Here is a 69,935-nt window from a genome sequence, read left to right as displayed (position 1 = left end):
GACTGAGCCACTATTTATTTAGAGTCAAAATATAATATTTTTATACAATCACGGGATGTGACCACCGATCTTTTATTCCTCATTAATTTTATAGGCTTAAGCATCACGACAAAAGTCTTCAATTCTTTTCTTTATGTACGCTTTGTGGGACTGTTTATTATGAAATATATTCGAGTTTTTTGAAAATTGTCAAAAACTCTATTACATTTTGTTATGTCTCAAAAGTCATGTTTATGTCAGTCTAATAAATATTTTTCTATACTAATTATCAAGCTTATATCTCCTCAAAGATATTTTTACCAACCCTATCTCCTTTCAAGAAATGAATGGATGAGAATCTTTCATGTGTCAAGGCAACTTGCAAAACATTCATTACATTGAGTGTATAAATTGGCACTTCTCTTCTCGAAGAGGGGAGTTGGACATATGAGAGCTAACCATAAATAATAACTCAATTCTCTCTCTGTAAACACTGTATTTCTTCATCTTTGTATGCCTTATGGGCAATATCATAGAAATAGTCAAAGATCAATAAAATAACAGTGGATGCACGAGTCGCTTGTTAAGCATTCGAACCACTATAAAAACCCCTCTTGCCAATCTATTATTTTTGTTTTCTGCAACATATATAATCTCAGCTCCATATTCAAATCTCATAGATCTATCACGTGTGATTCCTAAATCTGCTTAGCGTTTCTCACGTGCGAGTCGTTGGCGTCCAAAATCAAGCACCAACAGTTTGGTGGCCCATGCAAGTCCGATTTTCAAACCTGCGTCCAAGTTCCCTAGTGGCGTGCTTAGATCTCAAACCTGCATTAGAATTCTCTAATCGCATGGCCAGATCACAGATCACACAAGTTAGAGTTCTCCAATCGCGTGGCCAGATCGCACTCGTCAAAGTTCTCCGATTACATGGCCAGATCACAGATCGCACGAGTCAGAATTCTCTGATCGCGTGGCCAGCTCACAGATCGCACGCATCAGAATTCTCCAACCGCGTGGCTAGATCGCAGATTGCACGCATCAGAGTTCTCCGATTGCGCGGCCAGATCGCAGATTGTACGCCTAGGTCGTCCTGATACTCGGCTTCAGATCGCTGATCTTTAGCTTCAAATCGCATGTTCAGATCGCTGATCACACGCTGAGATCGGTGATCTCTTGTGCTCTTAGATAGAGCTCGTTATGATCTCTCAGGTCGAGTTCGTTATGACCTTTCAGGTTGAGCTCGTTGTGCTCAGGTAGAGTTCGTTATGACCTTTTCAGGTCGAGCTCGTTTTGACCTTTCAGGTAGAGCTCGTTATGACCTTTCAGGTCGAGCTCGTTTTGCTCTGAGCTCGTTTTGGTCTCAGATTGAGTTCGTTTAGCTCGTTATGACCTTTCAAGTAGAGCTCGTTATGACCTTTCAGGTCGAGCTCATTTAGCTCTAAGCTCGTTTTGCTCAGATTGAGCTTGTTTTGGTCTCAGATTGAGTTCGTTTTGCTCAGCTTGAGCTCGTTTTGTTTTCAGGTCCAGCTCGTTATTTCAGGTTGAGCTCCTAACATATTTCAGGTCGTGTTCCTAATAGATTTCAGGTCGTGCTCCTAACAGATTTCAGTTCGAGCTCTTCAGTTTGAGACTACAGTCATTCAGATCAAAGACCTTAGTTTCTAAAGCGCGATTACGCACTCCAAAAACTGGGGGGCTTCTGTTATGCCTCAAAAGTCATGCTTATGTCAACTTAATAAATGTCTTTCTGTACTAGCTGCCGAGCCCATATCTCCTCAAAAATATTCTTACCAACCCTATCTCCTTTCAAGAAATGAATGGATGAGAGCCTTCCATGTGTTAAGGCAACTTGCAAAACACTCATTATATTGAGTGTATAAATTGGCACTTCTCTTCCCGAAGAGGGGGGCTGGACATATGAGAGCTAACCATAGATAAGAGCTCAATTCTCTCACTGTAAACACTGTATTTCTTCATCTTTGTATGCCTTATGGGCAATATCATAGAAATAGTCAAAGATCAATAAAATAACAGTGGATATATGAGTCGCTTGTTAAGCATCCGAACCACTATAAAAACCCTTATTGCCAATCTATTATTTATGTTTTCTGCAACATATATAATCTCAGCTCCATATTTAAATCTCATGGATCCATCACGTGTGATTCTTAAGTCCGTTTAGCGCTTCTCACGTGCGAGTCGTTGGTGTCTAAAATCAAACGTCAACATATTTTAAAAAAAAATATATAGATATTTATGTATGGGGTTTTCTTAACATGGGATGAGTTTTAAATTGGATTAAAAGCATATTATTGGAAACCACTATGAATAAGGAAATAATTAGGCATCTTGATTCTAGCCAATCTAACTAGGGTTTACCTTTATAAATGGCTTCTGATCTTTATACAAAGTGGAATCCATTGATTGCGTTACTGCTGGATCCAATATTATTCTCCAATAAACATAAGTCCCATTAGTCTAATTATTAAACGTGAGAATGTTAATAAAATAAACTCTCTTTCAACTTTCAAATATTCTCTCCTTACTATAACATTTCCATCACCTGCTTTTGGCTAACTAATTTTCACTGTTTTAATTGCAGTTGCAGGCACCTCAATATCTCACAAGGAATATGTGGTAGGAGAGCGGGCCATTGGTGTTTTCAAACTTTATACGTAAAAATTAATTTCATGTATTAATTATATTATTAAATTTGTATAATGTATTGTTGATGTAACTTTTGGTGAAGCAATATATACTATAGTGAGAGTGAGGGTGGGGTCACATCACAACNCAATTGTGCAAACAAATTAAACAAAATAATATTTATATGACTGGCCTCAACCTATCTTTTGTTATAAATTAATTTATAAGGGTTTTTTGGTTTATTATTATTATTCTATTTTAAAAATCTAAAAATTTATTGTTTTAATATTCTTAAATCTAAACTTACTTTTTTTTTTTAAATACTATTCTAACGAAACAGACCTAAATTTGGGGATCTATTTTTGTAATTTTATGTCCTAATATTTTTAATCATAATTTAGAATTTAACATAAAAATGGAAATATAAATTTAATCCATACGCAACAGAACTAGAAACTATGATTTATCCCCACCATCATCACCTAACTTCAGAAAGGCCATTCGGCCCTGCTTCCTGCGATCAAAGAAACTCAATCGGAGCGGTAGCAACTGAAACACTTGTCTAGGGTATTCTGCTTGTGGCTTGTTCAAACTCAAAGGAGAAAAAAAATGTGGAAATTAGAACTGAGTCTGTATTTACAAAAACTGATATAAAATTTACTATAACATTGTTAAAATAATTTTAGTAAAAGTGTAATAATATAATATATAATTTTGTTAGGTATTTTGGTAGGTGAGGATGTTTATGGGATACCAAATGTAGAAGGCACTGTAGTGAATCTTCTTGGTCAACTAAATATTTTAGTTGACGCTTGATTTTAGACGCCAACGACTCGCACGTGAGAAGCGCTAAGTGGACTTAGGAATCACACATGATGGATCCATGAGATTTGAATATGGAGCTGAGATTATATATTTTGCAGAAAATATAAATGAAAGATTGGCAAAAGGGGGTTTTTATAGTGATTCGGATGCAACAAGCGACTGCTACATCCACTGTTATTTTATTGATCTCTGACTATTTATATGATTTTGCCCGTAAGGCATACAAAGATGAAGAAATACAGTGTTTTTACAGAGAAAGAAATGAAGCTTCAATCTCAGCCCAGCCTTCTCCTCCCTCTTCGGGAAGAGGAGTCCCTATTTATACACTTCTGACTCAATGTAATGAATGTTTTGCAAGTTGCCTTGACACATGGAAGGATCTCATCCATTCATCTCTTTGAAATGAGATAAAGTTGGTGAGAATATTTTTGGAGATATGGGCTTGGCAGCTGGTACAAAGAGACATTAATTGTGCTGACATAGGCTTGACTTTTGAGGCATAACAGAAGCCCCTCAGTTTTTTAAGTGCGTAATCGCGCTTCAGAAACTAAAGTCTTTGATCTGAATGGCTGCAGTCTCGAACTGAAGAGCTCGAATTAAAATCTGAAATCTGATAGGAGCTTGACCTGAAATCTGTTAGGAAAACGACATGAAATCTGGTAGGAGCTCAACCTGAAACCTGGTAGGAGCTCGACCTGAAATCTGTTAGGAAAACGATCTGAAATCTGTTAGAAGCAAGCAAAACGACCTCAGTCTAAGCAAAACGAGCTCAATCTGGGCTCGACCTAAGCACGACCTGGGGTCGACCTGAGCACGACCTGGGCTCGACCTGAGCACGTAACGAGCACAACCTAGATTCGACCTGAGCACGTAACTAGCACGACTTGGTATCGACCTAAGCACGTAACGAGTACGACGTGGGCACATAACGAGCACAATCTGGGCTCGACTTGAACACATAACGAGCACGACCTGGGCACATAACGAGCACGACTTGGGCTCGACTTGAGCACATAACCAGCACGACTTGAGCACGTAACGAGCACAACCTGGGCTCAACCTGAGCACATAACGAGCACGACCTGAACACATAACAAGCACAACCTGGGCACGACCTGCGCACATAACAAGCACGACCTGGGCACGTAACTAGCACTACCTGGGCACGACCTGAGTACATAACGAGCACGACCTAAGCTCGACCTGAACGAGCACGACCGGGGCACGTAACGAGTACGACCTGGGTCGACTTGGGCACGTAACTAGCACGACCTGGGCTCGACCTGAACACATAACGAGCACGATCTGGGCTCGACCTAGGGACGACCTGAGCACATAATAAGCACAACCTAGGCTCGACTTGGGCACGTAACTAGCACGACCTGGGCTCGACCTGAGCACATAACGAGCACGACCTAGGCTTAACCTGTGCTCGACCTGAACACATAACGAGCTCTACCTAAGAGCACAAGAAATCAGCGATCTCAGCGTGTGATCAGCGATCTGAACACGTGATTTGAAGCTAAAGATCAGCGATCAGAAGCCGAGGATCAGGACGGCATAGGCGTGCGATCTGCGATCTGGCCATGCGATCGGAGAACTCTGATACGTGCGATCTGCGATCTGGCCACGCGATCGGAGAACTCTAATGCGTGCGATCTGCGATCTGGCCACGCGGTTGGAGAATTCTGATGCACGCAATCGAAGAATTCTAACGCGTGCGATCTACGATCTGGCCACGCGATCGAAAAACTCTGACGCGTGCGATCTGGCCACGCGATTGGAGAATTCTAACGTGTGCGATCGGCGATTTGGCCACACGATTGGAGAATTCTGACGCAGGTTTGAGATCTGAGCACGCCATCAAGGAACTTGGATGCAGGTTTGAGAATCGGACCTGCATGGGCCACCAAACTGTTGACGCTTGATTTTGGACGCCAACGACTCGCACGTGAGAAGCGCTAAGTGGACTTAGGAATCACACGTGATGGATCCATGATATTTGAATATGGAGCTGAGATTATATATTTTGCAGAAAATATAAATGAAAGATTGGCAAAAGGGGGTTTTTATAGTGGTTCGGATGCAACAAGCGACTCCTACATCCACTGTTATTTTATTGATCTCTGACTATTTCTATGATTTTGCCCGTAAGGCATACAAAGATGAAGAAATACAGTGTTTTTACAGAGAAAGAAATAAAGCTTCAATCTCAGCCCAACCTTCTTCTCCCTCTTCGGGAAGAGGAGTCCCCATTTATACACTTCTGACTCAATGTAATGGGTGTTTTGCAAGTTGCCTTGACACATGAAAGGCTCTCGTCCATTCATCTCTTTGAAATGAGATAAAGTTGGTGAGAATATCTTTGGAGATATGGGCTTGACAATTGGTACAGAAAGACATTAATTATGTTGATATAAGCTTGACTTTTGAGGCATAACAATTGTGAAGATCAAAGAAAATGATTGATGATTACTCCTCAAAATTCTGAAGGTGTTGGGATAAAATTTAACAGGAAGGTAATAAAAATTCGTCATCTTGAAAAAGAAATGGATGTGGATTGCCTTAAAAGACATGGATGACTTGTCATCCACTTCAAATATAATATTCATCAAGTCTTTTTGCCAGGTGCCCAATACACAACTTGTCGTTTAACTCGTCCTTATTATATCACAAAGGTACGAACTATATGCTGTTCTTCAAAATTTTTATTTTTATTTATTTATCAACTAATATTCAAAAACCCTACAAATCCGACCCAATATATAACATATAACAATTTACAAAAACATTGACAAAAATATCATTTTATTTACAATAAGTGCATCCTATTACAGTATATAATATTGTAATGATAACTGCCAAGCTGTAAAATATAAGCCACATGTTGATCTTTCCTAAACAGGACCGGAATTTATTCCTACGTTTTTATTGATATCAGCCGTAGACTACAATGCATTTCAGCCTAATTACAAAAACACGTACAAAAGGGAAGCTTTCAAGGCATCTCAGTATCTCACTCAGTTTGTCTCTATCATGCACTTCTCTTTCAGGAACCAAACATTTTCAAGTAATCAAAGTCAATTAAGAAAGTTCTGATTTCCATAGGAGCAAGTTCCACCACCAGCTTTGCAGGATCAACAGGTCCTCCTCTCACCACCTTTTTTTCTGCTTCCGCAGAGCCCTGTACTTTCCAGGCTAACTTTCTCTTCTCCATCATGGATCTTTCTTGATTCGCAGACAGGTTCATCTCTGTCACTTTACTTATCTGAAAAGAACATGGGTGTGGATCAAAATTAGGACATGTTTAATCAATGAATAGAGTATTTTTCAAAATGTAGTAGCTACTGCTCTTACCTTCTTGTTTGGAAACAGCTTCTTTAACTCCACACTTGTCATTACAGAGTAGTCTTTGTCCTCTCCAGTCTGCATAAAATCAGACACCCATCAACACAGATGCATAAAAATGTAAAAATATTTCCATTGAAGGTTCATATGTAGGTTTTAAATTTTAATCTTCCCACCAAAGCGGTTATGCCATAGGGTATGATTTGATTAATGAAGAATCGATGCACTGCTCCACTACCAGGATTACTGTTTCTAACAGGGAATGAATTGGAAGTTGAAGTATGTAGCAACATCACAGAACAAAAGGAATCAGAGAAAGAGGGAAACAACGAAAAAAGTTGTCACAAAGCTAAAGAGTAAGGGAGAGCGAAAGAACAAAGAGATTCAGTTTATCACTAAAAAGGTGAAAAAGAGCCTTCAGAAAGAACAAAACTTGATAAGGAATTTCCCACCAGATTTATGCTTCAAAATACTACACACAGTGGTTTAGACACTTTGAGAAAGTATTAGGTCCAATGCTTCTATAACCATTAGTATATAGGAATGGAGTTTAGACCTCATATAGGTGAGCCAACCGAAGGAGAACTTTTCCCTTTTCATGTTCCTGTAACAATCAGAAATGAAAAAAATTCAACTAGACCTCTTAAGAGAAAAAACAAAAATGAAGTGATATGTTATCAGTTGACTGCATCATAATATATTTCCATTGCTTACGGGGAGCAATTTTGACTGCTGTACGCAAGGCATTTATCCATTTACCTGGAGGGTTATTATAGCAACNTGTTGTGTTTACTTCAAGTCTTAGCTCCGATTACCTCTCCCTCTCCAACTCCCCTCGTCTTCGATACTGAGAGTGGAAGAAAATAGAAAAGAGATTTTGTATCGATCCAATCACGACAGAACTCGTTAAAACTGAATACTATACCCTTTTTATATAAAATATATATTTTTTAATATCTATGAAATAATGATCTTCAGATATTAAATAAGCCAACCATAAAATGTAACCAGCCATCAACGCTATAATTCTAGGATTCTACGACTACTGTATCTTATTCTCGATAATAAAAGACTTTCACCGCAACTCAACCGTAATTTCTTCCTCAGTCAGTAACAAGCTGTTCACTCTATCTTGAAATAAAAAAGACTTATTTTTTATTTTTTTTAAACTCCCGTCCCAAGGGACGATGAGAATTTACTCGGCAAAGGCTTGCACCGTCATGTGTAATGGAATAATTTTGTAGACTGAGGCGAGAGAGGGAGAGGATTGTTTACTTTTATTAATTATTAATTATTAAGATCACATTTGACTTGCATCGACATAAAAAATACATGCATCTTAATGTTACTGCAATTTAGTAATTTGCTCACTTCTTTACTTTAGCATTTAAAACTTACTACCATATGATTTATGATGATCCTGCCTGGCTCCAATTATTTATTCTCCCCACTTACAAATCTAAGCGACAACCCTTTTCTCCTTTTTTACACGGCAATCAAATATTTTACCTTCATCTGTAAACGGACCTCAATCACCCGATGTCGTTTTCGACCCAATCAAATTCCCTTTTGTTTTTGTTTTTGAGCTAAAATTATATTACAAGTGAAATTATGCTTAAAAAAATCGACACATAAGCAGTTGAAAGTTGCAGCAGTGTTTTTTTTAATATTTGCTTTTGAGGTTGAAAAAGGCATAATCTTAGACAGATTTTCAACCCTTAATTACTGAGGCCCTGAGGGTAATCATTTCCACGCCAGGTAAATTACAAGGATACAAATTGTTTTATTTATTTTTAAAGGGATTAATAAAATTATGTGGACCCCTTTTGAGAGATTGGGTCGAAAAAGCAGGAGAAGAATCTTGTTCCATTTGGAGCAATACAATCTTGTGCTCCTTTACGCTCATCCTCATGATGTCCTGAATACTCATTCCTCATACTATGTGCCACATTTTCTTTGGATCATCAAATTACTCCATCAACTCACCATAAAAAAGCAACCCCAAAGCTGTGCTTTTGAGATTTTTTTAAATATAATTTTTTCAGAAATCAATAACACATTATTTAGTTCATGGATTGACGGGAAAATAGAGACGATAATATAATTATAATGAGTTAACGATGTGTTCCTACCCAAAAAATGGCACATTGATCCTTTCTTACCCTCAAAATTTTAAAATACTCTTTTATTACCCAAATATTAGGTTTTCTATTGATTTTGGTGGGAAACAAAATGATTTACTAAAAAACTCCTGGTTTCATTTAGATTTGGACACACAAATACATTAATAAATTATATTTTAACCCCAATATATCTTGATTTTTCTAGCAGTCGCAAGGGAGGGAAAATCGCTCAAATCCGTCCAAAATGGAGGCGAACGAGGCTAGGGGATGGATGGGTTTTGTCATGGATGAATCGAGGAAGCTAGTGTTGGTGGTGGTGATGTCCAACGACTCTTGAAACCGGCTAGATCTGGATTTTTCACGCAACCATGAAGGAGGGGGAAATTGCAGAGAAAAGGTTTAGATCTGGCCAAAATGGAGGCTAACGAGGCTAGGAGATGTAGAGGGAGGTCAAGGGTGCTTGTGAGAAATTTGAGATGTAAAGGGTTATTTTGAAATTTTTATTTTAGCCAAATATTTGTTGACCATACTACCCTCATTGGTAATGAACTTTTGACCATTTTACCCTTTCTTACAACAAAAATTACTAAAAAAAATTGTGTTGTGAGTACTGAAAGGGTATTTAAAAAGTGGGTGGATATGAATTTGTCAATAAGTCATTTTTTGGATGGGAACATGTTGTTTACTGTAATTATAATATTAGTATGAGATCTGTCCAAGAATGATACATATTCATATGGGATGGGAGCGAGGGTTAATTTGTGTATTCCCAAGTTTATGAAATGCTAAGCCTAGAAAATGGGCCCATCTAGCCGCGTTCCTGTGTCGGTGAAGAAAGATGGCGACGTGTCAGTGCAGGTGCAATGTGTAGGATGAAGAGTGAAAGCAGAGGATCAGAATTAAGATTGCGTTTTAAGGTGGCTCGTGATTTGTTTGTTTGCATGCGGTGGTGGCGTAAACGCGCGATTTTAAATATATTGGCAGTGTTTCCACGAGATTGGGTTAGTATTGTGTGGGACCGTGTCCATTGTCACGGGACCACCTTGAAGTGTGAGTAAGATTTTTCACTATTAACACGTGGCAGGGAAGTACAGTGTGCTCGGATATTATGATGGATTTTCCTCCGCCAATTAATCAAACCTTCAAAATTCATATTTTACCAATAAAGTAGATGGCATTTGAAGGATGCAATTTTATTCAATTGAAAATTAAAAGTTTGAAAATGATGTAATTGACAATTCAATACCTAATGCTATCCCACCATATTGTTTTATAAGGCAGTAGGCACCAAGACTGAAAATTTGGTTGGAAGGTTGTGAATTTTATTTATTTATTTCAAATTGGGGATCACAACGAAGAAGGTTCCATTCCAAGTCAATCGTTTGTCATTTTGTAGACTTATGTGAGTCCTCCTATTCCTTTACTAACTTGATAATTATCCCAACAAATCCCAATTTTAAATTTAATTAAAAATATTTTATATAAAACGATGAGGTTAGAACACTTGTTTATGAACAAAAGAAATCATCAAAGACGCATGGTGATGTGAGAGATGGAATGCTGACGAATGTTGAGTGTTTCAATTTGTATTTGAAAGGAGAAAAAGACCCACCCGGCAAACAAACACTTTGTCTCCGTACCCAAATTTCTACCCTACAATTTGCTCCGCCTACTTTTTATCTATAAATCCATTATCCCTTTTGCATGATACGTAGTGACTTCTCTAATATAGAAGCTGCTCCTGTGGCCTGTGGGGTTGCTTTTTCATGGACTATATAACGTACCATTAATGCTTATGCATCACTAAAAACAGAAGTTTAATTATTTGTTTACCAATTTTTAAATAGAAATAAATGTAATTTAATAATCATCATACCCTTTCTGGTTTATCACTGTATCTTTATTTTCACTTCAAGAAAAGATCTGAAATGGCCCATCGACTTGGATGAAAATTATCCGTACATTAGTAAAATTTTCTTCAAAGGCATTTTTAATAACATTTAATCAAAAAATTATCATTTTTGTCCCATTACACTATGCTATATCATTATTATAATAAGAAATGGCGCTGTCACAAGTTTAATTAACATACCTAATTCACGATTTTATTTTAATCCAAGCTGGATGTAGTAAGTAACAATAATAATAATGTTGACGCACTTCTCTTTCCACATTTACCAAACACTAAGTGGATCTTGATCCGTCCGTTGACTCTAATGTATCCTCTAATTAAGTAAAATTAATTGAAGGAATATTAATACACGGATCTACAAGACGGGCTGCATAGCTCACAACCCGACAAAAAAAAAATGTTACTTTAGGTCTGTGTTTTGCCAACTTTTTGACCCGAGCATTAATGAACAGCGTATTATAATTTTAATCCCAACTACAAGCTTAATAGTTTATAGATATAATAATATCTATTAAGGACGCAATTTGCGCATGATTGTGGCGTAAACTAGAATCAAATTGTCGGCAAAATAATCGTGTAGAGGCAGGCCCATGGTGGTCCTTCGTCTCTTTCAAATTATTCGTTACATTAGTCATTGGTCCACCGACACTAAGTCAAATCCTTTACAATTAAGCATTGGCTGTATAGATTCGGATCCTTTTTCTAAAGTAGAAACTCTAACTGCGTGAGCTAATAATAATTCTCTTTATTTCATTTTAATTTATTAAAAAAAGAGTACTTAAACCACACAAACAGAAACTAACTGCTAGCCTGTTTAAGGTTTAAAATTTTAATCATCAATTCAACGCGGATCTCGTGACACGTAATGCCATGTTTACCTTCATTAATTATAATGTGTTAGTTAAATAATAGTGATTATCTCCTGTTTAAGATGGATTTACCTAACTGTTTGGAAAGGAATAGGCCCCCACGGTAAATTTTTGCCCTGGTCATAAATTCAAAATGTAAATGAGAATGAATGAAAAGAGTTGTTCCATGACGGTACTAGCTAATAGCTATAAGAAGAAAAAGTACTTGGACTAAAAGAGGCCAGCCGGAGTTTGTAGTTTGCTATAAATTGGTTGGGAGCAGCCTGGTGTTAGAAAGTGCCTCATTATGACATTGACATATGTTCATTTAAGTCTTATTAATAGTAAGACTGTTTAATATTACAAAATAAAAATAAAGTTTATTGATTTTAAAAATAGAGATGAATGTTGGGAAATTATTAGACTTGACAAAACGGGTTTAGACCTGTAGATCGACCCATACTTGGGTAAAAAATATAAGGTATAGGTCTAGTGTTTTGTATCTGTACCCGATTCGTATTTCATACGGATTAGATTGGGAAACCCGCGGGTGCCCGTTTATTATTTATATATAAAAAAAAAATTGAATTAAACTTTGAAAATTGAAATCCCTAATCCTAAAAGACTCACACTCATCTCGACTCTTCTCCCTCCGAGGCTCCAACACAGGCGCAACTCTCCTCTCTCACATCATCACCTTTGCTGATGACATCTCCTCTCTCACACTACCTGAGAAATGTTTCCCTCTTCGGTCTTTTGCTTATTATTCTTGTTTCACTCTTTGGTCTTTTGCTGATTATTCTTGTTTCACTTTGTGGAGGTTGGTTTACTTTGATGATTTTTGGGGTGTTTTGATGCTTGATTACTAGTTGACTCGTTTTGTTTCCCTCTTTGTGATTTTTGGGGTTGCTTTTTTGCTTTGCCTTGTAAAATTCTATTTGTTTTATGGTTTCAAAGGATCTTGGTAGAAAGCAGAGCTTGTTCGTCAGCTTGCTCTAGTTCTGTTCTTCAACTTGCTCTAGGGCTGTTCTATTTGTTTTACTTCTTTAGTTTCTCGTTTTGCTCTAGTACAAGTATTGGACTATTGGTATAATTCAGTCTAAATTGAACACGTTTGTTGAGACACGACTTTGCCAATGAGTCAATGACCCACTAGAAGATATTTTTATTTATTAAAAATGGAAATGGAGGGCAAAATCAGGATGTGCCATAGTTTGAGATAAAGTTGTGTATGTATTTAGCATATTGTATTGTTGAAGGAAGGTGCACATAAAGATGAATTGACTGGAAATAATGTTCACTTGTTTAATGTTACATGTGGTTCACTATTACTTATTTTAAACACTCCTTTTTAGTTAACAAAAATTACCATAACCCAATTGTACATAATAAAAGAATTTGAAAGCTATTATAATTACATAAAAAAATTATAATTAATATAGTATTTCAATATTATATATACACCAAGGACCTGTCCCATCAAATGATGTGTTGGGTGTTGCCAGAACATAACAACATGTAAAAAATAATATATAAAATTGTGGTGGTTAACTGTAAAAAATTGAAAACCACATAGTGTAACCGTTAAAATTGAAAATTGGAGAAAGAAAAAATTGAGTACTGTGGGTCTATCCGTACCCGCGTAGGATAGGATTTGGATCCAATATTTTGGACCCGTATAACTCGACTAGTTTTGGGATCATACTCATGAGAGCCGTATCCGTTTTGCCCGACCCCAACCCAGCCCACCCACCGGTCTTGCCCAATCTAGAAATTATGGGCACCCATGAATATGAGAATGAGGGTACCATTGCATCATCAATGACAAGTGCTGATGATATATGTATTTTATGTAGCCCCCATAAATTAAGTAGAAACGGTGAGTGACTGAGTGTGTCTGCCCATATATTTATTCAAGTATTTTTGTTTCTGTTCACGTAAATTACAGACAGACAGAAAATGCAACTTATGATTAGAGAAGGAGAAGACAAATGAAGATGGGCTGGCCCAGGGCTCCTTCATGCCCACCGGGCTAAGGCATGGACTCCCTTGTAGGATTTTCCCGGGAAACAAACATCCACACAAGGTCACGTGATGTGTTTTTACAATAGAAGAAGCATCATAATTACATTGCTACTTAAGAGCTAAGGATAATGTTTTGGCTTACTCAAATGAGTGGAAAACCCACCACGAAAAGCATAGCATGAAACTTATTGCTGAATGGTCGGACCACTAGCTGCACAGGCCACTTTCATTTCATACCTGTTTTGCATAATTTTCTATCACTACTGATGCAACATTAAATCTGCTACCAGGTGGGAAGATTTGACAGTAAGGGAGCCAACCCCACCACCATGTCTCATCAAGACAAGTATTGATTAAGAGACTCTTGATGATCAACTTCACATTACAACGCAAAAGATTGAAACAATTCCAACTACACAAGAATAAAGTATCAAAGGTAAGGTCCCTCCAGTTTGATATTGCATGTGATGTGTTTAAATGTGGGTGCTTCATTCATTCTATCTTTGGTGACTTAAGCAAAGGCGGCAAGGCAGAGAGTCCATGCTTCTTCATTCTCATATTATGACAATTATGTAGTGTGCATGTGACCTATCCACATCATCTTGCTTCTTATGCGCAACTAAACATAGCAATTTGCATATTAAAGCAGCATCATAGAAATGATCTGAATCAGAAAATGTTACTACCATTACTAACATAATTTTACTGAAGGATTCCGATCATCTCAATGGAAGCAACAGCAAGTAACATCATGAACATGAATTTAACCGGATAAAAAGGTCTTGAAATTTTGGCATCAAGTGGAATGGTGGGAATTTGGCATCATGTATATATCACATCAAACTCATCACGGAAGAAGTATTAAGAGCGATGACAGTCGTGGATAACTAATAGCCAAAATCTCATAAATGAAGATGTGAAAATCATAGAATGCCAGATTTATCAATTCTACATGGGCACAAGATGAGTCCAAGTCGAAAGTACTATTTTAAAGCATGAAAGGAACAAGTGTACTGGGAACACTATTCAGATCAAACTTTTCTTCCTTGTTAAATCTGCTGATACTCAATTATGAGCATTATTAAATCCATTAACTCAACTTCTCAATTCTTATCAAATGCTTAAACTTACACTCATCACACTCATTAATCAGTTGGTGTTTGGCAATTTTGTCAAAATCAGGAGTCAATAAGGCCAATGTGAAGGCAAGAGGCTCCATTATAGATTCTTCCCATTGGAACCCAGAGTGACCAATTCAAATATAAGACACAAATAAGTAACCAAATGATGTTCAATAAGAGAAAACGACTGTCCATTATTGGATTCTAATTAAATGATAATGATAACAAATTAAAAATTCAAACAGTTTCAATACCTAAACAAGTCAGTTTCAGAAACATCTTTGGACTTTTTACGACTGATAGCTCCATTCAACCACCCCATCTAGCAGTAATATGTTTGTCTTTTCGCGGTCCAATTACAGCTTACCATGGCCTGTACCCATATTCCTATCTTCTTAGCTAAACATTATCTTTTTAATAAATCCAGTTAAAATTTGGAATCACTTTGTTTAATTTGAATTGTTATGCAGCAATTGCTAACAGTATGAAGATGAATTTTCACATGTAGCCATACTCTTTAATTGAATTCAGCCTGGCCACATGGGCATGTTCCATCATCTCTTTATATCCACAGGCTCTTGAGTAATTAATGAGAATATTACTGCCTTGTTGAGAGAATAAGCATTGAACATGACTGAGAGAATAAAAAACAATAGTACCATTCAAAAAATTAAAGTACTGCAACAACTACATATGACTTCTAACATCATCAATTAGGGATGACAGGAGACTATTATAAGAGGAAGAATAAGGTCCACAGAATTCATGATCTGATAGAAATCTTTTAAAAAAATGTGAAAAACTCCATACAAGGAATGGAGACCTCCCAACTACAGGTCTCCTTAACCTTAAGTAACAAAACTACTAAGAAAAATGTGAACCTAAAAGAATGGAAAAGAAAAGAAAATGAGTCATCCTAGCTTTCTTGAAACCTTTCACATTGTATCCACAAAGAAATGGTTATAACCCATTCATCTATGCTACTCAAAATTGTTAATCCGATTTCCAGATGTATATTTTACCTGCAGGAAACTCTCTAAAACACTTATTACTACTATCAAGGCTAGTTTTTTTTATATATATATCCTTTGTAAAACACATCAAACACAACACATACATTATTGACACTTCAAAAGATGAAAAATGAGAATTTGTACTAGATTAACAATTTCTTCCTGCATTATTGTAGACACTTGAAAAATCACTCCATATGCACTTTTGAACAAAGACCGTATCAACAATTTGGTGGTTTTTTTTTTTTTTTTTTTTGTTCTTATTAAACAAAATGACCCAAATCAAATGATTGAAGTTGAATTCCTCACAACCATTGAGGCTTCATGGTCAGGTTTGTTTTCTGTAGCCGTAAAATTCTAGAAGGAATAATGTAATGTTTTCTGCAGTTAATAAGGGCATGCCATTGAAACGGAAAATAAGAAGAAATCGCTACAAAATATAACTACATGAAGCAAAATTAATGTTCAGTTAAGCACCAAAGAAAGATTTTAGTACTCAAACATGTACTTGTTTCCTCAAATCAATGGAATATGAATACAGGTAGGTATGCTGCAAGTCAGCCGAAAGTTCAGAGAAAGGGCAACAAAGTAACATTGTAAGAGATGATCCAGGCAAGGGCAGTATAAATAAAGCAACATTAACTATGAAAATTGAAGTTTAAACAGTTGGAAAGTACACATACCATAAGATGACCATATACCCACTATACACAGATTATTTGATAAACATGAAAAAAGAACTTTTCAATTAACAGTACACTACCCGAAGAATATTCACATAAACAAAAAGAAACAAAGTCAAAAATGCTTGAAAACATACACGAACAAAGTAAAAAATGCCTGAAAATATACACTAACAAAGACAAAACTGCACATATTCACATAAACTAATAGAAAATCAGAAATGAAAAACAAAGTCAAAAAACATAACCACTAACCTAATAGAAATTCAAATGCTTATATTCACATAAACCAATAGAAAATCAGAGACTAAGTCAAAAAAACATAACCACTAACCTAGTAGAAATTCAAAAAGGTAACTGGGGTGAGAGAGGCTCGAACTCTCGACCTCAGGATCACTCTAAGCTATGAGACCTACGCGCTAGCCAACTGCGCCACCACCCCATTGGCTAGCATGTTAAGAACCTAATTAAATAACAGATTTAAAATAGGATTCAACTGATTAAGATATTTCAATTTAAAATAAAATGAATCCGTAATGTTTATGGAGAGAATTTTGGAGGCTTTTAAACATCCATTAAACAAATAAAACATCTAGGTAAGTGTTTGAAACTAACTTATTCATATAAGATAAATTTGGCTGACTTCATTTAGATGGGATTGATTTTCATTCTGCTGAAACTGTATTGAATTTTAATCTACCCCTTGAATTTGAAATCATGAATAGGGTTAGTAAAGAGTATCAAGTGAGGCTATATACAGAGTAGAATCTAAGGTTACCACTGTTTTGTTGCTGAATTCTTGATTAATATTTCTGTATTGCTCAATTAAATGAGTGTGGATTCTGCCATTTGGGTTTTTTTCCTGCTAATAACCCACGAGGATTTAGCAAATGCCTATGGATTTTGTGGTAGTATTAAATGGGCCCATTGGTTGGTTGGAGCCTTTTATTTTTTTGAACTGGAATTTTGTCCAATTATAATCACTTCACTTGGAGAGGGATTGCATTAATGCATGATGCATGGATATGTAAATATAATCTAATTAATTTAATATTGTATTACTATAGATTTGATCAATGAACTCAACCAGTACATATTGAATGAATGAACCAAAATGGATCAAAGATACGTATCCAGTAAACTCCAATATTTTAATAGAAAAATAATATTGTTAAAAGCCTAACGTGGCAACAGGGCAACCGTCATGACAATTGACAAGGATAGTTGGTTCCAATTAATACATTTAATTTCTATATTCGGAAACTGGACCCAAGACACCTCAAATTCAGACTTCTGCTTGGCCTGCTTTCCCTATAATTTAATTATTTGTTTCATCTTGCGCTATCCATCTTCAGGATTTAATTATAAATTTTATTATTTATCTCTGTATGATAAATATTAATTACTAAATCCAAACATAGAGGGATCTGAGTTACAAGAACGAAGAAATTTAAGGTTGGCAATCCATGACGCATTTAATAAGTCTAACTTCTTGGAGTCAGAAGCACTTTGTCGATAACCTCCTCCAGATTCATGTAAGATGATCCTAAGGAGCAGTAATGGCATGTTTCTGTTATGTAACGGAAACATAAACTCTAACGCTAGCTATTGAATATAATAATAACAAGTAGTAAAGCATAACAAATAACCAAAATTAAATGCAAAAATAAAGAATACCAGGAATTAACGAGGTTCGGTATTAAAACCTACGTCCTCGGGCGCTGCAAAAGAAAACTCCACTATCTCCAAAACATTACAAACTTTTGGGCAATACAACAAATACCCAAAACAAAGGGGAGATACAACAAAACTTACAAACTAAAGGGTCCTTAAAGAAAGAACCCTAAACAAAAGAAGTATAATGGAATTACAACTTGTGATACAATTAACATTGATTTAGGTCCTTATATAAGTCCCTAAACCTTTCTCCATTATCACTTCTACCCCATGTGATTTTGCTAAAAGCCATTTTTCAACAGTTTCGCCATCTTCTTCCATTCAATAGCTTTCTTTTTCATCTCTTTCCCCTTCTCTCCCTCCATCAACTCTCGAACAGGGATTTCAACTTAATCTCTTTTCATGTCGTTATCTATCTCCATGCCTATGCCCACTCAGTGACGGACTTGGGATTTTTGTTGGGGGGGTATTCGTGGCTCTGCCATTGTTTATCAAACAATTAATGAAAAATTCAAAAAAACCACCGAGCCTTAAGCAAATGAAATAATATAATATCAATAATCTGAAAGAAAATAATGCAATAACATAATACTTTACCACTTGAATAAATCTATGAGAAGTAAAACCTTGAGCAAATTATGTTGAAAATAACATTCAATTTACGAGAAAACACAATAAATTTTTTTGTGGAAAAACCTTTTCAATTAAAAATATCAAAAGACCATGGAAATCTAACGATCCACTTAAATCCAACATAATTAAAAAAGTTTACAACAATCACAATCCACAAAAAATGTTCTACACAATTTTTTTTTTTCAAAGATTATAATATAATTTTTTCATGATTTTGATTAGGCTTAGCCTAAGCTAAATAAACTAAAACTTAAATTAAGTCAATGTTGCCTTAACTTTTAATATGAATTAATAAAAAAAGGGGAAATTTTCCTAGTATAAACATAGATAATAACTCAAACTTCTTTAATAATTTCGAGCAGCTAAATGGTGACGTTTGAAATGTAAGAAAGTGGTGGGTGAAGGGTGAAAAATAATGTTCAGTAAAATATAGTTAAAGTTTAATTTGGGAAAACGGGAACATTCTTAAACACAAAATAAACTCACACGATCTATGCATTTTTCCATCAAATTAGAATAAAAATCCTCCAAAAATAAGCATGATTCAACCTTAAAATAAACTAAAATAAAATGAGCAATACACATACCTAAAACTAAGAAAACAGAAAACGAAGTTAATTGTGGCACCTTGATGAGTGAAAGCTTCAACAATTTTAGTCTTCAAAAGTTTTAAGAACGAATAACATAGAGAATGTGAAAGAGAAAATGAGAGAATAAAGAATTTTAGGGATAAAATCATAAAAAACAGATGCACGTAGAAAAGAGTAGAGAGAGTTTTAAACTTTTAATATAATATAGGTGTGGAATATATATATTAATAGCAAGTTTTTTATAAGTAAATATATATATAATATTTCCCATTTTTTTTATATATATATTAATAGAATTTTTTTATAAACCTATATAAATAATTTTTTTTTTTTTTTTTTTAAATGTGAGGGTAGGCCTACCGCCTACCCTCCAAGGGGTTGGGTCCGCTCCTGGCCCCACTCCTTGCAACTGTATCGGCAATTTGTTTGTTGTTCAGCAAAAAAGGGCCAGCAAACCACGGGAACTCCACCACCGATACTTTCAAGAGTAGAATTCCCGCCGTTATGGGTTAAGAATCCACCAATTGATGGGTGGCTTAAAACTTGTTCCTGAGGACACCATTTGCTCTGGTGGTAGAATTGCTGTGTCACCAGCAACAAGATCGGGCCTAACGACCCACAAAAATGTTTGCTTGCTATTCGCAAGTCCCCACGCAAACTCAATTAGTTGATCGGCCGTCATGACTGCAATGCTACCAAAGTTCACGTAAACAACTGAATTTGGTTCTTTTGAGTCTAGCCACTCAAGACATTCAGTTTCTTCTTTCCATTAAATTTGATCCAATCTGCTTCGTGTCGTTATCTAGGATCTGATTGATCTGAAGATGCAGGGGACCGATGGAGTATACAGGTGGCAACATTGAAGCAAACGCATCTAAAACGTCCTTCTCCAAGTCGTAAAACGTGTTCAAAATAATCGCAGACGCCTTTCTAGCTCTTTCAGTCTCCGACAGAATAAAATCTATCATAATAGTATGAAGATCAGTAGTTCTGATAAAGGTGGGGATATCTCTCAAACGGATATCTTTCATGCCTGGTATCCAATCTATAATCGTTTCTAAGCAGGGGCGGATTCAGCCCCTTGGAGGGTAGGCCTCAAGTTTTAAAGAAAAATTATTAATATATAGACCCACAAAAATTGATATTAACATATATACCCATGCTATCCCTCAAGTTTTAGAAAAAAATTATTAATATATAGACTCACAAAAATTGATATTAACATATATACCCAGGCTATCCTTGAATTTTAAAAAAATGAGAATTATTATACATATATCTAGACCCACAAAAAACTTGTTATTAATATATATATTCCAAGCCCACATCATATTAAAAGTTTAAAACTCTGTCCAATTTTCTTCCGGCTCCACCTGCTTTTTATGATTTTATCCCCAAAATTCTTTACTCTCTCATTCTCTCTTTCTCTTCCTCATGCTATTCAATCTTAAAACTTTTAAAATTGAAATTGTTGAAGCTTTCACTATTCAAGATGTCACAATTAGCTCTGTTTTCTAATTTATCAATTTTAGGTATGTGTATTACTCATTTCAATTTAGTTTATTTTAGGGTTAAATCATGTTTTTTTTTTTTTTTTTTTTTGAGGTTTTTTATTCTAATTTGAGGGGAAAAGACATGGATCTTGTGAGTTTATTTTGTGTTTTGTATCTAAGAATGAACTTGTTTCCCCAACTTAAAACCTTAAATATATTTTAAAAGACGTTATTCTTTACCCTTCACCCACCACTTTTCTACATTTGAAACGTCACCATCCTGTTACTCAAAATAAATAAAGAAATTTGTGTTAATATCTATGTTTATATCAAGAATTTTTTTTATTTATTAATTCATATTAAAAGTCAACGCAATGTTGACTTGATTTAAATTTTGGTTGACTTTAGCTTAGGTTAGGTCTGGTCAAAGTTATGAAAAATTATATTATAATATTTGAAAACAAAAAAATAAATAAAATTAAAAGAAGGTTTTGCTCAAGGTTTACTTAACACATTTACTCAAATTTTTGCTTCTCATGAATTTATTCAAATAGGAAAGTATTGCGTTATTGCATTCTTTTTTCTCAGGTTCTTGATATTGTATTATTTTCTTTGTTTAAGGTTTCATGATTTTTTTTTTTTTTTTTTTTTTTAGTTTTTACTAGTTGTTTAGCAAACAATGACAGAGTCGCGGAGGCCTCCCCTCGACAAAAATCCTGGATTCGCCACTGTTTCTGAGTACCAATTTGTCAAATAGCTCTCATCTGCAAATCAAAGAAACATTATCATTTATATTTGACATTTGAAAAAAGATGCACGATCAAACTAGTTCGTTAATGCTTTAGAATTATTACCAACAATTTTATGTTTTATCTTATTTTATTATTCATTCTTGACTATGTATACCAAGTTGAAAAGTATATAGGATACTATAATTAATACACCTTTGAGAGGTGTATAACCCTTCTCAATGAGTTGGCGAAAGTGAACATACGCCATGAAACCACATGCACTAGTAGACCATAAAAGGACTTCAGGAATGCCTAACTCTTCAGCTACATCAAGAGTGAAGCTCATAGCTCCATCAGAAACTATGCAACTCACTGGTGGAACATCGGAGGGGGGATCGTTTAGCCTACCAAGAAGGTTTTTAAAATGAGGTAAGCAATATTTGCTAGTGGAGTCACATAGAGATGGTACGTCTTGAGTGGCGTCGACATCTGTGGGAGGGAGGCCATCAGGAATGGTTTTGAATCAAAAGGATGGGAGGCCAATGAGAGAGTCGGGGCCTCTAGATTTAAGAAGGCGTTGATGGTTGAACTCAGTGCTAACAAAGGTGATATGAAAGCCTTTGTGGTGAAGGATTTTGGCTAGTGTTAGCATGGGATTTATTATTATGCAACGGAAACATAAACTCTAACGCTAGCTATTGAATATAATAATAACAAGTAGTAAAGCATAAATAAATAACCAAAATTAAATGCAAAAATAAAGAATACTAGGAATTAACGAGGTTCGGTATTGAAACCTACGTCCTTGGGCACTGCAAAAGAAAACTCCACTATCTCCAAACAATATTACAAACTTTTGGGCAATACAACAAATACCCAAAACAAAGGGGAGATACAACAAAACTTGCAAACTAAAGGGTCCTTAAAGAAAGAACTCTAAACAAAAGAAGTATAATAGAATTACATCTTGGGATATAAATAACATTGATTTAGGTCTTTATATATAGGCCCCAAAAGTTTCCCACTTTTCATTCCTTTTCAATGTGGGACAAACTAACTCATTTTGGCCTATTACATATAAGTCCCTAAACCTTTCTCCATTATCACTTCTACCCCATGTGATTTTGCTAAAAGCCATTTTTCAACATTTATGTGGCCTTGAGCCGGGTAAGGTATGCAAACTGCATGTGGCTTTTCAGTTGTTGCCAAGGAACCCATTTGCTCTCAAATACTCACTAATAAAGGAGAATATGTTTATGTTGTGAGAGATTTAGCTTGAGGCAGTTTTATAGCCGAGTCCAGAAGGAAGGTCAAACAGTGTCTCATCTATGCCACCTCCCGAGGGAAAAGGAAAAGTCAAATAAATACTACAGTTAAAAATGAATGGACTTTACAGACAGAAAAGTAAAAAAAAAAAAAAAAATCAAATTTTTGTTAATAAAGGTAAATGATAATAAATTTTGTGTCAATTTAGCAATATCATACTTATAAAAATATTTATACAAAGTGATATAATAAAAAATAAATAGAAGAATGAATATAATGAGTTTGACATTTTATTTAATTCTTTTATTTATTTTTTATCATCTCAATTTGTATGAAAATTATTATAATTTTTTTTTTTTAAGTATAGTATTATTATTAATATTTACACATAAATATTGGTAAAAAGAATTAATGAAAGTTAATAAGCCACAAAAATTGAAAAATGGAAAGAGAAAAAATGGGCACTATAGGTCTATCCGTATCCACATAGGGTAGGATTCGAGTCCAATATTTTAGACCCATATAACTCAACTCGTTTTGGGTTCTTACCCATAAGACCTGCACCTGTTTTGCCCCAACCCAGCCCACCCACCCGTATTGCCCAGTCTAGAAATTATGGGCACCCATGAATATGAGAATGAGGTACCATTGCATCATCAACGACGAGTGCTGATGATATATGTATTTTATGTGGCCCCCATAAATTAAGTAGAAACGGTGAGTGACTGAGTGTGTCTGCCCATATTTTTATTCAAGTTTTTCTGTTTCTGTTCATGTAAATTACAAACTGACAGAAAATGCAACTTATGATTAGAGACGGAGAAGACAAATGAAGATGGGCTGGCCCAGGGATCCCTAAAAGGAAGAGCACTTCATGCCCACTGGGCTAAGGCATGGACTCCCTTATAGGATTTTCCCGGGAAACAAACATCCATACAAGGTCACATGATGTGTTTTTACAATGGAAGAAGCATCATAATTACATTGCTCACTAAGAGTTAAGGATAATGTTTTGGCTTACTCAAATTAGTGGAAAACCCACCACGAAAAGCATAGCATGAAACTTATTGCTGAATGGTCGGACCACTAGCTGCACAGGCCACTTTCATTTCATACCTGTTTTGCATAATTTTCTATCTGCTGCCGGTGGGAAGATTTGACAGTAAGGGAGCCAACCCCACCACCCACATTAAAGCTTCTCAATTTGCCATTTTCGTCAAGGAAAAAGCCATCTCGGTTGTACTTCTGAATAGAAACACCACTAGAGCTGCTGTTTGCCCTGCATCTGAAATCACTCTTGCAGCTCCTCGGTTCTATCAATATATATTTTATAGAACCGAGGAGCTGCAAGAGTGATTTCAGAGAGCAAACAGCAGCTCTAGTGGTGTTTCTATTCAGAAGTACAACCGAGATGGCTTTTTCATTGACAAAAATGGCAAATTGAGAAAACATCCTAAGGTCTGATACAAAAAATGTAATGTCTCGTTAGACAAGTATTCTCTGAGTATCCTATAAAGAGATTCCAGAGAATTGCTAGCTTAAAAAGGGTGTTCGTCTAAATTTTTTATCCTTAATTCAGTTATAAAATACTATTACACAATGAATATTTTTTACATATATAAATCCACATTAAATTTCTTCACTGAGACAGTATGTGCAATCCTCTCGCCAGCTTGAAGTCTCCTGACCACTACAATCTAATACCTGCAAAAATAAAGAAAGCAACGGGGTGAGCTATAAATGCTCAGTAAGTAAACTAAACCTAATTATGCTCTTACTCTGCTATCCTCGTTTTTGTTTTACTGCTTCTAAATTTCTGCTTGCTTTCTCTCTGTATTCTCAGGCGTACTTAGCAGTCTCCTATTCTTCTCAAATCTTTCTAAATCCTTCTAAGGTTGTGCTATTCTTTATCATTTTATTTATCTTCTCTGCTAGATTATAACTTTTTGTTTCTTTCTCTACTCAATAAATCGCTAAGTTTTCGTGCTATTTGTCATGTTTATAATTTTTGTTATTTTCTAGCATGTATCTAATTTCTATTCTTTTCTTGTATATCTCTAATTCCTCCTTTTTTTTTTTTAATTCTCGTAGGTTTCTATTTTCTTTTCTTCTCTATTTTCATAGGCTTCTATTTTCTTTTCTTCTCTATTCTCATGGACTTCTATTTTCTTTTCTTGGCTAGTCAGACACGCAATAATAAAATAAACTGTTTAATCTATGCATAAATGCATGAGGTGCAATGCACATAAAATGTCTGATGCCTATGCAAATGATCATGTTTGTATTCTTTCTAATTTTTTTTTTTCTAATTCTTTCTGGAATTCTCTCTCTTTCTTTCTGAAATTCTTTTTGTTTTTTATTTCTTATTCTATTTTTCTTTCTTACTGAAATTCTTTTTGTTTTTTGTTTCTTATTCTATTTTTCTTTCTTTCTGAAATTCTTTCTGTTTTCTGTTTCTTATTTTCTTTCTTTCTGAAATTCTTTCTGTTTTCTGTTCTGGTTTGCCAATCAGACTAGGTTGAGACATGGATTTGGAACCTTAGTCGTGTGACGTATTCTGAAATTCTTTCTGGGTACAGTCCTCATCCATATGCACTTCTAGCGGACTGCACAATTCTGTTTTCTATTATGAGGCTTCTCACTAATGGTGGCGTGCATGTGGAAAACTTCTGCATCTCTGTCACCACTAGCTAACATAGCGAATTCTCACAGGTTCCCTATCACAAAAGCCCTCTGAAAACATGCTCTGTAAATCTGCAAAATAACTAGCTAGACATTTTCCAATAATTTTAAAATTTCTGAAATATATGTTATTGTATGCTATGTCATCATTTATATGATGTCTATGCACGATCCCAAAATACGTGTCTGACTCTGGCATGTATTCTATTAATTCCAAGGCTTTTATTTCTATACTTTTCTGGAAAGCCCAAAGTTCTATTCTAGCAACACGCTTAACTTAAATATTTTCTATTTTATTCTTTATTTCTAAATTATATGCATCATGTGTACGTACGCAATTCTATAAATTCTACATAATTATGTAATTCTTCAATTCTATCATGCTATGTAAAATGTACACGTACACAATTACATTATGTCTCACAAATTCTACTCTTCTATAATTCTATTAATGAGATATTAAAACGGCACAATTCAACTAGGAAATGAATTCTACATTTTGGGCAATCTAATTTCTTCTATAAAAAGTTATGCCACAACTTATGTATTAAGTCTACTAACTTGCCCAATTATGCTACTAGATTTTCTCAAACTTATATGTAACATAACCATGTCATTAAACAACTCTCTAATATTTTTCTAATGTAATAAACATTTCCTGTACAACTTTCTAAATACAAATCTTAATGCCATAAATTTGCATTCTCTTACATGACCATTAACTTCAATTGTTATACATGCCATTATTTCTTCTTTCCTTTTGGCTACATTCTATACATTAATCTATATTGCCATATTAATCATTGTAAATTCAATCTAACATATGGCACAACATATGTATCTTGGCTAAATTCTAATTTCTTTCTAACATTCTTAACTAAACTTTTGGCCAATTCAAAATTTTCTCAAGATTTTCTAGCAAATTCTATGGCTTGTAATATATAATAAGGCAAGAAAACTATACTCATACCAATCAATTTCTAAAATGGTCATGTATTTAATACATAAACTAAACTTTTATTTCTTTGATGTTTATACTTGGGAAAGCTTTTCTATTCTTTATACAATAAAATCACTTATTACATATTATTTATAACTAATCTCAAAACAAGAAACAACAATATACTCATTTGGCCAAGCCATTCTTTGAATGATCTTTCTAATTTCAAGCATACAAGCTTGCAATTTGGGGCCGTTTGGATCAGGGGTAAATAAGATAACGGGGTAATATTCTTTTATTTTGCAAGATTACTGTGTTTGGTTTGCAAGTAATAAAATATTATAGTAATCTTTTATTTCAAATAGTGGTTACTATTGGTAATGTGAAGAGTAATCTTATTACCTTACTAGGGGCTGTTATTAAAACATTATCGGGGGTAATATAATTTTTCTTCCCATTTTTCCCTTAATTAAAAACTATTTTAGACACAATTGCCCTCAAATGTCTATCAAATAAAAATTACCCTAGCCCCTTTACATTTGAGAAATTAGCTAAAACACTCTAGCAACAAAAAAGTTTAAAAATTAACAAAATACCCCCAACCATCCAAGACCACTACCAGCCGTGACTCACCACCGCCAACCCTCGATGTCAGTCACCGTAATGGTGCATGACCAGCGGGATCTGGCCGGTTGTGTGCTAAAAACGGCCAATTCTGGCATTTCTATGGTTGTTTCACAGCCAAAGTTGTGGCCATGAAGCGGCAACAGATCTGGTCATGAAATGGCATGGCCAAATATCTGGCCTTTTCACAACCAATTTGTGGTCGTTTCATGGTCACATTGAAACGACCACATCTTTGGCCTTGAAATGGTCATAGATCTGGTTGTTTTCTAGCCATGGATCACATTTTGACTTTGCCGGTGCATGGTCGACCATATACGGCGATTCGTGAGCCATTCTGTCGACTGCCAATGGCAGCTGGCGGTGGTGGCTGGTTGCCGACAGTGGCTTGGGGTGGGTGGGGGTGATTTTGCTACAAATTAAAGTTTCATATGGCTGGGTTATTTTAGCAAAATTTCAAATATAGGGGGTTAAAATAAATGATTCAAAAATAATAATAAAAAATACTATTTTATTAATATTTAAAAAGGAGGGCAATTTAGTAATCTGTATAATATACTCATCCATTTATCCTCCCAACTAAATATATTATTCACCAATTTATTCGAACCAACCAAACACATTTTTTAAACATTTCTAATAATCTTCAAGGTGATCTTTCTTTCCGTTAATATAATATACCCCTATAATAAAACATTATATGATCCAAACGCCCTCTATGGTGGCATATTGTAATATTATAATATAATCACCCATATTTTACTATCATCAATACTACACTATTGCAACAATTTAATATGCAATTTTTGCCATCATTTTTCTAAAGTCATAAGTTTCAAAACTCATAGTTCAATGACTAAATACAATATGTCATTCAAACTAATGCTAAAAGTTTTAGCAACTTGAACCATGCACTAAAGGACATTCCTTTCATTGAACTAACATAACTAAGTGTTATTCTAAATTTTGGCATAACTAAATGTACTCTTGAATACTAAAACTTACATTTGGTTAAGCCTAACATAACCTTTCAACTCCAATTCTTTCCTCTCTCAAACAATTTCTTCAACAAGACTTAACAAACTCATGCATGCATTTCTCTTTGAATTTTCATCAAACAATTCACATGCACATGCAAATACTTGGTTGGCCACACTTCTACATCTCTCCAAATCCACCAAAATTGGAGCAAAAACTCACCAAACTTAACTTCAATTCTGGCCGGATTCAACACTTCCAAATTCCAACATCAACATTTCAAAATTTCATCAAAAGTTCAACCAAAACATCACATCTATATAACTACTCATCTTGGCTAAACTTCTACACATTATTCTCCATCAAACAAGCATCTAAACAGCCAATACTTCTTATCATACGTCATACACAAAAACTCAAGAATCAACTTACACATATACTACTCAAATTAAAGCTTAGATTGAGTTTACTTACCTTGAATTTGTACAACACTAATGATTCAACCTTCCTTTACTAAAATTCTTTTCCTCTTGGACCTTTGGATGCTTTAGGATTGAAAATCTACAAAAATTTAAGCTAAACCCTATGATTTCTCTTTAAAATTTGATGAAGAAGCTTGAGAGAAAATGGATGAGAGGTGGCATGCTCAAGGGTGAGAATGGTTAGGGTTTTGTCAATTGAAGCCTTATATTTATTACATTCCCATTTTGCCCTTGCACTTTTATAATAATTTCAATTGTGCCATACATGCATTTACCAATATACCCTCACTTTCAATGGATTTAACACATATTCTTGGTTATTTTCACTCCCCACTTTTTCATCTAGTTGTGAGTGAAAATACCATTTTACCCTTATTCTTTAATTTCTTTCTATTGCTTTACGAATCCGTAGTTATCTCAGCATCACATCACGTGTATTTTCTATAATCTTTCTACCACTCTATTCTCACGGCTAGCACACTTAATACATTATATTTATCATACTCACTTTTCAGTTGAACACGTGATTCTGTGTGAAATGACCATTTTGCCCCTATTGAAACTTTTATGGAATTCCTCTATAAAACTAGTTAAATATATTCACTATGACTATAAAATAATCTCTACCATATTTCTGAATGTGGGTATTACATTTCTCTCCCCCTTATAAGAATTTCGTCCCCGAAATTCTAGCACTTTCATCTCTTGCTTCACCCATCGCGTAGCCTTCTCTACTTTGTGATTCCTTCAGAGGACTCTCATTAGTGGAATATTCTGATCTCAGAATTTTATTATCTATTTGTCCAGTATCTGAACTGGTTGTTCTATATACACTAGATTCTCTTCTAATTTCCACTTCATTGTCGTTGATACATACAAAGGATCACTCACTAACTTGCCAAGCTACATGACATGGGATAGATCAAGTATCATAGCTGTACTACAATAAATCTACAGGTTCCCTTGTCTGTTCTTTGCGATATCTCAATTGGGCTTAAATTTATGATTTTCTTATCTATGCTGAATCTTAAGGCATATTTATGAGGGCAATTCTTAACAAAAACTCTGTTACCCACTTGGAATTCCACATTTATTCTTTTAAGTCTGCATAACTCTGTTGTCTTTCTGGGGCTCAACGTACTATTTCCTTGGGTATATCGGATATCCTAACTATCCTTCTGGCATATATTCGGGCTAACCATTCTTATCTACTTCTATGGTCACTCATAGAGTAATATATCTCTTTTGCACTCGCCAACTTATTATCTTGTGTCATCACTTGTAAACTAATTATTCTTCTAAATTCTTGGCACCACTTCTATTTATCCATATGAAGCCATGGAAATTTGATTCTTTCCTCGTCATCGTATTCTGCTTTCGGGGGGTCTATACACATCTGGAGTGATCCATTATTATTTGAAACCTTTCACATTGTATCCACAAAGAAATGGTCATAACCCATTCATCTATGCTACCCAAAATTGTTAATCGGATTTCCAGATGTATATTTTACCTGCAGGAAACTCTCTAAAACACTTATTACTACTATCAAGGCTAATTTTTATATATATATCCTTTGTAAAACACATGAAACACAACACATACATTATTGACACTTCAAAAGATGAAAAATGAGAATTTGTACTAGATTAACAATTTCTTCTTGCATTATTGTAGACACTAGAAAACATCACTCCATATGCACTTTTGAACAAAGACCATAGCTGCACTTGCATCAACAATTTGGTGGTTTTTTTTTTTTTTTTTCTTATTAAACAAAATAACCCAAATCAAATTATTGAAGTTGAATTCCTCACAACCATGGAGGCTTCATGGTCAGGTTTGTTTTCTGTAGCTGTAAAATTCTAGAAGGGATAATGTAATGTTTTGTGCAGCTAATAAGGGCATGCCATTGAAACGAAAAATTAGAAGAAATTGCTACAAAATATAACTACATGAAGCAAAATTAATGTTCAGTTAAACACCAAAGAAAGATTTTAGCACTCAAACATGTACTGGCTTCCTCATATCAATGGAACACGAATACAGATAGGTATGCTGCAAGTCAGCCGAAAAGTTAGGGAAAGGGCAAGAAAGTAACATCGTAAGAGATGATCCAGGCAAGAGCAGTATAAATAAAGCAACAATAACTATGAAAATTGAAGTTTAAACAGTTGGAAAGTACACATACCATAAGTTACCCATATACCCACTATACACACGGATTATTTGATAAACATGAAAAAAGAACTTTTCGATTAACAGTACACTACCCGAAAATATTCACATAAACAAAAGAAACAAAGTAAAAAATGCTTGAAAACATACACGAACAAAGTCAAAACTGCATATATTCACATAAACAAATAGAAAATCAGAAATGAAAAGCTAAGTCAAAAAACATAGCCACTAATTCGAAAAGGTGAGTGGGGTGAGAGAGGCTCGAACTCTCGACCTCAGGATCACTCCAAGCTATGAGACCTACGCGCTAGCCAACTGCGCCACCACCCCACTTGCTAACATATTAAGAATCTAATTAAATAAAATATCCAAAACAGGATTCAACTGATTAAGATATTCCAATTTAAAATAAAAATGAATCCGTAATGTTTATGGAGATAATTTTGGAGGCTTTTAAATATCCATTAAACAAATAAAATATCTAGATAAGTGTTTGAAACTAACTTATTCATATAAAATAAATTTGGCTGACTTCATTTAGATGGGATTGATTTTCATTCTGCTGAAACTGTATTGAATTTTAATCTACCCCTTGAATTTGAAATCATGAATAGGGTTAGTAAAGAGTATCAAGTGAGGCTATATACAGAGTAGAATCTAAGGTTACCACTGTTTTGTTGCTGAATTCTTGATTAATATTTCTGTATTGCTCAATTAAATGAGTGTGGATTCTGCCATTTGGGTTTTTTTCCTGCTAATAACCCACGAGGATTTAGCAAATGCCTATGGATTTTGTGGTAGTATTAAATGGGCCCATTGGTTGGTTGGAGCCTTTTATTTTTTTGAACTGGAATTTTGTCCAATTATAATCACTTCACTTGGAGAGGGATTGCATTAATGCATGATGCATGGATATGTAAATATAATCTAATTAATTTAATATTGTATTACTATAGATTTGATCAATGAACTCAACCAGTACATATTGAATGAATGAACCAAAATGGATCAAAGATACGTATCCAGTAAACTCCAATATTTTAATAGAAAAATAATATTGTTAAAAGCCTAACGTGGCAACAGGGCAACCGTCATGACAATTGACAAGGATAGTTGGTTCCAATTAATACATTTAATTTCTATATTCGGAAACTGGACCCAAGACACCTCAAATTCAGACTTCTGCTTGGCCTGCTTTCCCTATAATTTAATTATTTGTTTCATCTTGCGCTATCCATCTTCAGGATTTAATTATAAATTTTATTATTTATCTCTGTATGATAAATATTAATTACTAAATCCAAACATAGAGGGATCTGAGTTACAAGAACGAAGAAATTTAAGGTTGGCAATCCATGACGCATTTAATAAGTCTAACTTCTTGGAGTCAGAAGCACTTTGTCGATAACCTCCTCCAGATTCATGTAAGATGATCCTAAGGAGCAGTAATGGCATGTTTCTGTTATGTAACGGAAACATAAACTCTAACGCTAGCTATTGAATATAATAATAACAAGTAGTAAAGCATAACAAATAACCAAAATTAAATGCAAAAATAAAGAATACCAGGAATTAACGAGGTTCGGTATTGAAACATCGTCCACGGGCGCTGCAAAAGAAAACTTACTATCTCCAAACATTACAAACTTTGGGCAATACAACAAATACCCAAAACAAAGGGGAGATACAACAAAACTTACAAACTAAAGGGTCCTAAAGAAAGAACCCAACAAAAGAAGTATAATGGAATTACAACTTGAGATACAATTAACATTGATTTAGGTCCTATATAAGTCCCTAAACCTTTCTCCATTATCATTCACCCCATGTGATTTTGCAAAAGCCATTTTTCAACAGTTTCGCCATCTTCTTCATTCAATAGCTTTCTTTTTCATCTCTTTCCCCTTCTCCCCTCCATCAACTCTCGAACAGGGATTTTAACTTAATCTCTTTTCATGTCGTTATCTTTCCATGCCTATGCCCACTCAGTGACGGACTGGGATTTTTGTTGGGGGGTATTCGTGGCTCTGCCATTGTTTATCAAACAATTAATGAAAAATTCAAAAAAACCACGAGCCTTAAGCAAATGAAAATATATAATATCAATAATCTGAAAGAAAAATGCAATAACATAATACTTTACCACTTGAACTAAATCTAGGAGAAGTAACCCTGAGCAAATTATGTTAAAATACATTCAATTTACGAGAAACAACAATAAATTTTTTGTGAAAAACCTTTTCAATTAAAAATATCAAAAGACCATGGAAATCTAACGATCCACTAAATCAACATAATTAAAAAAGTTTACAACAATCCAATCCACAAAAAATGTTCTACACAATTTTTTTTTTTCAAAGATTATAATATAATTTTTCATGATTTTGATTAGGCTTAGCCTAAGCTAAATAAACTAAAACTTAAATTAAGTCAATGTTGCCTTAACTTTTAATATGAATTAATAAAAAAAGGGGAAATTTCCTAGTAAAAAAGATAATAACTCAAACTTCTTTAATAATCGAGAGCAGTAAATGGTGACGTTTGAAATGTAAGAAGTGGTGGGTGAAGGGTGAAAAATAATGTTCAGTAAAATATAGTTAAAGTTTAATTTGGGAAAACGGGAAAATTCTTAAACACAAAAATAAATCACACGATCTATGCATTTTTCCATCAAATTAGATAAAAATCCTCCAAAAATAAGCATGATTCAACCTTAAATAAACAAATAAAATGAGCAATACAAATACCTAAAACTAAGAAAAACAGAAACGAAGTTAATTGTGGCACCTTGATGAGGTGAAAGCTTCAACAATTTTAGTCTTCAAAGTTTTAAGAACGAATAACTAGAGAAGTGAAGAGAAATGAGAGAATAAAGAATTTTAGGGTAAAATCATAAAAAACAGATGCACGTAGAAAAGAGTAGAGAGAGGTTTAAACTTTAATATAATATAGGTGTGGAATATATTAATAGCAGTTTTTATAAGTAAATATATATATAATTTCCCATTTTTTTATATATATATTATAGAATTTTTTTTATAAACCTATATAAATAATTTTTTTTTTTTTTTTTAAATGTGAGGGTAGGCCTACCGCTACCCTCCAAGGGGTTGGGTCCGCTCCTGGCCCCATCCTGCAACTGTATCGGCAATTTGTTGTTGTTCAGCAAAAAAGGGCAGCAAACCACGGGAACTCCACCACGATACTTTCAAGAGTAGAATTCCCGCCGTATGGGTTAAGAACCCACCAATGATGGGGGCTTAAAACTTGTCCTGAGGACACCATGCTCTGGTGAGAATTGCGTGTCACCAGCAACAAGATGGGCCTAACGACCACAAAAATGTTTGCTTGCTATTCGAAGTCCCCACGCAAACTCAATTATGACGGCCGTCGACTGCAATGTACCAAAGTTCACGTAAACAACTGAATTTGGTTCTTTTGAGTCTAGCCATCAAACATTCAGTTTCTTCTTTCCATTAAATTTGATCCAATGCTTCGTGTGCGTTATCTTAGGATCTGATTATGAAGATGGGGGACCGATGGAGTATACAGGTGGCAACATTGAAGCAAACGCATCTAAAACGTCCTTCTCCAGTTCGTAAAAAGTGTTCAAATAATCGCAGAGCCTTTCTAGCTCTTCAGTCTCCGACAGAATAAAATCTATATAATAGTATGAAGATCAGTAGTTGATAAAGGTGGGGATATCTCTCAAAAGATATCTTTCATGCCTGGTATCCAATCTATAATCGTTTCTAAGCAGGGGCGGATAGCCCCTTGGAGGGTAGGCCTCAAGTTTTAAGAAAAATTATTAATATATAGACCCACAAAAATTGATATTAACATATATACCCATGATCCCTCAAGTTGTTAGAAAAAAATTATTATAATAGACTCACAAAAATTGAATTAACATATATACCAGGCTATCCTTGAATTTTAAAAAAATGAGAATTATTATACATATATCTAGACCACAAAAAACTTGTTATATATATATATTCCAGCCCACACATATTAAAAGTTTAAAACTCTGTCCATTTCTTCCGGCTCCACCTGCTTTTTAGATTTTCCCAAAATTCTTACTCTCTCATTCTCTCTTTCTCTTCCTCATGCTATTCAATCTTAAAACTTTTAAAATTGAAATGTGAAGCTTTCACTATTCAGATGTCACAATAGCTCTGTTTCTAATTATCAATTTTAGGTATGTGTATTACTCATTTCAATTTAGTTTATTTTAGGGTTAAACATGTTTTTTTTTTTTTTTTTTTTTTTGAGGTTTTTATTCTAATTTGAGGGAAAAGACATGGATCTTGTGAGTTTATTTTGTGTTTTGTATCTAAGAATGAACTTGTTTCCCCAACTTAAAACCTTAAATATTTAAAAGACGTTATCTTTTACCCTCACCACCACTTTTCTACATTTGAAAAGTCACCATCCTGTTACTCAAAATAAATAAAGAAATTGTGTGTAATATCTATGTTTATATCAAGAATTTTTTATTATTAATTATATTAAAAGTCAACGCAATGTGACTTGATTTAAATTTTGGTTGACTTTAGCTTAGGTTAGGTCTGGTCAAAGTTTGAAAATTATATTATAATATTTGAAAACAAAAAATAAATAAAATTAAAAGAAGTTTGCTCAAGGTTACTTAACACATTTACTCAAATTTTGCTTTCATGAATTTATTCAAATAGGAAAGTATTGCGTTATTGCATTCTTTTTCTCAGGTTCTTGATATTGTATTTTTCTTGTTAAGGTTTCATGATTTTTTTTTTTTTTTTTTTTTTTTTAGTTTTTACTAGTGTTAGCAAACAATGACAGAGTCGCGGAGGCCTCCCGACAAAAAATCGGATTCGCCACTGTTTCTGAGTACCAATTTGTCAAATAGCTCTCATTGCAAATCAAGAAACATTATCATTTATATTGACATTTGAAAAAAGATGCACGATCAAACTAGTTCGTAATGCTTTAGAATTATTACCAACAATTTATGTTTTATCTTATTTTATTATTCATTCTTGAATATGTATACCAAGTTGAAAAGTATATAGGTACTATAATTAAACACCTTTGAGAGGTGTATAAAACCTTCTCAATGAGTTGGCGAAAGTGAACATACGCCATGAAACACATGCACTAGTAGACCATAAAAGGACTTCAGGAATGCCTAACTCTTCAGCTACATCAAGAGTGAAGCTCCATACGCATCAGAAACTATGCAACACTGGTGAACATCGGAGGGGGGATGTTTAGCCACCAAGAAGGTTTTTAAAATGAGGTAAGCAATATTTGCTAGTGGAGGTCACATAGAGATGGTACGTCTTGAGTGGCGTCGACATCTGTGGGAGGGAGGCCATCAGGAATGGTTTTGAATCAAAAGTGGGAGGCCAATGAGAGAGTCGGGGCCTCTAGATTTAAGAAGGCGTGATGGTTGAACTCAGTGCTAACAAAAGGTGATATGAAAGCCTTTGTGGTGAAGGATTTTGGCTAGGTGTAGCAGGGATTTATTAGCAACGGAAACATAAACTCTAACGCTAGCTATTGAATATAATAATAACAAGTAGTAAAGCAAAATAAATAACCAAAATTAAATGCAAAAATAAAGAAAACTAGGAATTAACGAGGTTCGGTATTGAAACCTAAGTCCTTGGGCATTGCAAAAGAAAACTCCAATATCTCCAAACAATATTACAAACTTTGGGCAATACAACAAATACCCAAAACAAAGGGGAGATACCACAAACTTGCAAACTAAAGGGTCCTTAAAGAAAGAACCCTAAACAAAAGAAGTATATGGAATTAATCTTGGGATATAAATAACATTGATTTAGGCCTTATATATAGGCCCAAAAGTTTCCCACTTTTCATTCCTTTTCATGTGGGACAAACTAACTCATTTGGCCCTATATGTATAAGTCCCTAAACCTTTCCCATTATCACTTCTACCCCATGGATTTTGCTAAAAGCCATTTTTCAACAAATCTCCACCTTGGCGAATTAGCAAATCTTCAAGTTTTGTATTTTCTCGCAAATTTGCAACACCTTCAAAAGCACCAAAAGACACAGTTAAGCTCGCAGGATGTTGATCAAGTTCAAACAAAATGAACTTGACCCTTGTCACTACTGAAGTCAACATGTCTGTAGGATTATCTTTGTGCCAATTTCTGGAAAATCATTTTCCCATTTTCAATATATCCTACACATAAAACTAAACAATATTATAGTACATAAAAATATACTGTAGAAACCATTTCACAACTTGCCACCTTCCTACCAGGATCATACATAGCCTACTCACTACTAAGCTTGTGAATATCAGGCCTGTGTACCCATGGCCCATCATACATTGATCAAATCGCTTGTACCACTGTCTTGGTGACTGCTTCAAACTATATAGTGATTTCTTCAATCTGCAAACCCAATTTTTCTTTCCAGCAACCCTATAATCATCTGGTTGAGTCTTATGATTTCCTCTCCCAACTATCAGTGAAAACACGATTTTCACATCCAATTGAACTAGTCAAAATCAAACTGTGCCACCAAGATTAGCAAAATATGAATGGAAGATACTTTACACCAGGAGAAAACACTTCACTGTAATCAAATCCTTCCCTTTGAGCGTATCCCTTTACCAAACCTAACCTTGGGCGAACATCTTATTAGGAATCCCTTCTTCTTTGCATACACCCATTGACACCAATCGCCTTCTTATGTAGGGATCGCATTTCATCATTCATGGCCGGTTTCCATGATTCAAAATTTGAACTCCTAACTACTTCTTTATAAGTAGTAGGAATATCATCACATACGATTGGAAGTGCATAAGCCACCATATTAGCGAAAGAGCAGCAGCTTGCGAATTTCTCGTCTGACCTATTGTATGCAATCGATTCTGTTGCTGATAAGATTCTTGGGATAAAATCTCATTTCATTCTATAATATCCACATTAGTCACCTCAGAATCACTTTTGTCTCGTGGACACTATCTGGTTCAACTATGTGTCAAACTCCACCTGCTGCCGAGTATGCTCCACACACATATGCCACAGCTTGAGCATTTCTAAATCTGTATCCTCCTGTCGACTGCAGCTTGCGTTCCAATAACTGTACTACCATTATTAATACAAGTTGTTTCTCCTTGTGCCTTTCATTACCACAAGAGCGCCTGAAGAAACTTTTAGAATCCATCTCGCATATTCACTGTGAAGCCTTAGATTCCAAGCTCCCAAAGAGATGAGATTCTTTTTCAACTTCGGTACATACCGAACACTGTCAGGTTCTAGTCAAGCCATCATGATTCTCAACCGAATTGAACCTATCCCAGGTGTTTACAAGCAATCATTGCCCATATAAACAACTCCTCACGTTCTTCAAAATTAAAGAACCAGTCCTGGTGAGGACACATTATGAGGTGCTACTGAATCCATAACACTCATTTGATCTAGAGGTGGATGGTAGGCTAATAGATAGAAATCTGACTCATCTCTTCACCTCAACAATGCATGCATCAGAAGCAATTTTGCCTCTTCTTTTCAATTCGGACAATCTTTCTTCCAATGCCATTCTCATGACAAAAGGCACATTGATCCCAACTGAGTTTCCCTTCGAATGGATCTTCCTCTTCTCTCATTCATGTATTTGTTTTCTAGTGCCTTCCATAACTTATTGGCAGAAGTCTCTTTCATGAATGGATATTTATGCTCTCTACAAAGATATGAGCGATCATCCCACACGCTTTTACATTCAACCTCACCAGCTCTTTTCATAGGCATCTTCTGGTTTTTTCCTCCCGAACGATATCTAGATCCTGCTGATACAAGCTACCATTACCTCACTCTGCCACAAGCCAAAATTATTTGGCCATCAAATTTTTCAACATCAATTTTGCATTTGAAACCGTTATCATGTTACTGGTGTGGATGGTGGTGCCGCGCGGACAGTGATACCTCGGACGAGAATCCTCGGACGATGATGCCATTTAGCCTTACTCAGTTGGCTTGGTAAACAAAGTTCCAATAACCAAGCTCCACAAAATGTTATATTCAATAGTAACCAACAAAACAAAATAGCCCTAGGTAGTAGTAGTTCGTGAAATGATTAAATACGCACCAGGAAAATTTCCAGGAAACAATGGAGGGGTCACAAATGGCCCACTTAAAATCCATTCTCCTTAGACTTTTATCGTCTTTTGACAGAATTTCTAGACATGCATATAACCATACAATAGCTACTCACTGTCCTAAACTAGGCTCTGTATACACTTTTTAGCAACGGAAACATAAACTCATAGCTAGCTATTGAATATAATAATAACAAGTAGTAAAGCATAAATAAATAACCAAAATTAAATGCAAAAATAAAGAATACCAGGAATTAACGAGGTCGGTATTGAAACCTACGGCCTTGGGCACTGCAAAAGAAACCCACTATCTCCACAAAAATTACAAACTTGGGCAATACAACAAATTCCAAAACAAAGGAGAGATACAACAAAACTTGCAAACTAAAGGGTCCTTAAAGAAAGAACTCTAAACAAAGAAGTATAATGAATTACATTTGGGATATAAATAACATTGATTTAGGTCTTTATATTAGGCCCCAAAAGTTCCCACTTTTCATTCCTTTAGTCGGGACAAACTAACTCATTTTGGCCTATTACATATAAGTCCCTAAACCTCTCCCATTATCACTCTACCCATGTGATTTTGCAAAAGCCATTTTTAACATTTATGTGGCCTTGAGCGGGTAAGGATGCAAACTGCATGGGCTTTTCAGTTGTTGCCAGGAACCCATTTGCTCTCAAATACTCACTATAAGGAATATGTTTATGTTGTGAGAGATTAGCTTGAGGCAGTTTTATAGCAAGTCCAGAAGGAAGGTCAAACAGTGTCTCATCTATGCCACCTCCGAGGGAAAAAAAGGAAAAGTCAATAAATACACAGTTAAAAATGATGGACTTTACAGACAAAAAGTAAAAAAAAAAAAAAAAATCGAATTTTGTTAATAAAGGTAAATGATAATAAATTTTGTGTCAATTAGCAAATATAATACTTATAAAAATATTTATACAAAGTGATATAATAAAAAATAAATAGAAGATGAAATAAGAGTTTGACATTTTATTTTATTCTTATTTATTTTTATCATCTCAATTGTATGAAAATTATATAATTTTTTTTTTTTAAGTATAGTATTATATTAATATTTACACTAATATTGAAAAGAATAATGAAGTTAATAAGCCAAAAATTGAAAAGGAAGAGAAAAAATGGCGCACTAGTCTATGATCCACATAGTAGGATCGGGCAATATTTTAGAACCTATAACTCGACTCGTTTTGGGTTTCTTACCCCTAGACCTACCGTTTTGCCCCAACCCAGCCCACCCACCGTCTTGCCCAGTCAGAAATTATGGGCACCCATGAATATGAGAATGAGGTACCATGCATCATCAACGACAGTGCTGATGATATATGTATTTATGTGGCCCATAAATTAAGTAGAAACGGTGAGTGAATGAGTGTGTCGCCATATTTTTACTCAAGTTTTCTGTTTCTGTTCAGTAAATTACAACGACAGAAAATGCAACTTATGATTAGAGACGGAGAAGACAAATGAAGATGGGCTGGCCCAGGGATCCCTAAAAGGAAGAGCACTTCATGCCCACTGGGCTGAGGCATGGACTCCCTTATAGGATTTTCCCGGGAAACAAAAAATCCATACAAGGTCAATGATGTGTTCTACAATGGAAGAAGCACATAAATACATTGCTATAAGAGTTAAGGATAATGTTTTGGCTTACTCAAATTAGTGGAAAACCCACCACGAAAGTAGCATGAAACTTTGCTGAATGTCGGACCACTAGCTGCACAGGCCACTTTCATTTCATACCTGTTTTGCATAATTTTCATCTGCTGCCGGTGGGAAGATTGACAGTAAGGGAGCCAACCCCACCACCCACATTAAAGCTTCTCAATTTGCCATTTGTCAAGGAAAAAGCCATCTCGGTTGTACTTCTGAATAGAAACACACTAGAGTGCTGTTTGCCCTGCATCGAAATCACTTGCAGCTCCTCGTGTATCATATCGAGCTGCATGATTCAAACACAGCTAGTGGTTCTATAGAGTAACCGAGATGGCTTTTCATTGACAAAAAAGGCAAATTGAGAAATAAATACAAAAAAGTAATGTCTCGTTAGAAAGTATTCTGAGTATCCTATAAGAGATCCAGAGAATTGCTAGCTTAAAAAGGGTGTCGTCAAATTTTTATCCTTAATTCAGTTATAAACTACTATTCACAATGAATATTTTTTACATATAAAATCACATTAAATTTCTTCACTGAGACAGTGTGCAATCCTCTCGCCAGTTGAAGTCTCCGACCACTACAATCTAATACCTGCAAAATAAAGAAAGCAACGGGGTGAGCTATAATGCTCAGTAAGTAAACTAACTAATTATGCTCTTACTCTCTATCCCTTTTTGTTTTACTGCTTACTAAATTGTTGCTTTCTCTCTTATTCTCAGGCTTACTTAGCAGTTCCTATTCTTCTAAATTTCTAAATCTCTAAGGTGTGCTATTTTTATCTTTTATTTATTTCTCTGCTAGATTATACTTTTTGTTTCTTCTCTACTCAAAAAATCGCTAAGTTTTCGTGCTATTTGTCATGTTTATAATTTTTGTTATTTTCTAGCATGTATCTAATTTCTATTTCTTGTATATCTCTTTCCTCCTTTTTTTTTAATTCTCGTAGGTTTCTATTTCTTTTCTTCTCTATTTCATAGGCTTCTATTTTTTTCTTTCTATTTATGGCTTCTATTTTCTTTCTTGGCTAGTCCGACCACCAATAATAAAATAAACTTTTAATCTATGCATAAATGCATGGAGTGCAATGCACATAAAATGTCTGATGCCTATGCAAATGATCATGTTTGTATTCTTTCTAATTTTTTTTTCTAATTCTTTCTGGAATTCTCTCTTTTCTTTCGAAATTCTTTGTTTTTTTTATTTCTTATTCTATTTTCTTTCTTGAAATCTTTTTGTTTTGTTCTTATCATTTTCTTTCTTTGAATTCTTTCTGTTTTGTTCTTTATTTTCTTTCTTTCGATAATTCTTCGTTTTCGTTCTGGGTTGCCAATCGACTAGGTTGAGACATGGATTTGGAACTGTCGTGTGACGTATTCTGAAATTCTTTCTGGGTACAGTCCTCATCATATGCACTTCTAGCGGACTGCACATGTTTTCTAATGAGGCTTCTCATATGGATGGCGTGCATGTGGAAACTTGCATCTCTGTCACCACTAGCTAAGCAGCGAATTCTCACAGGTTCCATCACAAAAGCCCTTGAAAACTGCTCTGTAAATGCAAAAAACTAGCTAGACATTTTCCATAATTTTAAAATTCTGAAATATAGTATTAGCTATGCATCATTAATGATTGTTAGCACGATCCCAAAATACGTGTCTGACTCTGGCATGTATTCTATTAATTCCAAGGCTTTTATTTCATACTTTCTGAAAGCCCAAAGTTCTACTAGCAACACGCTTAACTTAAATATTTTCTATTTATTCTTTATTCTAAATTATATGCATCTGTGTACTACGCCATCTATAAATCTACATAATATGTAATTCTTCAATTTCATGCTATGTAAAATGACACTACACAATACATTATGTCTCACAAATTCTACTTTCTATAATTCTATTAAGAGATATTAAAACGGCACATTCAACTAGGAATGAATTTACATTTTGGACAATCTAATTCTCTATAAAAAGTTATGCCACAACTTATGTATAAGTCTACTAACTTGCCCATATGCTACTAGATTTTCTCAAACTTAATGTACATAACCATGTCATTAAACAACTCTTAATATTTTTCTAATGTAATAAACATTTCTGTACAACTTCTAAAAACAAATCTTAATGCCATAAATTTGCATTCCTTAATGACCATTAACTTCAATTGTTATACATGCCATTATTCTTCTTTCCTTTGGCTACATTCTATACTAATCTATATTGCCATATATCAATTGTAAATTCAATCAACATATGGCACAACATATTATCTTGGCTAAATTCTAATTTCTTTCTAACATTTAACTAAACTTTGGCCAATTCAAAATTTTCTCAAGATTTTCTAGCAAATTCTATGGCTTGTAATATATAAAAGGCAAGAAAACATTACCATACCAATCAATTTCTAAAATGGTCATGTATTTAAACATAAACTAAACTTTTATTTCTTGATGTTTATACTTGGGAAACTTTTCTATTCTTTATACAATAAAATCACTTATACATATTATTATAACTAATCTCAAAACAAGAAACAACAATATACTCATTTGGCCAAGCCATTCTTGAATGACTTTCTAATTCAAGCATACAAAGCTTGACAATTTGGGGCCTTTGGATCAGGGGTAAATAAGATAACGGGGTAATATTCATTTATTTTGCAAGATTACTGTGTTTTGGTTGCAAGTAATAAAATATTATAGTAATTTTATTTCAAATAGTGGTTACTGTGGTATGTGAGAGTAATATTACCTTACTAGGGGTTATTAAAACATTATCGGGGGTAATATAATTTTTCTTCCCATTTTTCCTTAATTAAAAACATTTTAGACACAATGCCCTCAAATGCTATCAAATAAAAATTACCCAGCCCCTACATTTGAGAAATTAGCTAACACACTAGCAACAAAAAAGTTTAAAAGTTAACAAAATACCCCCAACCATCCAAGACCACTCCAGCCGTGACTCACCACGCCACCCTCGATGTCAGTCACCGTAATGGTGCAGACCAGCGGGATCTGGGGTGTGGTGCAAAACGGCCCAATCTGGTGTTTATGGCTGTTTCACAGCCAAAGTTGTGGCCATGAAGCGGCAAAGATCTGGTCATGAAATGGCATGGCCAAAATTTGGCCTTTTCACAACCAATTTGTGCGTTTCAGTCACATTGAAACGACCACATCTTTGGCTGAAATGGTCATAATTGGTGTTTTCTAGCCATTGTGATCACATTTTACTTTGCCGGGCAGGTCGACCATATACGGCGATTCGTGGCCTTCTTCGACTGCCAAGGCGCTGGCGGTGGTGGCTGGGCGACAGTGGTGGGGTGGGTGAGGGTGATTTTGCTAAAATTAAAGTTTATATGGCTGGGTTATTTTAGCAAAATTTCAAATATAGGGGGTTAAAAAAATGATTCAAAAATAATAATAAAAATAATATTTTATAATATTTAAAAAGAGGGCAATTTAGTAATCTGTATAATATACTCATCCATTTATCCTCCCAAATAAATAATATTCACCAATTTATTCGAACCAACCAAACACATTTTTTTAAACATTTCTAATCTTCAAGTGATTTCTTTCCGTTAATATAATATACCCCTATAATAAAACATTATATGATCCAAACCCTATGGTGGCATATTGTATATTAATATAATACATTTTACTATCATCAATACTACACTATTGCAACAATTAATATCAATTTTGCCATCATTTTCTAAAGTCATAAGTTTCAAAACTCATATTCAATGACTAAATACAATATGTCATTCAAACTAATGCTAAAAGTTTAGCAACTTGAACCATGCACTAAAGGACATTCCTTTCATGAACAACATAACAAGTGTTATTTAAATTTTGGCATAACTAAATCTACTCTTGAATACTAAAACTTACACTTGGTTAAGCCTAACATAACCTTTCAACTCCAATTCTTCCTCTCTCAAACAATTTCTCAACAAGACTTAACAAACTATGCATGCATTTTCTCTTGAATTTTCATCAAACAATTCACATGCAATGCAAATATTGGTTGGCCACACTTCACATCTCCCAAATCCACCAAAATTGGAGCAAAAACCACCAAACTTAACTTCAATTCTGGCCGGATTCAACACTTCCAAATTCCAACATCAAACATTCAAAATTTCATCAAAGTTCAACCAAAACATCACATCTATATAACTACTCATCTTGGCTAAACTTTACACATTATTCCCATCAAACAAGCATCTAAACAGCCAATACTTCTTATCAACTCATACACAAAAACTCAAGAATCAACTTACACAATATAATACTCAAATTAAAGCTAGATTGAGTTACTTACCTTGAATTTGTAAACACTAATGAAACCTTCCTTTACTAAAATTCTTTTCCTCTTGGACCTTGGATGCTTTAGGATTGAAAATCTACAAAAATTTAAGCTAAACCCTATGATTTCTCTTTAAAATTTGATGAAGAAGCTGAGAGAAATGGATGAGAGGTGGCATGCTCAAGGGTGAGAATGGTTAGGGTTTTGTCAATTGAAGCCTTATATTATTACATTCCCATTTTGCCCTTGCATTTTATATAATTTCAATTTGCCATATGCATACCAATATCCCCACTTTCAAGGATTTAACACATATTCTTGGTTATTTCACCCACTTTCATTAGTTTGAGTAAAATACCATTTTACCCTTATTCTTTAATTTTTTCTATTGCTTTACGAATCGTATTATCTGCATCACATCACGTGTATTTCTATAATCTTTCTACACTCTATTCTCACGGCTAGCACACTAAACATTATATTTATCATACTCATTTCATTGAACACTGATTCTGTGTGAAATGACCATTTTGCCTATTGAAACTTTATGGAATTCTCTATAAAACTAGTAAATATATTCACATGACTATAAAATAATCTCTACCTATTTCTGAATGTGGGTATTACATTTCTCTCCCCTTATAAGAATTTCTCCCCGAAATTCTAGCACTTTCATTCTTGCTTACCCATCGCTAGCCTTCTTACTTGTGTGTCCTTCAGAGGACTCTCATAGTGGAATATTCTGATCAGAATTTTAATCTTTGTCCAGTATGAACTGGTTGTTCTTATACACTAGATTCTCTTCTATTTCCTTCATTTGTCGTGATACATACAAAGATCACTCACAACTTGCCAAGCTACAGACATGGGATAGATCAAGTATCATAGCTGTACTACAATAAATCTACAGGTTCCTTGTCTGTTCTTTGCGATATCCAATTGGGCTTAAATTTATGATTTTCTTATCTATGCTGAATCTTAAGGCATATTTATGAGGGCAATTCTTAACAAAAACTCTGTTACCCACTTGGAATTCACATTTTTCTTTTAAGTCGCAAACTCTGTGTCTTTCTGGGGCTCAACGTACATTTCCTTGGGTATATCGATATCCAATATCCTTCTGGCATATATTCGGGCTAACCATTCTTATCTACTTCTATGGTCACTCATAGAGTAATTATCTCTCTGCACTCGCCAACTTTACTTTTCGTCATCACTTGTAAACTATATCTTCTAAACTTGGCACCACTTCATTTATCCATATGAAGCCATGGAAATTTGATTTTTCCTCGTCATCGTATTCTGCTTTCGGGGGGTCTATACACATTGGAGTGATCCATTATTATTTGAAACCTTCACATTGTATCCACAAAGAATGGTCAAAACCATTCATCTAGCACCCCCAAATTGTTAATCGATTTCAGATGTATATTTTACCTGCAGGAAACTCTCTAAACACTTATTACTATATCAAGCTAATTTTTTAATATATCATTTGTAAAACACATGAAACACAACACATACATATTGACACTTCAAAAGATGAAAAATGAGAATTTGTATAGATTAACAATTTCTTCGCATTATGTAGACACTGAAAACATCACTCCATATGCATTGAACAAAGACCATAGCTGCACTTGCACAACAATTGGTGTTTTTTTTTTTTTTTTTTTCTATTAAACAAATAACCCAAATCAAATTATGAATGAATTCCTCACAACCATGGAGGCTTCATGGTCAGGTTTGTTTTCTTAGTGTAAAATCTAGAAGGGATAATGTAATGTTTTGTGCAGCTAATAAGGGCATGCATTGAAACGAAAAATAAGAAGAAATTGCTACAAAAATACTACATGAAGCAAAATTAATGTTAGTTAAAAACCAAAAAAGATTTTAGCACCTCAAACATGTACTGTTTCCTCATATTGGAACACGAACAGTAGGTATGCTGCAAGTCAGCCGAAAAGTTAGGAAAGGGCAAGAAAGTAACATGTAGAGGATCCAGCAAGAGCGATATAAGCCACAAGAGTACAGTTGGAAAGTACACATACCATAAGATACCCATAACCACTATACACACGGATTACTTGATAAACATGAAAAAAGAACTTTTATTAACAGTACACTACCCGAAAAATTCACATAAAAAAAGAAACAAAGTAAAAAATGCTTGAAAACATACACGAACAAAGTCAAAAAGCATATATTCACAAAAAAATAGAAAATCAGAAATGAAAAGCTAGTCAAAAAACATAGCCACTAATTCGAAAAGGTGGTGGGGTGGAGAGAGGCTCGAACTCTGACCTCAGGATCACTCCAAGTATGAGACCTACGCGCTAGCCAACTGCGCCCACCCCACTTGCTAAATATTAAGAATCTAATTAAATAAAATATCCAAAACAGGATTCAACTGATAAGATATTCCAATTTAAAATAAAAAGAATCGTAATGGTTATGGAGATAATTTTGGAGGCTTTAAATATCCATTAAACAAATAAAATATCTAGATAAGTTGTTTGAAACTAACTTATTCATAATAAATAATTTGGCTGACTTCATTTAGAGGGTTTGATTTTCATTCGCTGAAACTGATGGAATGTTAATCTACCCCTTGAATTTGAAATCATGAATAGGGTTAGTAAAGAGTATCAAGTGAGGCTATATACAGAGTAGAATCTAAGGTTACCACTTGTTTTGTTACCGAATTCTTGATTAATATTTCTGTATTGTTCAATTAAATGAGTGTGGATTCCGCCATTTGGGCTTTTTTCCTGGTAATAACCCACGAGGATTTAGCAACTGCCTATGGATTTTGTGGTAGTATTAAATGGGCCCATTGGTTGGTCGGAGCCTTTTATTTTTTCCAATAAAGACATTTTTTTTTTGAACTGGAATTATGTCCAATTATAATCACTTCACTTGGAGAGGGATTGTATTTGAAACATTTGATTTTATCCAAAAATATGATATAAACAACATTTTATTAATCAAATCACAACTCTTAACAGACTGTAACAAAAATATTATAACAGAAACCTTGAATTGACAACTTCAACTAAATATTAAGTTGCGAAGAGTAGACAAAAACTAGGGAGGGCATGGCTGTTCTCTTTCATTTTTTCCCGGAGACAAGGGTAGTGCAAAATAATAAAATCTACTAGAGCTTTCAAGTGAAATGACGTTATATGCCCCAAATTACCATATCTTTATAAAGTTGTACAATATCTTTATAAAGTTGGACCATATAAAGATGGGAACTACTCGGGGCGGGGGGAGAGGAGATGTGACCCTAGAGATGGCAATTGTACCCAGATTTTGGGTACAGGGCTGGGCCGACGCATTACCCGTTGTGGGGATGGGCACAGGCTTGGGTATGGTTTTAGGGCTCGACCCGAGAATTCAATTTGTTCAGTTAAATTCATACCAATCACACATTAGGATAGTTCTCAAGTATTGGTAAATAAATAAAGATTTATATGGGTTTAGAGTAGAGAGTAATGCAATTGATTAGTGAGAGAGAGAGAGGGTGTTTAATTTTTTACCCGTCCGCTGAACCCGGTTGTCATGCATAACTTGATAATCAATTTTATCCCAACAACTTTGAACTAAAATTATTAATGATTTAGCGGAAATTTTTAGGAGTTAGATATATGGTAATCATAATTACCAATATTTGCAATAATAAAAGGAAATCCTTCTTTTAATAGAAATCATTTTGGTGTAATTATGAGAAGGATAAAGATCCTGAGAGAGGTAGCACAGTCACAGTGGCAAAAGAGGGGTTATACCATAATTGGGAGACTTTGAGGAAGAAAGAAATATGTAAAGAGAAAGGTATTTTGTTGCCCACAAAACAACTAGAATTTGTGGAAAGAAAGGATTTACGGTGCAGCTTTAAATAAACACATTGATTGGTGGGAGTTGGTGGATGGAGGAGGTAGTAGTGGGTGGGCTCAGCTTCACTCACAATAATAGGAATGAGCAAATAGAAAGACAGAGTAATATGTCTGATATCCTTGGTGTAAAAGAAAGTAGATGAAATCCAGCTCATTGTTCTCACAGAATAATACGACCCCACGTGGAGAGCACTGCCAGTTCACCCAGTTGTACACTACTCATAAAACTAGACTTCCTTATAGCTGTCTCCTCGTCCCTAACGCTGGCAACAAGCTAAATTATAACTCTTTTGTCTCTCTCTCTCTCTCTCTCTCTCTCTTCCATTGTTTCTGTGTGTGTATTTATGTCTTCAGAAAAATATGATTCAAACCAGAGAGATATGGACATGACAAACATGTATTTCCATTCAGGAAGTGGGAGAATCCTTCAAAGTCGTATGGGGGTATGGACAGCTTTATGGTTTTCCATTAACCTATAAAAAAATGCAATTAATATTAGCTTAATTGTATGTTGACTTGACTATTATAGAATGAGATGGTTACAATTTCTGCAGTTTAAAGTTTTGTTTCAATCACATCACATCACAGCCGCCCAGCCCACGGCTTAATTTGTTGCACATGATTTTCTATCTGTAGTGATTGTTAGATTAAATATATGGTCGATCCGTTTCTGATCCTAACTGTTTTATTCGTTTGGAAGTTGGCTTTGGAACAGCTCATGATTAGAGGGGCTTAGGAACATGGGTTCATGTGGGAATTATTCAAGAATCTTCTTGAGGATTAATGAGAGAAAACGTCAAAATTATATAGGCGTAAATTAGCTGTTCTTAACTTAATTACAGTAGTAGATCACCTAAGACAACTCAATGACCCTGATTAATGACCTAACACACTGCTTTAATTATAATGCCTCGTATTTAATAAGTCTCCACTCCATCAATCGCATTCAACCAATATTTTCTGTTGTGGATGTAAATAATCGAAACTATCAACTTTGATGATCATGATCATGATCATGATCATAGGGTCCATCTCAAGCGTTACATGACCCCGCATTGCCAATGAGTTACCAATTAATTTATATATATATTCTTATAATTAATTTAATAACAGGGATCATTATCCTATATTAAAAGTTGAAAACAAATTTACGAAATATATAAACAGGGAAAAGAAACAAACAGCTAATAGTTATATAGAAAACTAAGATTAAGGCAGAGGCCAAAAGAAAACATAGAGAATAACACTAAAAAAAAACAAGTAAAGAGATGGGAAAGGATTAATGATTGGAGGGTGGGAGGGTATATTAATGTATAACAGGGAGGACAGACTCAAGTCAAGTTTGTAGTGAAGCAGCTGTCATTCGATATTACAAAACCAACCTTTCTTCTCTCAATATACACCAAATTCCTTCTCTTTCTCCCTCTCTCTAAAAACCACTTGTTTTTTTTTTTTTTTCTTTTACTTAACCAACCCCATTTGTTCAGAAACAACCCATCAAATAATAACAACAGCTGCAACAACATAAACTAACTTCATCTCTTTCTCTGTTGTCCCTCTTCAATGATTCGTTTGTGTTGGTAACAGAAGGGATGGAGATAGAGCAAAAAGCTAAGGTGGAAGGGAAGATACACAGTTTAGTTAGTTATTATTGTCAATATTATATCTGATCGATCGATCAAGTTCATGCATATTATACGACAACAAACCAGTAGAAGGCCAAGAATAATACCCCATTGTTTTTCATTTTAATGATAATTTAGATGCCATGGCTTATCCACATTACCGATCACAGTTTGGTGACACGACGTTTACAAAGGTTTTTGTTGGGGGATTAGCTTGGGAGACCCCCACTGAAGAAATGAGTAGATATTTCGAGCAATTTGGAGACATTCTTGAAGCTGTTATTATCACTGATAAGAACACGGCAAAATCTAAAGGATACGGATTTGTAAGTCCGAAATTCATACGTGATTATATCAATTGTTCTTTCAGGTCTGTTCGTAGCTTAATTTCATTATCATTATTGTTTCATTTAGGTGACTTTTCGTGATCCGGAATCGGCCAGGAAGGCTTGTGAGAACCCAAATCCGGTGATCGATGGAAGAAGAGCTAATTGTAATATTGCTTCATTAGGACGGCCTAGACCTTCGCCACCTCGAGGTCCGTTTTTATACATTTTTATGATTGTTGTTTCTTCGGCCGGTGACAAGATGATAAAAGCATTTTGTGTAGAAGTATTATTGAAATGATAAATGTTTGGTGATACAGGAATTAGAAATCAAGGTGGCAACGTTTATCAGGGAGCTGCGGCGTCATATGGTGGAGTGGCAGCACCATTGCCTCCACCACCACCCCCTATCATTTGTCCACCTTATGGGTAAGTTGCTTTTTTCCTTTTCCTGAAAAATTGTTCATTTTACTTTCAGGAAATGGTCCATGCCCTTTAAAGTCCGATGCATTTTCATTTTCTTTTTTCTTTTGTCCTCCGTCGGTACGCTTCACATTACCTATTAATCATGTACAATATAGTTTTTCTCATTATTTTTATTTTTTGGGCGAAAACCGCGTATATACAACAGGTGTTTAATAGCATTTACAATCTTACATATGCATGAGGACAGCAACGAAACGGCCAGTGACCCCCCTGGTTTTCATAAATTAGTTTAGACCTCGTCAAAGAGAATGAACATTTTTTTTTTTTTTTTTTTTGAGAATTTACAAGAATTTGATATTTATTTAAACATGAGATTGATATTAATGAACTGATGTGTTATATATATATATATATTGGTTTAAATTGTGATATTGCCAGGACAGAACGATAGTGACATGGGTCAAACATTATCCAAGTAGTGCCCTTAATAAGCTGAGGAATTAATGTAGGGCCTATAATTTATATATAATAAAGTGTCGTAACTTATACAAGGGTGTATTTTTGTTATATTTATGGGTTAAAAAAATTAATATTATTATAGACTATAGTATTAGTAGCAAGCATAACCAACACTATCGTGGTAGGGCCCAAAAAAAAGCGTTACAATAATTTTGATCATGTTTCCATTCCTTACCTAAAGTAGCATAACATATGCTACATTCAGTAATTACTTCTCCACCAAATCAAGCTATCTTATTTAATTCTTTTTATCTTTTCTATTTCCAAAAGTAATTCATTCAATAAAATCTACTTTTTTTTCAGGTACCCAACTTACACTCCGGATTATGGCTACCATCATCAAGTTAGTGCTTCTGTTTTTTTCACTCTGTCAATTATTTTTTTACATTGAGTAATTAACATTACAATTGAGTGCGCACATGGTTGCATGCAGGCTCTCTATAACCCACAACTTCAAGTTCAACACCCACAATACTATCACCAAATGTACGGAACAAGTTCAACCACCATGGGTTCGCCCTATTATTATGGTTATTCTTTGCAATCTTCAAGGGGAACATACTCTGCACCTCCACAGCCACATCCTCAGCCGCAGCCTCAGCGAGTACCGCCTCTTTCCTATCTTTACTATCAGACTCCTCAAATGGAAGCCAACTATCCTCCTCCCCCGCCTCTTCAACTCCCAAGGCATCCCTTCCCCTTTAATTCTTCTGGTAATTTTACTAACCTTCCATTCATCATTAACAATATTAGTTGTACCCAGTAGTTTCTATAATGGATAGGTTGAAATTAGCAAAGTTATCTTCCTGTTGCTCTATCCGCAAATGCACACTGACACATGTATGGATAATTTTATATATATATAGTTATTATTAATTAGGAGGTTTAGTTTTGTAGGAAGAGGGATGGGGGGCCACATGGGCAACCTCAACCATGTGAGTGAGCTGTCTGGTTATTGCCATGACCCGATGATGGGTCAGTGGAAAGTCCATGACAAAGGAGCATAGTGTAATTAAATAGTGATTGCATGTGGTTTCAGTATTTAGATGATGGTTGATTCTGAAGATGCAGTCATAAAAAAGGCCCACTGCGCATGTTATCTACTGCCATATTGTCATTGCTTTAAGTGAAAACCAAAAGTAAAATATTAACAACAACAAGAACAATGGTGATTGATATATTTCATATTGCATCTTATTGGGGAAGACTATAAATTACAATCTGGTTAAGTTCATCACAGAGTAGCTTGGATTGCTCTGGTGAATGCCATTTTTTTTTAAATCATAAATATATTTGTATACTGCATAGTTATCAGGTTATGATCATTATTTTCATGACATGCACTTTTTTTGACAGTGACTGTACCAAATAATACAACTTTTGTCTTTCTTTTGGACTGAGACAAATGATCAAAATTGAAAAATTAATTTTTTTTTTTTTTATATCCAATTTATTGCTGTAGTTGAGCTGTCCTTCAAGTTAGACTGTACCATTTTCTAGGCAAGCCATAACCCCACTCGACCAGAAGCATCAAAAAGAAATTTTCCATTGGTATGGGTAATGTTCTCACAGAAGCAACGTGATAATGCTTAGAATAGTTATGGATGATTCTAATAGTCATTCTTTGACAACTGGGTCACCTTCAATCACGTCTTCCACAGTTAGTCAAATGAGATAACATGATTTGCAAATGGCTTGTACCTATAATCTTGTTGTTTATGTTATCTTCATCATAGCTGGAGGACCCTTTTGCTTAATTTCAAAAACAACTTTAAAGGTTTCTTTTCACAATTAGATTCTTAATTCTCTCGTAACTGTGTGTGCACCGTTGGTTTCAGATTCACAGACTCCACAGCAAACATCTGCAGAAACAGAAGCCCGAGAGGTTACTTCAGAAAGTCCAAATACCTAAGAACTTAATCTGATCGAGGGAAAAAGTTTCAATTGTAAAATCTTAATATGCTTATGCTCTTCTTATCACTCTATATCACTCCTATACTCAACCATTAATATATTTTTTCTGTCCAAAGCTGTAACATTTGGTGACTACAGCTTCAAGGGACTACTACTTGTGCTCTCCACAGTTACGGCATGCAGCAAAAGATGGACTAATCACCAACCTTATTCAGAATTTTCTGTTTTTCGAAAATTCTCCAAATGATTATTATTCTATTATTTCCCAATTTCATTTCAGTTCTTCATTCTCTAAGTAGAAAAATTTAACACCTTTTAGAAAATTTGTATGAACTGTGAACAAAATTTGGGAACTACATTTCCTCAATAAGAAAGAAATTTTGATAAATTATGAAGGTTTCAGATTTATGTTTCTTTTAATTTCTTCATAGTAGAAATTCATATGAATTTTATAGAAATGCATGATTGTGGCCACATCCATGGATGCTCTGAATGGGGGAATGAAGACTGTTTAAATATATTAATCAACTTCTGTATTCACAGTAATTTTCAAAGCAACAGGCTAACTTACCTGCGTTCATGTTAGCAATTCTGGTTCTGGAGGAAATTGATGTGAAATTAGCAGAAATTTGGCTCATTCTTCCGGAAAATAATTGAACAGAGAAAAACTTTGCTGATCATGACACTAAATTAAACCATCAATTTAGAGAAATTCTACAAATATATCAATTTTGCTTATAAAAGTTAATTACAAGCGAAATCTTAATCCATTGTATGGTAGTCACGGAAAAAGTGAAAATCTAAGTAAAGAACATCGATCCTTGTTTCTTATACTGTGGTTATTTCTCTGTGTAACATAAGAAAATAAGTCCACTGTATAATTTACTAGATTATTCCTTGTTTGAATGCCATACGCAAATCTTCAAAGAGTTTTATTGTATTAAATGGATATAAATGAGCAGTCATCATCACAATCCTTAGGTAGTAATTAATCATATCACCACTGCAATGCAATCTCTCTCTCTGCTGCTTGTGTCTGTTGTGAATCTAATGTCAAAGAATTGATTACCAATTAGAGTTAGCTTAAAGATAAATACTAAATTGCCATAGATTTTCAACCTTCTGCAGAGCAATTGTTGCCCAAATCAGAAAACATGGGCCACAGAATTTAAGGTATTTCCTTTCCATTCCTAAAGTTGATAAACAGAACAAACAGGAGAGATTTATTAGCCCCTTGACAAAGGTTGTTTTCATTCAACCACAATATTCTCCAGCCATGCACTCTACATCTACTCTTACTTTCTCTCGACCTTAATTTTCTGTTATAATTAATTTAATTCCAATCATCACTCCACAATCCACACTACAATATCTTATATTAAGAACCTCTTAAATCTCATTCTTTAATAATTTACTGAGTAATCCTGTTGTGTCATGAAGCCTTCAGATATTTCATGCCACTCCAGTTCCCTTGAGCCACTTGATCTCTTTCCAAGTGCAACACCAAATTCTCACGACTCTATGCCATTGCTAGACTCTTTACATGAAAAGCAGAAAGCACATGGTGAAGAAAAAGAGGATGTCACAGTGGCCTTGCACATTGGCCTTCCTAATTATTCATGCAGCATCAATAATCTTAACTTGAAGGGAAATGCAAATGTAGCAGCTCAACAATACTGGATACCGACTCCTGAACAAATACTCATAGGCTTTACTCATTTTTCTTGCCATGTTTGCTTCAAAACCTTCAATCGCTATAACAATCTTCAGGTACATGCAATAACTGAACAGCAACCAGTAAAGGGCTCTTGCAATATCAGTCTTTATTTAGTTTTAATAATTATAAGAGATTGTTATGTTATGTATCTTTTTTTAACATGTTTAATTTCCCTTTGTCATACTATGAGAATTCTGTGGCAGATGCACTTGTGGGGTCATGGATCTCAATATCGTAAAGGACCTGAATCACTAAAGGGAACCCAACCACGAGCTATATTAGGGATTCCATGCTATTGTTGCGCAGAAGGGTGCAAGAACAACATAAACCACCCCAAGCCAAAGCCGCTAAAAGATTTTCGAACATTACAAACGCATTACAAGAGGAAGCATGGACACAAACCTTTTATGTGTCGCAAGTGTGGCAAATTCTTGGCTGTGAAAGGTGACTGGCGAACTCATGAAAAGAATTGTGGCAAGCGTTGGCTATGTGTTTGTGGGTCAGATTTCAAACATAAGAGATCACTCAAAGACCACATTAAAGCATTTGGCTCTGGCCATGGCCCATTTCCTCCTCCTTTTGACGGTGTGGTACTCGAGGATGCTTCGTCTTCTTTAGTACTTTTGTAAACATTGTTCAAAACTACTAGAATAAGGCATGAATCAGTCGTGACATTTGGTGCAACCACTGGATTTCTTTTTAGCTTGTTGATTTGGTTACAATTCACGAGCGAAATGGTATTTTAAACTCTTAATTCTATTTAGACGTTTTATCATTAATAAAAACTTAAAAAGTGATGGACAACAGAAATAAAAGTTATTTCACTTTTATAACAAAAAAATGATCATATGATATTGAGATACTTTACCTCTCATAAATCAAAAAAAGTACAAGAGACCATCCAATAGGTTATTATAGTAGTAACTTTATCCAACATTAAAAGGATTTCTTATGTCCTTGGATATGTTGGTCTAAGGTAGGACTAAAGCACTTGACATTACACAATTAGCAAGTACAATCCAGATTTGATTGTCAAAATAATATGTTTGAAACGGTGATTTTTCAATTATTTGCATAGTCACTTCAACTGCATCAATTATTCAGTATGCATGGAAGTTGTCTTCTGCGCATCCACAAGAGTAGAGAGCACGTACCTTTTCTTGTTTTAACTTGAACGGCTTCATTTGTTAAATGCACAAGTGAGTGACTCAGATCTCTCGATGGACCTCCTATCTTGAAGCTGCTGACGCGCTAAATACTAAAACGTTTTTTTTTTTTTTTTTTTTTTTTTTTTTTTGGGACTCTGTTGTGGAGTTAGGAGATTTCGTTGACTATCGCCAATTTCTGGAAAAGGTCTATTCCCTCTCAAAAGTAATGCTGTTTATGTTATATTATAATTTGAAGCTACAGTTTTGTTAAAGTAATCATTCAACTTAAAAATCTTATATAAACTTGAAGTAAATGTAGTATGCGAATGAGACGATTTGATTAGAATTAATTAATTTGATGTATCAGGTTAATAACTATTGAAACCAAAAATTTAAGTGTTATTATTAAGGGATTTCTTTATGTAAGTTTGAAATTTGAAAATATTGAGAATGATTCCTTTCATATATAGACATACAGATATGAGTTACATGGCTAACGTTTTTGATTGGATACCTAGTGTGGAAGGTAAAAGATTGATTATTAAGTGCACATACAAAACTTTTATCAGAACTACAGATGCGGATGACACTATCCTCAATTAAGTGCTGAAAAATGAGGGTAATATCAATAGAAGAAGTTGATATTATACTCATTTTGGGTACTTTTAATTATAATGATTTAAAGCGTGAAGTTTTGGAACCAATTTCGTCCACTTAGCCTCCAATCAACAACAGGTTTCTTGGACTGGCTTGATTTGAAGAAATCAAACTCGGTTGTTTATGTTCACTTGGCAGCATAAACAAACCTTTTTATGGGTAATTAGGTTTGATGTAGTCAATCGTAAATCAGCCATTCTTCCTACTTTGTCGTAGAAACCACATGAAGTTGTCTCCTGGCAAGTTGGTGTCCCAAAGAAAAAGTTGTAATGCTCCCAGCGTTGGGAGGTTTCTGACACACATTAATTGAAATTCTACAGAAGAAAGTTTGTAAATGTAGTGGTGCTCCTATGATATGCTGCTGGCCTTTCTTTGCTGATCAGCAGCCAGCAGGCCAACACTGAGTTAGCTCTTTCACGACATATGAATAAATACTGATACAAAAAAGAGGTGATATTATGGTATGCAATAACATACTTTGACAATGATAAAAAATTAAGAACGTTACTACAGCATTTAGTAAGATGTCTCTGGCATATGTGACGCATTCAGTGATGTATTTAGAATAGGCCAGAACAGCAGTTAGCCATTAATTATCAGCAATATTCATACTGCAACAATGTTAATGGTGGATTTCCAGATTGTTGCCAAGAATTAATTTTGATTGTTTGTTAATTGATTCTACAAGTTTCCTGCTCTACTACTAAATGAACAATTAAGAAATACATGAATCATGAATCTTGTATTTCTTAATGGTTCATCTGTTACTGAAATTTGATTTGTGAATACGAAAATTCGTACCAACCAGAGAGATCCGATTGACCTTGGTGGAACCGGAACAGATGTGAGAGTGATTACGATAATCAACGAGGATGAATGATAAATGCAATAAAGAAAAAGACAATAAGATTTTTAAAGTGGTTCGGCGAGGTACCCTCTTATGCCTACGTCCATTGTTCTTGTATTTGCTATGAGAGCTTACAACAAGAGTTCTATGGAAATTCTCTAACCCTTTTTTCATCATTTAAAGGGGTTTATATACAAGGTTTGTACAAAGGAAAGAGCGAAAATAAAGGGATTACAATTGATTTGAACTGCAACTCTGATATTCTCGCCATTGGGCGCTGTGATTGCGCAGAGATTGTTTTTAATCTGGTCATTCCTATAATATTTGCTATCTAAAGTTATCTGGGAATTAATTGAATAATCATTCGGGTTGTTTGCGACTAGCTTGTGCTAGGTCGAGCTATATGTCGACGAGCTTATGTTGGGTCAGACAATCGGTAGAGTTGGACTGATTCTGGGTTGATCTAATTCCTCGCAATTCACCAGGCTTGATGGAAAAATCACACACAACATCTGTCCCCTAGTGTTCGATACTCGTTTCGTGCTTCGAAGACTATTGCTCGATTTGATATTAGCTCGACACTACCAACAAGTCACTGGATGCAGGTTCGGTAGAGCTTTAAGGGTTGACCTCACGCCTGGTCGACGTACTTCACACTTGAATTTTCATTTCCTGTGATACTTGACAAAACTCAGAAAATTAAAAGTTAGGGCAAATATGTGATTTCCATGCGATCATGTCACATTAAATGCAGCAGCCTTTGTCAGTCACGTTTCGTCGCGCGTGGGCGACTGCAGCTGTCCATGCGCTAAGTCAGGGTGACATGCGGTGACGGTTATCATTGTAGCTGTCTAACAGTTCATTGGCCCTTGCGGATGGATGACATGTGGCCACGTCTAAGGGCTGAGATTGCTCAACAAATGAAGGGTTGAGATTCACTATAGATGGATGGCTACAATTAAACCCCACCCTTTCGTCTTCCATGCAAACCACTATAAAAGGTGGTGAAGTCGTCAGAATACTCATTCAATCCACGAAAGTTTTTTGACACCTTTGTTCACTTTGTTGCTGTTTCATCATCGTCACGGTGCTCTCTCCGGCAAGTTCCTACACTTCTTTTGTTCCAGTAAGGTTCTTTTCCCTTTCTTTATCTATTTTTCTAATTTTCGCGACAAAGGGTGGCCATTGTTGTGGCCACATTAAGTGTTCTAGGGCTTTAGTAGGGTTTTTGGGTGCGTCTCCGACGATCTTGGGTTTAAGGTGGGTTTAACGAAGTGGCCACAAGAACCCTAGGTAGGTCGCGTGCGTTCATTGTGTGGCACGAGCTATCTTGGGTGCCTGAATTGAATGCAAGTGTGAAATGGTCGTCGAGTTTTTGGAGCTCTGACACATGTTCGCTTCTGTTTCAAGTACCCAGAAGTGAGCTATAATCATGTCTTCTTCTAGTAGTCACACAATCGATCGCATGTTCGACTCGCTCGTGGGCTCGACAGTCCTTGGGGATGCAACCCTTGAGGTCTTTGAGGAAATCATCGTGCGAAGCTCAGATCCCGACGCGGTGGGCTCTTCTGACCGTGCTTCGATACAGTTGGCTCAATCCAAGCGGTCTCCAATCCATAGGCTGTGAAGAGAACCACAATCTTCGATTACTATTGGGGATCTAGAGCTTATAAGACCTGTCTATGTGCCGCAACTTAATTTAATGGTTACAAGGGACTTTTCTCGAAAGAATCTCCCGCCCAGATGGGTGGCAATCTCTAAGACCCTTCTGAGATGTGGATTATCTATTCCTCCTCATCGTTTTATTAACAGCGTGTTGAAGCGGTTCGACATCATTTCTCTCCAGCTGTCTGCAAATTCGTATGTAATTATCATGAGTCTATACATAGCGTACATGATCACTGAATTGGGTAAGCCATTCGTCGAGGAGCTCGTCCATCTATATAGGCTCAAGAAAGGGCAAGACCAAACGTACTACATTCCTAAGGCGAGGAAGGTATGTTTTAACGGGCTTGTCGATGTCCCAAAAAAGGTTCCACATTGGGACTCACAATTTTTCTTCTATGAAGCTCGGGAGAGCGGTGTGTTCGCTTCGAAAACGAGTAAGACTTCGACTTTCCGTGCGTGCGAGGATTGCTTTTGAGCTTTGTATTCTAGATAATTGAGTTGCTTTATTTTGCAATTAACGTCGAGCAAACCTATCTCCTTGCCGCGAGCTTGCAGAGGCTCCAATGTTTCAACGACCTTCTCGACGAATAGTGTAATGTTAACGAGATCATCACGCCTTTTCACTTGAGGGCATACGGCTTATGTCGGGACGACGCCAAGTTTCCTACCATTTTTGAAAAAAGTTTAAGTTATCGTTTACTCGCGCTTATTCTCCTCGCGCGGATAGGTCGCTCACTGTTTGCTTATTTTTTGTAGACATGTAGGCCGAGAAACCAAAAGGCCTTAAGAAGAAAGCGACAGCCAAAAAGACATCGGTTGCTTTGGCGACGAAGCAACCCGCTGACATTGTCGGCATGAAGCGCGGCAGTGGCGAGCTTAGGGAAGGCCCAAGCGCGAAGAAGCCCGTGATTGCCTCAAAGGCAGTTGACGGGAAGAGTGTCTCTGAGCCCCAAAAGGGGCCGGCAAAAAAAAAGCCCAAGCCAGCTAGTGGCTCGGGAAAACAGAAAGGGCCCGAGTAGTACGATGGCTCGAGCAAAAGGAAATCGTCAGAGCCTTAGGCGGGCTCGAGAAAGCAGAAAGTGGTCGAACAGCAGGTTGGCTTGGGCAAAGAGGTCGCTGTGCAAGCTGGCGGCCTACAAAAAACAACGGCCAAGGATTTGGCCAAGAAAAAGTTCGCTCCTACGGGCCAGGCTAGAGGGAGTAAGTCTAGCTCTTCCCTTCCAAAAAGTAAGAAAATGGATGAAGCAGCCCAAGCTGCGGTCGACATGCTGATCGATCAACTCCCCGACTAGAGGTGGGCAGGGACCGGTCCCAAGCAGGCTTAGGCCTGGGCCCGTTTGGGACTGGGCCCGTTTGGGACTAGTCCCAAATGGGACCAGTCAGTCATGTCCTAGGCCCATGAGAAAAATTAAGACTCGAACCAGGCCTTAGGCCTGGTAAGGACTGGTCCCATAGGCCTAGGACCGGTCCTAGGACTGGTCCCAGGACTGGTCCCAGGACTGGTCCCATGGGGCTATGGGACTAGGCCTTAGGCCTGGTAGGGACTGGTCCCATAGGCCCAGGACCGGTCCTAGGACTGGTCCCAGGACTGGTCCCATGGGGCTATGGGACTAGGCCTTAGGCCTGGTAGGGACTGGTCCCATGGGGCTTGGATAATTTATTTCCCCCCCTCAATTTTTTTTATATTTTGGGGGCAAAACAAAATTTTTTAGGGGGTTTTTAGTATTTTTTTTAGGGGTAAAATTTATAAATTTTTTAAATCTGGAAGATTTTTTTTTTTATAAATGTTGTAAAATTTAATTTTAGCCTTCGTAATTTATATTTATTTTAAAATTAACAGGGGGTTTTATGTAATTTGACAGAGGACTATATTGAACAAATACAAAATTTTTTGGTCCCAGGCCCGGGCCTTGGAGGAGGGCCCGGGCCTTCCTCCTTAGGCCTGGTCCCGTTTTGGGACCAGGCCTCATAGGTCTGGTCCTCTCAAGGACCGGTCCTAGGACCGGGTTTTAGAGCTGGGCTTTTGGGCCCGGTCCCAAATGCCTAGCTCTATCCCCGACCATATTAGCATTGGGGCCTTTATGCCCAAGGACGACGTCACCCTGGGAACATTCGAGGTTGTAGAAAAGAAGAAGGAAGCCAGACAGGCTGAGCTCGAGCAGCTGAAGGGGGAAATTGGCACCTTTAAGGTCAAGGAAAGAGATTCCTTGACAAGCTCAACGCGAGCGAGGCCGCGGGAGTGAAGGCTAAAGCTAAGGTAATTAATGCTGAGAAGAGCTTGGCACAATAGCGAGGTGACAATAACAAACTGAATTCCGAGCTATCATTGACTCAAAATGCTATCTCGGTCTGGGAGGCCAAATTTAAGTAGTCCTCGCTTGACCTTGCCTAGGAGGCGGAAGGTCGACGGAAGGCCGAAGCTGAGGCCGGGCAACTCATACTTCAAATTGAGGAGTTGAACAAGGCCATCACTACTCGGGCTTGGTAGATATCGGTCTTTCTTGTACATAAGTTGTGGGATGCCCACCCTTCAATCGACTTCTCTTTCCTCTCGCGAGCTTATCAGAAGGAGGTCGACAGAATGAAGACCGAGGTTCAAGGAATGGCTTACATGTACTTGGATAACTTCAAGGCTGATGGTGAAGGCTAGGAAGAGGTTGATGAAGGTGAAGAGGAGATTGGTCTCAAGCAAAAAGTCAAGGATCCGGCTCCCCTGACTACACTTCCCCCAGGCGAGGCTCCCAACCTTGAAGAAATTACTGCCATTCCTTCCATCAAGGAACCGTCTCTTCCAATTGGTGACGAGCTCTCTGGACCAGTCGTGGATGATCCCCCTTTGTATTAGGTCTTTTATGACATCTTTCAAAGCCCAACACTTATTGGTGTTATGACTAATGTCCTAGTGGTATTAACAATATTTTTGCCGATCTCTTTTGCTTGGAGCCCCTCTCATCCTTTCTGGAGTGAGCAATCTCTTTGCCTCACGGGAGACTTCATAGATGTGAGCTATATCTCGTGTGAGGGGGGTATATTCTGTATATCGCGGGAAGGGCTGTCTGTCCCCTCGGTTATTTGTTCTTTGCTTTTTTGGGACCTATTGCAATCCCTATCATTGCGGTCTTAACCCCCGCACTTGTGTGATGGGCGATCTTATCGCCTATCCAGAGCTCTTCGCATCGAGCTTCTAGCCAATACTGCCAGCGTGTTTTCTACTCACTGGTGTTTTGCAGCAATTTGATAAAACTTGGCCAAGCTCACGTGATCTTCACTCTGGAGCTCTTTCCACAGCTCCGTGTTTGGCTTGATGCCTGCATTCAGCAAAGTTCAGACGGACTCATTTGCTGCATCCGCAACATTCGCTTGTTCATTCTAGAACCTCGTTAAATACAAGGTCAGTATTTCATCCCTCTCTTGACGAATGTTGCTTAAGTAACTGAGTGACACTGCGAACTGTCTCCTTGCTTGAAATTGATGTAGGTACAACGAGGAGAATTGTTGCCAGGAATTGATGGAGTTCACCTTGAGTCTCTTATACCACCTTTTGACATCCCTTACTAATGTGACTGTGAAGCAGAGACACTTCGCCAAGTCACAGACCTGGTGTAGTTCCATCAGGTCATTGAAATTGTCGAGGTGGTCTCTAAGGTCCTCTCTCCCGTTGAATTTACTCTCTGGCGCTTTGATCCCTGTGGAAGTGGGGCCTGGCAAACCTCCTATGTGAAGGGGGAACTCACTATTTCTTCCACTGCGCCGTTCTGGCGGGCCCTTAGATCGTCGAACATTTTCTGCACGCGATCTAAATATTCATTATGGTTGCCTTGGCTAGCTCTGTTTAGCCTTACTTCGAGTAAGTGAGTTCGCAAGTCTGTGGCGTGCGAAGCCCCTCCATTGCGCGCGTTGATGCGCAAAGTCGAGTCATGATGGCTAGGCTGGTAGGTGTTATCATTCTCGTTGGTGCATTGCTCGCGACGTCAGTTATAACCAGAACGTCGATCATTGTTGGATTGGCGCACATGACTCGTCTTTTGAGCTTGCGAGGATTGAGCTTGTCTCGGGCGTGGGTTAAGATCTGCAAGCTGTTGCTAGGGGTACCGCCGAGCGTCTCGGGGGTGACCGTTGTCTTCGCTCTCACCCAGTGGTTGCTTCCTTGGCCGTTTCTCGAGGTTAATTTGCCCGCGAGATTCACACTCATGAGTGGAGTTGAGTTTATGATAGCGAAGGTATCAGTTGCCTCTCGATGTTGACGAGTCAGATTGGCCACCTGCTGAATTCATACCTGTTAGGGAGGCATCAGCGAAGTGTGGCTAGTAGAGGTTCTGGGCAATTGGTTGCTGATTTCTCAGCTCAGCCACGTTTTGTTGCACCGCTTATACAACCATTGTTCTGATCATCTCAAGCAACTGGTTGTTTTCAGGGTTTGACGTCTTTGCCCCTTGGTTATTTGTGACGTGCCGAGTTGGCGACACAAGTGGTCGACGTCCGACAGCATCCTGTTGCACCTCCTGATGGGTGGTTTCAACATTTTCATGGTTTTCGGTGGTGGTCTTCAATATGGTACGCACGATCGCAAGCCTAGACTGGGTAGGTTACTATGGCTGTTCGCTGGAATTTCTAAGATGTTGGTGGAGGCCCTTCCTCTAGCACCAAGATGTTGATACGAAAATTCGCACCAACTAGAGAGATTTGATTCACCTTGGTGGAACCGGAACGGATGTGGGTGTGATTACAGATAATTAGCGATGGGTGAATGATAAATGCAATAAAGTAAAAGAAAATAAGATTTTTAAAGTGGTTCTGCGAGGTAACCTCTTAAGCCTACGTCCACTATTCTTGTATTTGTTGTGAGAGCTTACAACAAGAGTTCTATGAAAATTCTCTAACCCCTTTTTCATCATTTGAGGGGGTTTATACACAAGGTTTGTACAAAGGAAAGAGAGAAAATAAAGGGATTACAATTGATTTCAACTACAACTCCGATATTCTCGCGATTGGGTGTTATGATTGCGCAGAGATTGCTATTAATCTAGTCATTCCCGTAATATCTGGGATTTGATTAAATGATCATTCGGGTTGTTCGTGCCTAGCTTATGCTGGGTCAAGCTATTTGTCGACGAGCTTATGTTGGGTCAGATAATCGATAGGGTCGGACTGATTCTGGGTCGATTTAATACCTTGTAACTCACCGAGTTTAATAGAAAAATCACACACAACAATTTGGTACAAATATTTCATTATGAATCAAATGAAACTTAATTTAAGAGACGACTTCATCATGAATCATCATTGAATGAATCAAGTAAAGGGTTAGGGTTAGTAAGATTTTGCTATCATATATATATTTCTTTGGATGGTGATTAACTCTCCTCTATACTGAATTTGACGGAGTCCAGCGTACTTATTCCATTGTTTATTTCTTTCATAATTGGCTGACGTCATGATTGTTTTTTAAAATCAAAGTTTATGCATAATTAATTTTGCATGGTGATGTTTGTCGCTATTATTTTGTATGTAATCCAAGTGATTTGTCTTTTCAAGTTGTCCATATTCTTTAATAACCTAGAGATGTACTCTATTTATGACAAATTAGTTAGATATAAGCCGCCTTGGACGTCACTAATATAGACACAATAATCTTTTAAACAAATTTAAAAACGGAAAGCACTGTTATGAACTGTTTTGAAAAAGAAGTATTATGTTAGATGATGGTGCAATGAAAAATATACATTCGAGATTATTAATATAAGAATAAAATCATATTAAATAAAGAGACACAATATTTACGTGATTCAGTATAACTCGTCTACATGTAGGATAAGAGAAATCTATTATAGTTTCATAAACACGATATACAAAAGTACAGAACATCATAAATCTGATACATAATTAACAGAACTGAAACAATCCTAGTTTCTAACCATGCTCAACCCAGTACCTAGAACAGAAACAACCTTAGTTTCTAAGACACTTTACGCATGATGTTTAATAACCGCTATATCAAATATTTTGCGTTCTCATATTTTCTCATAACCTTGAATTGGTTTTCATCTTTATGGTTATGGTAGTATATGAAAGATTTTATTTCTATTTTTATTTGTAATTATATTTCTTATTAAATAATTTACTTAAAGACATACAATTTTACACGCTAACAAATAAGAAAACAAAACACAATATCCCAACATCTTCGTCTTGTAACAATGATATCAAATTAAAAATTTAAAAAGGATGGGCAGATAAGTAGTATTTGTCTCTTATATGTGAAAATGAGATACTGGACTGATGTCAGGAGATCAATAATGATGATATCAAATTGGTATTTTCAAATCCATTTTGTGGGGGTATGGTCCAAATTCCTTCTATAAATTTACTAAACCTTGCAGGCTAAGCACCAATTAGCTAAGGTGAAAGAAAGATCGAAATTAGCAGAGCTAGAGATAGGGTCTGCGATGCTTTCAGAAACTAATCGCCCTCATGCAGTTTGTGTTCCATTCCCAACTCAAGGCCACATACATCCCATGTTAAAACTAGCTAAATTTCTTCACCACAAAGGCTTCCATGTCACTTTTGTAAACACAGAGTTCAATCATAGACGGCTGTTAAGGTCCCAAGGCCCTGAATCTCTCAATGGTACCTCAAGTTTCCGTTTTAAAACTATTCCCGATGGTCTCCCTCCATCTGATGCTGACGCCACGCAAGACGTTCCCTCTATATGCCACTCAACCAGGAAAACCTGCTTAGCTCCCTTTAAAGATCTTCTCGTGGAACTCAACAGCACGTCTTTGTCAAATGTTCCTCCAGTCACTTGCATAGTATCTGATCTTGTTATGAGTTTCACTCTTGAGGTTGCTAAAGAGCTGCATATTCCTAACGTTCTTTTTTGGACAGCAAGCGCTTCTGGCTTCATGGGTTACGTGAATTACCGAAATTTAATAGAAAAGGGTATATTTCCTCTCAAAGGTAATCCTCATTTATTTCTTTGACGCATGTCTTAATTAATTACGTACGTAGTTTGAAAATTATGCCACTGAATTCCCTTTACTTCTGACATGTAGATATGAGTTATTTAACAAATGGATTTATGGATACTGTTCTTGATTGGATACCTGGTATGGAAGGTATAAGATTGAAGGATATGCCAAGCTTTATCAGAACTACTGATGCGAATGATATTATGGTCGATTTTGCCCTGGGAGAAGTTGAGAATGCACGTAATGCAACTGCACTCATTTTCAATACTTTTGATGATTTAGAAGGTGAGATTTTGGAAGCAACTTCTCCAACTTATCCTCCTATCTACAGTATTGGTCCTCTTCAGCTCCTCCTGAATCAGGTTCCACTTGATAATGCTCTGAGTCTCGTAGGATCAAACTTATGGAAAGAACAACCCGGGTGTTTGGAGTGGCTTGATTCAAAGGAACCAAACTCTGTTGTTCTTGTTAACTTTGGGAGTGTAACTGTCATAACAGACTATCAACTTGTCAAATTTTCTTGGGGTCTTGCGAATAGTAAACAAAGCTTTTTGTGGGTAATTAGGCCTGATCTAGTCATCGGTGAATCAGCCATTCTTCCTCCAGAGTTTATGACAGAAACAAAAGAAAGGAGTCTCCTGGCAAATTGGTGTCGCCAAGAGGAAGTTCTAAGTCATTCAGCGATTGGAGGGTTTCTAACCCACAGTGGTTGGAATTCTACAATGGAAAGCTTGTGTGGTGGTGTGCCTATGATATGTTGGCCATTTTTCGCAGAGCAACAGACCAACTGTTGGATGTGTGACACTCAATGGGGTGTCGGCATGGAAATAAACTCTGATGTTGGCAGAGTTGAAATTGAGAGACTTGTGAGAGAATTGATGAATGGAGATAAGGGCAAAGAAATGAAGAAAAAGGCTATGGAGTGGAAATTATTGGCATTAAAAGCAATTACTTCTCCCAATGGTTCCTCTTACTTGATTATGGAGAAAATGATAAATCAGGTTCTTCTCAATGTACATCAATAAAGGATGCTTTAAAAAATAGTAGTCCATAATTAAATTGTGTATTTTATGTTAAATTTTATATTGGTGTATTTTGTATTTTATGCACAGTAAAAGAGCGTGCAGATTTTATGTTCTATGTAATAAAAATTATAAAAGTCTGCATTAATAATCATGTAAACCTTTTACACAAAGTCAAATATATATACAAAATACCAATTAACTTTTACGGAACATAGCCCTTTTCATATTTCCACAAACATTAACATATGATCTCATGTAAGTATGTCAATCTATAAGTGGGGCACTTCCGCACTTACATGTAAAAATCTTTCACAATACATAAATAATCATAAAATAGAGGTAATATTATAGTACTTGGACCATGATCCTAATTAAATAAACAGAGACATGCTATTTTAATGTAAATCCAACTGTACTAAGAAATGTGATGTATTAGGTGATGTAACAAGGATAAGGCAGTTAATTATCAACAGTATTCATACTGGAGCATCAATGGCGGATTTTCAGTTTGTTGCCAAGCATCAATGGCGGATTTTCAGTTTGTTGCCAAGCATCAATTTTGAGCTTTAATATTCATTCTCCTGGTGTTTTTTTTTTTTTTTTTTTTTTTAATAATTGGGTTATCTGGACTAATTTGCACGCATTTTAATTAATCCTTCAGAAGTCTGAAACTATCGGTCAGGTAAAAGCCTTAGTGGTTACTCCTATTAGTGTCCGAGAGGACTCGAACTCAGGAATTTATGAAACATTCTTTTACTCTTTTATCATCAGACTATTTAGGAGCTTAGTGGTGGTTTGTATTCTTGTTTTCATTAAGTAAAAGTGAATTTTCTTTCTTCTTAATGGTTCACTTCTTGTCTCAATTTTGATCATCTACAATTTAATTAAAGCTACACCAATATAATTTTCTTGTGGGACTTGCTAATCTTTCATCAGTACGTCTGACCTCTTTGACTGACTGCATCCGGTTATACTTAAAGCAAATTTTGTATAAACGAAAAGGAAGTGCAAAATGTTAAACCCACACTTTTTCTCACAAACTTTTACTCACAATTTTAATATGAAAGCTCGTAATTAGTTAGTTCATAATGGATCTCACGTGAATCATATCTGATAAATTAGAACTGATTAATTACGAACTGAAAGTTTGTTAGAAGAGATTGTGAATGTAATATTAATCTTCTATTAATGGGTAAGAATGAATTATATTTTAATAAAATAATAAATATATGTTTGATTTATTATAGAAAAATATTAGATTATTTATGAATCAAATTAAATATTTTAAAATTGTCCTCTTGAAGTGATAAAAAGAAAAAAGTTCTTGTCTAAAGAAAATCGTTGACCACCATCTGATTAATCAAGTTGCTACGGAAATCTAATTATTATTTTCTATATTTAATTGAGCAAACGAATGTTTCACCCAAAGTTTAGCCAAAGCCCAAATTCATACCTTGGTTCTATTATTTCCATATTCCCACTCTTAAACTAATATTATAAGTTAATTTAAATTTGATTTATACAATTACCCTATTGCCCTTCACTTTTTATTTCACCCCCAGACACCATCATCATCACCATCCAGACCACCACCACCACCCCACCACCACCACCACACCCCCCCCCCCCCCCCCTCCAAACCCACTCGACTATTGTTTAGGCCCAATCTAGCCTGACTCCGGCGCCGATTGACCAATCCAACACCACAATCAAGATCCTCTCATCTCCCTCCTCGTAACCCCTCTCATCTTCGACCGTTTGTTGCCGCCGTTCGTTGACCACCATAATTTTTTTGTTCGCGCGCTTTAAGCAAAATTATGGTCACTCCTAGTGCCAGAAATCAACCCCATTATCACTCATAACTTCATTGGCATCCCACCTCAAAAACCCCCAACAGCCCTAATCTTGGTGGCCCCTAACACCATACATTCTAATCTTCTCAATCAAGTCAACTAAAACCTTATGTAATAACACATAAGCAAGTGGGAAACGGCCAGATCTACGGCCAGATCTACGGCCAAAGATAAAGGTCATATCTTTGGTCATCATCAACGGTAATATCTTTGGCCTTCATCAATGGCCAGATCTTTTATCGTAGATCTAGTCGTTTCCTGTCATATCCAGACGGTCGTACGCCATTCCAACGACTTTCGGCCACCATCCGACGGCGGTGGCCGATTGCCGATAATTGGGTGGGTGGAGGTGTTTTTGTTAATTTATAAAGTTTTATTGAGACAAATTATTGTTAAATATTTTGAGTTGAATAGA

The 69,935-nt window shown here is 35.9% G+C and overlaps 4 protein-coding genes, 2 non-coding genes and 2 pseudogenes across 6 annotated transcripts; 3 read left to right on the top strand and 5 right to left on the bottom strand.

Annotated features, from left to right (window-relative positions):
• Positions 1–6,349: 6,349 nt before the first annotated feature.
• LOC116136719 (alpha-mannosidase At3g26720-like) lies at positions 6,350–7,593 on the bottom strand (the record flags this gene model as incomplete). Its single annotated transcript, XM_031422385.1, has 4 exons — positions 6,350–6,724; positions 6,814–6,882; positions 7,361–7,408; positions 7,564–7,593. Coding segments are annotated over 4 exons (366 nt in total), but the record flags the coding sequence as incomplete, so codon positions are not given.
• A 9,294-nt stretch (positions 7,594–16,887) lies between these two features.
• TRNAM-CAU lies at positions 16,888–16,971 on the bottom strand. The gene is given in 2 exon segments: positions 16,888–16,923; positions 16,934–16,971. It is a non-coding gene; the product is annotated as a tRNA-Met (tRNA).
• Positions 16,972–17,961: 990 nt separating this feature from the next.
• LOC116136716 lies at positions 17,962–22,871 on the bottom strand (annotated as a pseudogene).
• Positions 22,872–31,052: 8,181 nt separating this feature from the next.
• Positions 31,053–31,136, bottom strand: TRNAM-CAU. Its single transcript is given in 2 exon segments — positions 31,053–31,088; positions 31,099–31,136. It is a non-coding gene; the product is annotated as a tRNA-Met (tRNA).
• A 2,832-nt stretch (positions 31,137–33,968) lies between these two features.
• Positions 33,969–45,272, bottom strand: LOC116136701 (annotated as a pseudogene).
• A 4,947-nt stretch (positions 45,273–50,219) lies between these two features.
• LOC116136720 (RNA-binding protein 38-like) lies at positions 50,220–53,907 on the top strand. Its single transcript, XM_031422386.1, has 6 exons — positions 50,220–50,778; positions 50,867–50,990; positions 51,099–51,207; positions 52,027–52,066; positions 52,157–52,436; positions 53,562–53,907. Exons 1-6 carry the CDS (start codon positions 50,596–50,598, stop codon positions 53,633–53,635), a joined length of 810 nt encoding a protein of 269 aa, XP_031278246.1. The 5' UTR covers positions 50,220–50,595; the 3' UTR covers positions 53,636–53,907.
• Positions 53,908–55,071: 1,164 nt separating this feature from the next.
• Positions 55,072–55,983, top strand: LOC116136700 (protein TRANSPARENT TESTA 1-like). The gene is made up of 2 exons (XM_031422370.1): positions 55,072–55,407; positions 55,558–55,983. Exons 1-2 carry the CDS (start codon positions 55,072–55,074, stop codon positions 55,981–55,983), a joined length of 762 nt encoding a protein of 253 aa, XP_031278230.1.
• Positions 55,984–66,114: 10,131 nt separating this feature from the next.
• On the top strand, positions 66,115–67,667 carry LOC116136725 (7-deoxyloganetin glucosyltransferase-like). Its single transcript, XM_031422391.1, has 2 exons — positions 66,115–66,631; positions 66,727–67,667. Exons 1-2 carry the CDS (start codon positions 66,121–66,123, stop codon positions 67,665–67,667), a joined length of 1,452 nt encoding a protein of 483 aa, XP_031278251.1. The 5' UTR covers positions 66,115–66,120.
• Positions 67,668–69,935: the final 2,268 nt, after the last annotated feature.

Source organism: Pistacia vera, unplaced genomic scaffold (assembly GCF_008641045.1).
Source record: "Pistacia vera cultivar Batoury unplaced genomic scaffold, PisVer_v2 Contig318, whole genome shotgun sequence".
Taxonomy (NCBI): domain Eukaryota; kingdom Viridiplantae; phylum Streptophyta; class Magnoliopsida; order Sapindales; family Anacardiaceae; genus Pistacia; species Pistacia vera.
This window is presented reverse-complemented; position numbering and strand designations above follow the sequence as displayed.

Bases quoted from the DNA above. Each gene is read 5' to 3' on its own strand.
- LOC116136725 (XM_031422391.1), top strand. From the start codon at position 66,121: ATGCTTTCAGAAACTAATCGCCCTCATGCAGTTTGTGTTCCATTCCCA. The intron at 66,632-66,726 runs GTAATCCTCATT...TCTGACATGTAG, and splicing joins GGGTATATTTCCTCTCAAAG to ATATGAGTTATTTAACAAAT.
- LOC116136720 (XM_031422386.1), top strand. From the start codon at position 50,596: ATGGCTTATCCACATTACCGATCACAGTTTGGTGACACGACGTTTACA. The intron at 50,991-51,098 runs GTCCGTTTTTAT...TTGGTGATACAG, and splicing joins TAGACCTTCGCCACCTCGAG to GAATTAGAAATCAAGGTGGC. The intron at 52,437-53,561 runs GTAATTTTACTA...CGTTGGTTTCAG, and splicing joins CTTCCCCTTTAATTCTTCTG to ATTCACAGACTCCACAGCAA.
- LOC116136700 (XM_031422370.1), top strand. From the start codon at position 55,072: ATGAAGCCTTCAGATATTTCATGCCACTCCAGTTCCCTTGAGCCACTT. The intron at 55,408-55,557 runs GTACATGCAATA...ATTCTGTGGCAG, and splicing joins ATCGCTATAACAATCTTCAG to ATGCACTTGTGGGGTCATGG.